Source organism: Amborella trichopoda, chromosome 2 (genome assembly GCF_054954075.1).
Source record: "Amborella trichopoda isolate Santa Cruz 75 chromosome 2, AtrichopodaSantaCruz75HAP2 v2.0, whole genome shotgun sequence".
Classification (NCBI taxonomy): Eukaryota; Viridiplantae; Streptophyta; class Magnoliopsida; order Amborellales; family Amborellaceae; genus Amborella; species Amborella trichopoda.
In genome coordinates, this window is record NC_142337.1 from 54,127,194 (window position 1) to 54,188,141 (window position 60,948).

Consider the following 60,948-nt stretch of genomic DNA (forward strand, 5'->3'; position numbering starts at 1 on the left):
TTCTTTCAAGCGGCATAAAAAAATCCCTTAGGATTTCACCGTGCCCCTCATCTCTTATCTCCCTCATTTATTCACTTTTGACCATAAAAATTAACCCCAACAGACATTTTTATACCATATCAACCCAATATGAGAGATAGATTGGGAGCCCTCAACATGGCTTTGAGGGCTGAAAAGGTAAAAAATATAATAAAAAAATATTTTTGAAACATTTTTGGGTTAAAAGATATGGGATGGGAGATATAATGGGGTGGGTTAAAAAAAAATTGAAACATTTTTGAAACATTTTTTGAACGTTTTTTGGTTGAAATGGTATAAAATGGTTATTGGGACTAATTTTATGGTCAAAAGTGAATAAATGAGGGAGATAAGAGATGATGGGGTACGGTGAAATCCTAAGGGATTTTTTTATGCCCCTTGAAATAAGATGGAGAATTAGGGTTCTGTACGAAGCTTTCCCTAAAAATTATACAAGTATGGTATTGCATACTACTAGCATATTCACGTGAGTTGCGCGTACAATCGTAATGTGTATAGGAAAATAACAAAAATATTAAAAGATCAAAAGAAATCCATAATACAATTTTAATATTATTGTAAGCAGAAATAGATGAGCAACAAAATAATATACAAAAACAAATGAAATCAATAATATCATTTTAGGGAAATTCATCAAAATGCACCTCACAGTTGAGGGCCAGTTTGAATGTCCAATAAAAAGAAATTGTTATTCATAAAAATTGCAAGTTTTTCAAATGGCGATTGAAAAAAATACAAAGCCTTTTTTTATTCTTATAAGGAAAAATTTTATATAGAGCCAAGGCTCGAAACAATTAAATTAGAGCCTACCTCCAAAAAATCACTAGATGAGGCTTTTTTTACACTCAAATATATTCAAATTAATCATCTCGACATCAAGATGTATGGACATGAGAGAAAAATAGATTTTTGGTTTTAGAAATAGTGTATTTTGTAATGCTTATTGGACTGTCAATTTTTAAGATTTTCAAGTTTTCATAGATCTGTCGATCTATACTGTTTTTGAAGCTTTTGAACTTTATATATTAAAATTAAAATATATTTTAATACTATCACAAAGATTTTCAGTATTGAAACCACATTTCTGGATACTATTTGAATGTAGGCTCTAATTTTATTGTTTAGAGCCTAGGCTTTAAACAAACTGCACCCTTCTTATAAAGCCGTTTGGGTGTTACACGAGCATTTTATTTTAGCCCCCACTACGAATTTGTATTACTCTGTCACAAATCCCTCACCTCACCAAATGGTCTCTCCCTCCTCCCCTCTTACCTCTCTTGCTCTCTTTTCTCTCTCTGCACATTTTGGTTCAGTGTATTAAGCTTACCCTCGCTCCAAATGTTGGGTTTCGTTGATTCTGATGAACCCTAGGGTTTTCTGCGAGAACTTGTCCATCTCTGTAAATTTGGGGGTTTGTGTTATTTTTTATAGACATTGGGGTTCTCTCTCTCTCTCTCCAAAAATTCATCATATGTGATTCTAGTAAAATTGCAGGGCGAATTCATGAAAGGTACCCAATTAGAGAGTGGAAGAAGAGGGTCACTGGTTATGAAGCTTTTAAAGGACAGGAGGGCAGATATTTCTATTTTGACGGAAATGCAGAAGCTTTGACAAAGAAGAAAGTCCCTAAGAAGAGTTGCAGAGTCGCCATTGCCATTGCCACAGGGAAACGTTATAAGGTCGAGGTGCTTGCCAGAAAATTGTGGTGCTCTCTGTATATCCTTTCTTCTTTGATCCTCTCTTTCTCTCTTTAGCTACGGTAAAGCTCCTTATGCCATCTTTCTCTCTCCCTTCTTCTGTAACCTTCTTTCCAGCTTCTCTGCACTCCTCTCTCTCTCTGAGTTAGAGAGAGAGTTGGGTTTTGGGTTTGCAATGAGAGAGAGAAAGAGAGTTGGGAAAAGAGAGTTCGGTAATGGGTAAATAGTGAGAAAGATGGGTATGGGGTTTGCACGGGTGAGATAAGGCCACACTTCCATCCAAAAAGATTTAAAGTCTAACTTGAATTTTTTTGAACGATAACTTTTGTCTTGACACGGCAATATTTTTTCTTTCGATCTAAAAATCTAGCAAAATTGTGTGGTTATCTAAACGTTCGGCTTCACAAGATTTTAGGATTGCAATAAAAAAAATATTCCATTTCTGGGTACATCTAAACTGGCACTCAACTATATAACATTTTATTTTAGGTGTATTTTGATAATTTTAAAACGTATTTTGATTTATCATTTGATGGGCTGTTTGAAATTTGATCAAAAAAATAATGGGCAATTTACGATCAGATCAAAAAGTACGAGTAAGATGTTAAATAGTTCAAATCACATGTAGTTTCATAAATTTCCCATAATTTTATGATACTAATCTAATATTAGGTGAGACTTAAAATTTTCAATTTTATGACAAATATGTTAATATATCGGAGTTGTTGAAAGTTGTACTTTTTTCTAATGCAACATTCTTAAAAAGAGCAATGAAATGAGTCATCAATAACATTTTGAAGTATTCAAATTTATCAACTAATATTTGACAATTTGAAGGCATAAATTTGTTAAAATTATAAAATATTGACAATTTTATAAAGAGAAACAAAGTCGATTTCTTAACCTTGATAAATTGTAATAACAAATTAAAATTCATCCATAAGTATATTTTTGATATATTAAAAATTATAGTTGAAAAAAAAAAAGAAGCCAAAGTTAGCGAAAGACTAATTTGAGGCATAAAATTTTGTCTTTAAAATATAAAATCTTGACAAGTTTATGAAAGGAAAAAAAGTAGATTTCTAATTTCAAATAGCACAATTATTTTCTCAATCTTGGTAAATTGTAATAACAAATTAAAAGTCCATAAATATTATTTTAAGCAAAAAAATCCTAATGAAAATAAAAAAATAAAAAATCTAGTATGCTATTTTGGAATAGTTATAAATAGAGTAAAATTTATCGTAAATGATTTCTAAATTCAAATAACATAATTATTTTATCAATCTTGGTAAATTGTAATAGCAAATTAAAAGCTCATAAATATTATTTTGAGCAAAAAATTCATAATGAAAATAAAAAATAAAAAATCTAGTATGTTATCTTGAAATAGTTATAAATACAATAAAATTTATCATAAATAGTTTTAAACAACAGAATGCATCCAGATAAACTTTGTTTCAGCAAACATGTCCCTGATTTAAATGGACTTTTAAGATAAAAAATATTATGAAGAAACATACATTTACAATGAATATGAATTTCAAACTTTATAGAAAGGAGATAATGCCTGCATAGGAATGATGCATCATTAAAATTTCGATTCTAAATTGACAAATAAATTAATAATAAAACTTTAAAGAAGAGTATTAATTATGAAATGGAAAAAGAATGCGAGAAAATTATTGATGAATGACTTTAAAAGTTTTAAAAAATGTAAGGGAGAACTAATGAGGTAGAAAACTGTAGCTTATCAAATCAATCTTCCCGTCCATTCCTCATGTGATAAACTATATTTCTATATATTTGGGCCTTAAGCTCCAATGGAAGATGTGTTATTGAGCTTATCGAAAATGTGAACAAGAGTTTTAATTTATAGGGTTACAATGTTGTGTACTACTAAATAAACTAACATAAGCAATGAACGATCTTCTTAATATGAGTACGCATAAAAGGAAGAAAAATATTGTACGAAAAAATAAGTGCAGGTTTCTATAATTTCCACAATCCCCCTTAGCGGAAAAAATAAATTAAATGAACGAGCAACGAGCATATAATATGCCTACATCCACGGAAGAAGAAAGTCACTATTCTTTTACTTTTTTCTTCTACATTACACGATTACATGGGTTACACCATATATATACACAATGATACACCATATCATAATCCCATAAAATTAGCTCAACGAGGTGAACTAACCGGGAGAGACTCCACAAAGATAGATGATTCTGTTTTTTAGTTGTAACCATCCATAAAGATAGGGTCAATGTTCAACACTCCCCCTCAAGTTGGTGCGAATATATCCATTGAGTCCAACTTGCTCAAAATTTGACGAAACTATTTATTTACAAGAGTTTTGATAAATATGGCTGCGTCCTGATCATGTCTTCTAATGAATGATGTACAAATGATATTTGCCTAAACATTTTCTCGGATAAAATGACAATCAACCTCTATGTGTTTGGTTCGTTCGTGGTAGACATGATTTGAGGCAATTTGAATGGCTGCCTAATTGTCACAAAACATTTTTATTGGAAGTTGAGTTTTCAACCCTATATCTTGAAGAAGATGTTTAAGCCAAATTAATTTGCTTGATGTTGATTCCATGGCCTTGTATTCTGCCTCAACACTTGATCGTTCCACAACATTCTGTTTTTTGCTTTTTTATGTGACAAGATTACCTCCAACAGTAGTACAATATCCTATGGTAGACCTTCTATTTGAAGGACTACCTGCCTAATCTACATCAGAGTATCTCTCAATATCAACATTTCCATTTGGCTTCATCCATATTCCTCTTCCAGGTGAAGCTTTGAGATACTTCAAAATCCTTTCAACTGCTTCCATATGACAAGTCCATGGGACCTGCATATATTGGCTGACAAGACTAACTGCATATATAATATCGGGCCTTGTTATAGTTAGGTAAATAAGTTTCCCAACAAGCCTTTGATAGTGGCCAACATCTTGAAGGGGTTCCCCATCAAAAAAATTAATTTTTGACTGCTATCTACCAACGAACAAATATGTTTGACCCTTAATTTTCCACTTTCTTTAAGTAAATCAAAAACATATTTTCTTTGAGAAATGAAAAACCCATTTTTCGAGTAAGCCACTTCTATTCCAAGAAAATACTTTAATTGCGCAAGATTTTTAATGTCAAATTTATTATGAAGATGTGCCTTTAATTTTAAAATTCCCTCTTGGTCATTTCCTATGATGACAATGTCATCAACACAAATGAGAACAACGATAGTTCTCTTACTTGTTTTCTTTACAAACATAGATAAATCAACACTACTTTCTTTAAAACCCACATGAGTGAGAGCATAGCTCAATTTTGCATATCATACCCTGGGGGATTGTTTCAATCCATATAAAGCTTTTTTCAATTTACACACTATTCCATTTTCTAATTCCCTTGGATTCCCCGTAGGCAAACTCATATAAACTTATTCTTCGAGATCTCCATGAAGAAACACATTTTTCATATCCATTTGAGACAATTGCCATCCAAGATTAGTAGCCACAGATAATAAGACACGAACCGTATTCATTTTTGCAATTGGTGCAAATGTCTCTTTATAATCAACACCATAAGTTTGTGTAAATCACTTGGCCACAAATCTGGCTTTATATTGTTCAACAATTCAATCACTTTTAAATTTAATTTGGAAAACTCATTTGTAGCCAACAGTTCTTTTACCTATAGGTAGTTTGACAATCTCCCATGTATGGTTTTTGTTAAGAGCTCTAAGTTCCTCCTCCATGGCTCTCCTCCACACAGGTAGGGATTGAGCTTCAGAAAAATAACTAGGTTCTGGACTATTAGTGATGGCACTTATAAAAGCAACATAATTTGGAGACACATGATTGTAACATATGTGTTCCTGAATAGGATGAGAAACAATATGATAAGTGAAAAAATCCTTAAGATTAGATGGAAGATGAGTAACACAAGCGGATCGTTGTAGAAGACTCGTGAGTTCAGGAGACTGGGCCATGGGTTCTTCATTAATCACTTCAGGTCTGTCTTCAACTTGATGATTTTGACATTTTTCTTTAGCACTACCATTTTGAGGAGTTTGACTAATAACTTTTTGCTTGAAATATCAGTATTAACAACAGGTAGTGGTGAGATATTAGAACACTCCCCCCGAGTCATATTTTCAAAAGATTCAGCACAATTACAGTGAAAATAAGGCTCAGTTTCACTAAACATAACATCCCTTGACACATAAATTTTTTTTTTTTTTCAGATCATAGCATTTGTACCCCTTTTTAGCAGAGGAGTACCCAAGAAAGATACATTTAATAGCCCGTTTTTCAAGTTTGTCTCTATTTTTATTCATGAACATAACAGGTGCACCCAAAAACTTTCAAGTGGGAAATATCAATACATCTTCCTTTTAGAATTTGTAACGGTAACTTTTCTTTTAGAATTCTACTTGGGGTTCGGTTAATCAGATAACAGGCTGTAAGAACATCTTCAGAACAATCAACTTTTGGTATATCCACTTGGAACATGATGGATTTGGTCACCTCCAGTAAGTGCCTATTTTTTTGTTCTGCAATTCCATTTTGTTAAGGAGTCCCTATACAAGAGGTTTGGTGTATAATTCCATAAGAAGTGAGAAAATTTGAAAAATTCTTATTAACGAATTCGGTTCCATTATCGGTACGAAGGATCTTAATTTTGGCATTAAATTGATTTGAAACCATATGGTAGAATTCTTTTAAAGTAAGGAAAACTTCACTCTTCGATTTCAATAAATATAACCAAGTGGACCTAGTATTATCCTTGATAATATGACAAAATATTTAAACCAATTATAAGAAGTCATCGGGGCATATCCCCAAACATCATAATGTATCAAATGGAAGGGCTTATCATAAAAACTCGTAAAGCTTTGAAAAGGTAATTGAACTTGTTTTGAAAATTTGCAGACATCACATGAACTTAAATATGAATAAAGTATTGGAAACAAAATCTTAAAAATATTGTCTGAAGGGCCAATCCTAGAGTGCCATAAATTACCATAATTCAAATTCTGCCTAGCTGTTAAGGCCTTATTTTGCAAATCAACTAAGTATAAGCCATGCGAAGTATGCCCCTCGCTAATCGTCTTCCCCATGGCCCTGTCCTGAAATATCACAAATTGAGGAGAAAATATGACATTACAATCCAAATCATTGGTAATTTTGCTAACCGAAAGAAAATTTGAAGAAAATGATGGTAAATAAAAAACATCATGGCAGTTATTGGAAAGAACATTGGCTTTTCCACTCTCCCGTATAGGAATCTTCACCCTATTGGCAATTGACACAGGTTGGCTATTCGTAATTTCTTTGAAGTTGGAAAGACGTTACAAACTCCTTGTCATATGGTCACTATCCCCCAAGTCAATAATCCATGTGGATGTTTTCAATGCAACAAGGCATAAGAATTAGCAAAAAAATTACTTACTTCTTGAGAAAATTTATTACCCGGTGGTGTTTCATGAGTGGAAGTAGAGTCATTATTTCGCAACTGTTGAAGAAGTTGTGCTAATTGTTCCAAGCTAAACTAAGAGTCAGAAGACACAGCTTGAGCAGCTGGACTTGCTTGAGCAGAGGAACCTTTGTCCCGTGCCAACGTAAGATGATAATGTAAACCCCAACACCCATCCTTTGTATGACCAGTATTTCTGCAATAATCACACCTCATAGAGAATTTACCCCTACTGCCACATCCTCTCCCCCTTCCACAAGAAGCAAACCCTCTACTCGAATTACTTGTACGTTTGGAGGATTCAACCTTATTGGCAGTAAGGGCAGTTCTTTCAGAATTTTCAAGAGTCTCTTTATTTTTTGAAGTCAAGACTTTCCTTCTAGTTTCTTCTTGACAGATTGATGCACAAACATTCATAAATGAAGGAAGTTCTTTAAACATCAATATTTGACTTCTGATATTCTCATAATCCTGTTAAAACCCAGTTAAAAATAAAAAAAAATTATCTTATATAATCCTTTGTTGAATATTTTTTAGGTCGGTGGTAGCAGGTGAATAAGTAGATAATTCATCCCAAAGTTTTTTGAATGAAGCAAGATACTCTGTAATAGTTTTCTTTTATTGTTTAAGACAAAATATTTATTGTTTTAATTAAAAAATACGGGATAAATTATCTTGTTTCGCATCTATTTCTTTTATGGATCTCCATAAATCTTCAACATTACCAGCATCAGTGAAGATTTCAGCCATATTAGGCTCAATGGAATTGAGTATCCAAGACATAACCTTTTTATCTTCAGATATCCAATCCTCATAGGCCAAATCATCTTTAGATGGAACCTTCTTTTTTCCTTCAACATGACCTTGCTGAGATCTTCCATGTAAGGAGCTAAAAGCAGCCTTAGGCCAAGTTAAGTAGTCGTTTCAATTCAATAGAGTACTAGTGAGCTTGTCATTAGTATTATACTCATTTTCATGAAAAACTGTTTTTTTTTATCTCCCATCTTATAACACAATATTAAAAAAAGAAGCTTAACTATCACTGATTACCACAACACCAAGAATCAACAACCAATGAGCCGCACACCCAAATAAAAACCTCGAGTAAAAAAATCAGAGCACATGTATTCGAGGAGTGCACTGTTTTTTTTTTTTTTTCTCAAAGAAATTTTTATTAAGAAAAATTGCACCATTTTCAAAAAAAATAATTGGGTGTGATCAAATGACCCACCAATTTTTGCACAAGTTTGCACTATCATGCAGAATCTTCTTTGTGGAGAGAGAGAAACAACCATGGTAAAAAAAACTTATTGGTTCAATAATGGCATAGGCTAGAACAAGTCTCTCTCAAATTTTATAGAGACTAGATCAACACGGACCCAAACAACAGCCGTTAGTAGCTCTGAAATAAAACTTGCTCTAATACCATAAAGGAAAAAATAAATCAAATGAATGAGTAGTGAGCATATACGTGGTTCGACAAGATGCCTACATATACGGAAGAAGAAAGTCACTATTCTTTTCTTTTTTTCTTCTATATTACACGATTACATGATGTGCACCATATATATACACAATGATACACCATATCATAATCCCATAAAATTAGTTCAACATGGTGAACTAATCAGGAGAGACTCCACAAAGATAGATGATTCTGTTTTTTAGCTATAATCACCCATAAAGATAGGGTCAACTTTCAACACCCCTCAAACTCAAGGTGAGTTAAGAGAGAGCAACTTGAGTTTGAGCAACTGACAACTGAAGGCAGGCCTTAAAACAAAGTAGGAGCAAAAGAAGCTTGAGCAGTTGTAAATTAGCAATCATAAAAAACCGACACCTTGAATAATGCAGTCTCACATAACAACATATCAACAAGCCTCCGAAATAGACATGAGCAAAAAAATAAAAAGATCATCACACAAGATGGAGTAACGAAAAACTCTATCAACCAATAGGATTGAGTAATAGAAAAATTAGTCATTAAACATAATCGGGTAATGAAAACTTGATCATCAACCAAGATCGAGAAATTCGATCGTCAAACAAGAGGCACTTGGAAGAGCCAACAAATATTAGTGGCGGTTCAACAAACACAATTGGACCTTAGATTGGGAGTTGAGAACAATAAGATCCAAAATAGATCAGTGAGTCGAAACACTATTTGACAAATAGACAAATCAGAGAGTTGATACATGACTCGACAGAGTCTCAGACCGAGAGTTCAGTGGTCATTGTTTTGTAGATGGGAAAGATCAATCGTTTTGAAAGGCTTTTTTTAGAGGCAGGTTTCAGATAGTTTAAATAGAATCGGAGGAAGCCATTGGAAAACAAAATATTGGTTACCTAAAGCAATGGACAATGACATATCAAAGAGAGGAGTAACCAACTCTATTTCTCTCTAAATGGAGATCTTGATAGGACATCAACAAGGGCTAGAAGATCACTTTAATGGTAAAAGCAATGCTTCCTATCTGTTCCCAAATCCACCTCATATGCACTCAAGTATGAGAAGATAACCTTTTTGCCTGCTTCCACACTACCAACTTCTTTACCAACAGAAATAGCCTCTCTCATAAGATATCACTCAAATTTATTTTGAGGTAACTCCTCTAAGGTGAAACTGATCAACAAATAAATGAAGCCATAGTTAAGAGAGGGAAACTCATAACACTCGAATCTAATCCCATTACACATTGCTCCCTAGATAAAAGAACGCCGATCTAGAGAGAGAAACCCTTGACACCGATGAAAATTCTTAGTTTTAGAGAGAGAGCAAGTGGGAGACAAAAAGCCATAAAGTTTATTGCGTGTTAGAGAGAGAAAGTGAGAGAGAGCCCTTCTTGAATATGCAACTCAACCTTCGGCGCATGATTAAATAAACCCAACCCAAAACAAATAAATCCCACAAAATCCTTGCTAGATAAATAGAAATCATGAGAGAGAAAGAGGGGGGACAAAGAGAAATATAGAGAAATAAAGAAACATTCAAAGGCCGTGGTGGACACTTCGCCTTCCTACCCAAGGAAGTCCCCTGTAGTCTAGGCCATAAAAACTGCCTAGAAAAACTGCTCAAAGCTCCGATCAAATGCCGAAAAAGGATTTTTAGGCCCCATAGTCTCGATGATTATGGCAAAAGCTCGTCGTAAAATCAACACCAACAATAGCAATAACCGTTTGGAGCCAACCTCACCAAAAGTCTCATGGGCCAAATCAAGTACAAGAAAAAGCAATCCGAGAAGAAGCAAACAGAGAATAATCAACTAGAGATGAAGGAGCTGAAGAAGAAGGGGATAGAGTTGGCCAAGATTTTCCACGAAAGTCGAAAGATCGAGGCGGTGCTGTCTGTTTCAGAGCCATCTCTGCCTCATCTTGTTAGATGATGAGATTTTCAAGCAGGAAAGAACCAAACAAGTTTGGTGAAAGAAGAATTTTTGGTGAAGGAGTTATGAAATGCTTGTTCAACGAAGAATAAACCAACAATTGCAGAAGAAGAGGGCTGAACTAGCAATTGAACTGAGCTTGGCTCAAGGTTCCACCTCTCCATAATAATAATAATAATAAAAGACGAGGACGCAGACGCAATAGTTGTTGCTGAGAAGCAATTGTTAGTCATTGGAAAACGTGAAAATGTAGAGTGAGAGAGAGTAGCTACGGCTTCAATAGCTACAACAAGACAAAAGCAAAACAAGATAAAAAAAACAAAAACAATAAGACATAGAGAGAGATGGCCGATGTAAGAAGATGGGGAAAAAAAAAGACGCAAAAAAAAAAACAGATTTGTGTAAGATTGCAGGTTCCAGATCAATCAAGATAGAACTTTGCTCTGATACCATGTGAGAAACTATATTTTTTGTATATTTGGGCTTTAAGCCCCATAGAAGATATTTGGGCTTTAAGCCCTACGAAAGATGTATTATTGAGCTTATCGAAGATATAAATAAGAGCCCCAAGTTACACGGTTACAAAGTTGTGTACTATTAAAGAAACTAAAATATGCAATAAACCACTTTCCTAATATGAATACACATAAAGGAAAAAAAATATTGTACCAAAAAATAAATGCCGGTTTCTATAATTTCCACACCTCACACACTGTCTCCCTCCTTTTATATCTTCCTGTTTCTCACGGCCCCTCTCGTTCTCACCCACTTCCTTTATTATCTTTCTCCCCTTCTCTCCCTATACCCCTCTATCTATCTCTTCCCCCTATCCATCCCCATCTTACACCCTCATTATCTCCCTCTTTCTCTCTACTCCATTCATCCCATGCCCTCTCTCGGTCTCTCATCCTATCCTCTTCCCTCTCTCTCTCTTACCCCGTCTCTATATATATCTACTTCCCTCTCTCACGCCCTTGTTCTCTCACTCTCTCTCATTTATTCCACATAGTCCTCCTATTTCTTTTAGATATGTTAATTTATTAATTTAACTAGATTAATAAAATGAAACTTATTTAGGATAGGCATAATAGTTTATAATATACAAAATCTATCCAAATCCAACCAAATATTCTTATAAGATGTAGACATTATCTAAAATAGAACCCGAAGTGCTTTTCAAAATTTTTGGATGCTCTTTTTTTTTTTTAATCTACATATTACACTCCATTTCTTTTAAGATAAATTTTAATTAGCAAAATTGATTTATCTAATTAGAAAAATACATAACTTTAAGCTTTATCTATTCCTAGGACAATTTCCCTATTTTATTTATATGTATAGGGACCTCTCTCATTACAATATGTGTCAACCCTTTAACTCTAGCTTAATAATGTAGTATATATGAGAAAATATAAAGAAGTTGCAATCACCCTTAGCTACTATATCAGAAATTTTACTCGGGAATTAATTTTTGGAATTGCATACCATGAGAGCATTTATCTATGTGTCAAGGAGGTTACACTTGCTACTCGCCATTAGATGTCAAATTGGATGGCTTGGGTGTGACACAAAATTCGATTTTTTTGTTCTTTGAACTTCAAGTATTGTCAATGACCCATTTATCTTTGTTATAATGATGTCAAAATTGCTACTAGCTATTAGATATCAAATTGGATGGCTCAGAGTGTGACACAAAAATTGTTTTGTTTTTTCCCCTTCTTTTTGAACTTTGAGTGTAGTCAATAGCTCCCTCATAGCTATTATTTTTAACTTTGAGTATAGTTAATGGCTCACTCACAGCCAATAAATTTAAATTTTGATAGACACTGGTGATTGTGATCTCTTTGTATTAAATTTTCGATCCTTTAAGCCCAGGCAATAATATGCATTTGACAATTGGATTTCGCATTAAACTACCAAATGCTCTTTGTAGTGGACAATACACTTTTCCATCGTACAAAGGGTTGATTATAATTTTTTTGGGCCTTAAACGACACCACCTTGACTCTAAAGCAAAAATGGACATGCACATCCACAATACCATTTTCCATTAAAAAAAAAATATTTACTTATGATCATTCACACATGGGAAGGGTCGGATACTTGCTTTTCCCTTCTTTGTTGCCCAATCTCAAACTTATGTGTATTTTTGTCTATTATATTTTATGAAATAATAGGTGCGGTTTGCATAAGGTTGCAACTTTAAACAATCAAATTAAGATGTACCTATAAATTTTATCATAAGATGTAATTTTGGTGTTGAAAATTCTTAGGATGGTTTGAGAAGCCACTTTTATAACTAATTATAAAATAAGATTGTCAACAGAGAGACCATTTTTCTTTTATACATGGATTTCATTCTTCTCCCTTACTCCACAAAAGCTAGTATATACATATCATAGATATTTATCTACAAGGTCCCAAACCACCCATAAATTTCAAAATAAGTGGTTGTAATAATATTATTAAATAAATACAAAGTTAAAAAAAAAATATTTTTTTAAGATTTCATGACTCATCCCAAGCCATCTAATTTGACATCTAATTAGTGTGAATAATTGTGACCTTCATGTACAAAAGATAAAGGAAAAATTACGTAAATATCTATTTTAGTTTTCGTTATTACAAAAATACTTAATACTTTCCGTTATTATTCATATGTTTGTACTTCACAACATTTTTCTTTTTTAAAAAAGACGGTTTTACACATGTTCGATTTTCAAACACCAATTTTTTTTTAAAATTTTGATTTTTTAAAAACCAAAAACTTTAAAATTTCGGTTTTTCCAAATCCGAAAAGTTTAAAATTTCAAAATTTCAAAAACTAAAAAGTTGAAAATTTGTATTTTTCAAGAACCAATGAAAATTTTTATTTTGCAAAAACCAAATTTCTTTATCTTTCGATTTTTTAAAAATCGAAAATAGCTCCAACAGTTTAAAACATTATGCTCTCTACTTCTGTGTCTCTCAAAAAACCTCTCTCACATAAAAGTCTCCAAGTTGTATGCACATGTAAATCTAGAGAAGCGTTCATTGGACCAGGAATGGTCTTGAAGCATATGGCACACATATATGCACCAACTTAAAGGCTTGCAAAAATATTGAAATGCTTAGTTACTGACTTATGTATGAGTTGAGTTTCAATTTTGATATTCCTTTGATAGAGAGGATTCCGAGAAAGTATACAAAAATAAAAAATCTCACTCATATGAAGGAATATGGAGTATCTCTGGAAGGATCCAGTTGTATCATTTTCATATCTAAAGTTTGCCAGGTTTTGTCGCATCTTATTTCTAATGCTTTATAATGTTTTGTGTGGGTCATATATGCATTCTAGAACTTATGTTTTAACCTTTTCCAATGTGTTGAGAGGTTTTATGAGTTCGAGACTTAGATACACAAAGAGTGTGAGATTCATAGAGCGGAGTGTTCTAAATTGTCGGGAAAAAACGGATATATGAGTAATAACGAAAAATATTTAATATTTTGGTAATAACGGAAACTAAAAGAAATATTTACGTAATTTTTTTTAAAATAAATGGTTTAAGACAAATTCTTTATAAAATTATAAACTTTAAAAATTGGTTAAAACCAAGTAGATATATAAACATATAATTTTTAAAAAAATAGACTATCTCAGGTGATTTATTACGAGATATACTATTTTTAAAACTAAAAAAATAAATTTTATTTTCATATTCATATGATGCCATCAATTAAATATTGTCAGCATCAAAACAACTATTTTGGATGATTTTTAGGTACGCATTGATTCTACTCGACATATGCACGTGGGAATACACTACACACGTGTCTTCGGCTGGAGCAAGTGACAGCTACCGATGACCTGCCCTGTTACGTTAGCTTCAATTTATAATCGGAAAAGTTTCGGTGGAACAATGCATTAAATGTAATGTATAATACATGTAATGTTTTATTTAGATTACTAAATGCATAGTCAACCATCTGTTCTAATTAACGGACGGTCGATATAAACCCTTCATCCAGTGGACGAGAAGAGCAAGTTAAGAATACGTATCATCCTATAAATTTGTTAAAACACTGTTAATGATAATTGGACTTGTCCGAAACTTGGACGTTTCCAATCTGTTACCGTGACGGACAAGGCACAAACCCTAAAACTTCGACGACCTCCGATTTCTTTTCTGCAACTTTTAATCCGCGTCACAGGAGTTTTCAGATTTGGAAGAAACCCTAGGACTTTGGGGCTGAAGGGTCCTGGCAAAATAAACCCTAGAAACAGGAGCCCTGGAAAGCTCTGAGCTTAGGGGACTGTTGAGAGAAACCCTAGAAGCAGTGAAGAAAGAGGAGAACCGCTAGACTACAAAACCTGGAAAATGAGCGAGGATAGCAGGAGCAAGGATCATCCACCCCATTATGGCACTTTTCAAGGGGTTCCCACCTATGGACAGCCGGCCATAGGGTTTCCTCAGCCTGTTCCTCCTCCTGGTGCTACCTCTGGAGCTTACTACCCTCATGGTTATCAGACTGTTCCAGGTAATATTGATATGTATTCAAGTTGAGTTATTTACAATCGATTATTGTGACTAGTTTGTGATTGTTTTATAATTTTATATGTCGTTTTTTTGTTTGTTTGGAGAATTGATAGTCAAAGACGTCATGATTTTACATAAGGGTTTCATGGTTTCTGGTTGTTTTCATGGAAACCATTTTATTTATTTTTGAATCTGGTTAACTTTGTTGACTATTGAACGATAGATTACATCAGATCAGCTCGAGGTAAGAAGGGCATCCCACAAACTGGGTGCTCAGACTACAGGTGGGAGAAGAATTAAGTAAAACTTCTTCTAGAAAGGACATAATATGAAAGTGGAATTCCATTTTATTCTTGCGAATTTTTTTTGATTGACAGTAGTTATGAATTGAAGTCATTCAATTGCACTTTCTTCAGCATTGCTTATAAACAAAGGGTGCTCCTTCTGCATCTTAAAAAATCACTTATTGAAAAGAGACATTAAAATACAACAATTTTGGACTTTTTTAATTGAAATGTTTTTTGTTTTGGTAATTTTGGTATGCAAGTGTAAAATGTAAGATATCTGTTTAGGTATTTATGACAAGAATTGTTCTTAATGTTGACTAACAAACTGCAATGCTGAAATGTTGATTACCATTTGCTTACATTGTAATAAAAACTGGTTGGAAATGTTCTCTTGTGGAAATAAAATATATGACCATTTTGAGCCGCTTTGACGATCATGATAATGGCAGCAAACGATGGGGGGAGAAACGTATTAGATGGCCTATTCTAGCCTTGAAAGGAATTGTAGCAGCAGCGTCAGGGAATTATACTTTTTCTTTATTATTATTATTATCATTATATTGCAAAAAATGGGATCCATCTTATACATCTTATAACCCTCGTATGACTATCTTCCATACTTTTGTTTGGTCCTGTGAAAAGGTTATTTATTACTATCAAGAAATGATGGTAAGAAGAGGGGGAGGGGGAGATGGGGGAAGTACATTTAGTGACAAGAAGCTTTACGTTAGGCGGAGAAAAGAGGCCACTTTCAAACTTTTAGAAGGCAAAATACCTAATCTCTTTTTTAGGAATTGCTTGTGTTTTGAAATTAGGATTACCGATGTTTTTGTTATGAAACTAGGATCACCATATGTGGAATGTGTCTATGTTTGCATGTGTGCATGGGTCTCTATATGTGTGACTCCGAAAGGATAAATTTCCCCTGAATAACTTATTCGTTGCTGCAAAAGAATATGTAGAATTTTATATATTTATGATATTGTGTTTCATATTGTAAGAGGTTTTTGGTGTTCTTGAGTTCTGCAAAAGATTTTTTCTTATGCGATAACAAGGGAGTTTAGTTTTCAGTCATGCATGTGCGCATGCAGTGCTTTTGTGTGTGTGTGCGCATGCATGCTATTTTGTTTATTTAGTAGATTAAAAAAGTACGAATTTCCCTTCTATGATTCATTGGTTATGGGGCAAAGAACACATATAGCTAATTATTTTTGTAAATACAAGCTGTATTTCTTATTTTTCTGAGTTCAACTACAAATTCTCACTTATGATAACAAGGCTTCACTGTTTAATTTTTCTTAGTGATTGTTTATCTCTTTGGTTTCCAATTTTCTCCATTAAGAGACTTCGCTTTGTACAACACTGAGATGCATTTAATTTTTTAAATTCAAAATTTTCAATGTAATGGTAGTGGTCATGAAAATGCATATTTATGGTGATCCCAATTGTACACAAGTTTGGCTTTATTCTTTACCAAATCTACATAAACCACATTTCACAAGTTCCTAAGTTAGATGTTCCTCGCTAATGGCACCTGCATTGCACGATGCTCCAGCTGAGATTCAGAATAAAAATAATCTCAGGAATATTTAATCTGAAGAGAACATTAATATATGTTTTTCATTTTTATTTAACCTCTCAAGTCATTTGTATTTATGGAATTATTTGATTTCTCGTATTTAACTTTTATTTACTTTTGAGCTTAATTTTAGTTCCTAAATTCCAATCATTTTCTAATTTCGCTCAAACATAGATTCCTATTTTGTTTTTAAATGTTATCTAGTTATTCTGATTGGAATTCCCATATTGGAATTTTTTTTTTTTTTTTATCTTTTAGCTCGTAGTAAATTCTTTTCTCAAAATAATTTTGAGTGTTTTTTTTTTTTTAATTTTTATTTTCTGTTTCTTTCATTCTTATATCTCTCTGATTTGTTTTTATTTAAAAATAAGTTGATATAACTGAATATGACAAAATTTTTATGGGGAGATACACGACTTATTTCCCCTTCGCTAATTGTAATCAGATTTAGATGACAAAGGAGAGAGATTTTTAAATAGAGGAACCCATCTTAAAGAACTTATTTGAAGGATTTTGGGAGAGAGAGAGAGAGATTATTGGCAAATAGGTGGATGGAACTTGTAATTTGAAATTCAAGACTCCTATTTATTCTCCCTTATATACATACATAGGTTGCTTTTCATCGAACGTATCAAAGTAGCCATGACCATTTCATATCAAATTGAAAATCTATAGCAATTGCACATTAGCTTATCTTTTATTGTATGAGATTGTCTCTTTTCTCTTACTTAGCTTGGCATTCTCATTTGACTTTTTCCGACAAATTGCTTATTTCCCAAATTCAAACTTGAGCGAGTGTAGTTTATTTTTGATTATTTCCTTTTCAAGGGTATGCCACAGTTGCAGAGGGACAGCCAATTAGAGAGCCTCGTCTACCTTGCTGCGGTATTGGTCTCGGTTGGTTCTTGTAAGTAACTTCTCACTCTCTTTTTCTATCTCATTCTCGTATCTTTTGTATAGATTTATTGCATGACTTTTGATTATAAATGGCCTGGAAGATTCTCGATGAATTATGTAAATAACCATGTCAAAACTGTACTAGGACATATATCCCCAAACTGCATAAGGTGTGTGAGTTACTGAATTGAAGTTGAACAGGGGTCTATTTTCTATACTCCATTTTTTAAACTTGTGCTTTGTCTTTTCTCGTTTTTGATTAGTACCGTCTCATCTTGTCCCTTTACTTTTTGTGCTTTTCTCTCTGTTTCTTTTTTTTTTCTTGTCAAATTTTAAACTCAAAATGGCAATTGTCATCTTGTTTGAATTTTCTAATGACTGATGAAAGTGTGTTGTTGTGCTGAAGGTTCATAGCTGGCTTCTTTCTTGCAACAATTCCCTGGTACATTGGAGCTTTTCTTCTACTTTGTGTTAGATTAGATTACAGAGAAAAGGCGGGCCTAATTACGTGCACAATTGCTGTAAGTGCTGAATATCATTTCATTATTTATCAACTTGATTTGATCCAACAAAGTCCAATAAAACTTTTGGAAATCTTGCTTTGTCTCAGGATTCATAGTAAGATACTATTCATGAACTAGATGCTATTTAACCTGGTGAAACCTCCCATATTCAGCATTTAAACTAAATTACACATTGATCTTTTGCCCACAAAAGCTGCTTGAGCATGTGCACCAGTAGTATCACTCTATGATCTAGTCCCAGGGACACAAACCAAATATGATTGTGTAGTTTTTTGGTAAAAAGGACTAAAATTTATGAAGATACTGCTCTATGAAATGGGTTTCCATATGGTGGTGGTACTTACGTTTCCTCCTATTCATTAGCACCTCTGCAGCCATTTCTCAAAGTTGGCCAAAACTTTTGGACGCACTTAGGGGAAGAGTGACATACTCTAGTTGCTGTTATTGACATCAGACAACTGGGAGGTGCCAGCCAAGTTTAGAAGTCCGCCAGGCTGCTAGCATAGATTTTGGCAATGAACGCGAACCAATGGGATATGTGGATATACAGAGCAGCATGATGCCTAAGTTGCCAAGGAGATGTAGGAGAAAAGCTTCCATGTTGTCGGTATTTAGGTTAAATTACTATATATATGATAAAGTTTTTCATGTGATTAGGGTTTGACCAAGTAGGAAAGTCCTTCTTTCTCTTTATAAAATGAGGGGCTTTTGCCTCTTTTAACTCCAACCTCCAAACATTATCCCCCCTCCACGATGGGGCGGGGGGGGGTGACGCGGCTCGATGTGGGTGCATCACCTTGATGTGGTCAATAAATATAAAAAAATTTCAAAAAATTTCAAAAAATAGGTTAATGCATGGAAAAAATATGGAGGTGATTTATGTGATTGTAGGTATTTAATTTATTCATTAACCAGAGATTTTGTATTTGCTATCCCCTAATGATCATAGAAGACATTAGAAAGTAGAAAATTCGCAATTGCAAACTTTAAAGTTACAAATTAAAGGTCTATGAAGATTGAAGAGTTCAAAAGTCAAGACAAATCATTGTCTTCTATGAAGATTGGAGAGTTCAAAAGTCAAGACAAATCATCATCATTTCTCAAGTCTCAAGTCTAAATCTCAAATCTTTATAAGACAAGTTATCTAGATTGTCTCCATGTGCATCACCATCATCATATCATCCTCAGCACCTCCACATATTATTCTTCTTCCTCGGTTTTCTCAAAGTCCTTCTCGACCTTTGGACTAACACGCAATTGAACCGAGCTTTTACTCTTTTGTGTCTAGTGTCTGTACCTTTCCCCCGCCCTTTTTTTTGTTTGGGGTTGGGGGGGGGTGGGGATTTACGTAGATATCATTTTTTGAGGGTTTTTTTCCCCTGTCATGCTGACGCGGCACACATGGGGTGCGATGTGCTATGAGGCCGCATATGCAGAGGGATGAGGCACATATGTGGGGGTGCATCCCACCAAAGCGCATATGGTCTATTTTGTGATGCGCATACCGCATTATGCGGTGGTGCAGCCGCATTTTAAAACAATGGTGTTACCTCGCCACCTCATTTTTCTTTTTGTATTCTTTGTTGACACTTAAGACCCATGTCGACATCATGCCTAGATATGGCATCGACATGTGGACTACACATGTCTAAAAAATATTTGTTTAAGCACGCAGTGTCACCGTTTAGACAAGATATGTCCAGTTTTAGCCATTGAATTTCTTAATTTCGTATAATATAGAAGGGCAATTATTATTGGTGGGCTTTGAACTCACTACCTCTAAACATCATGTTAAAAGACCTAAGCACCTGGCCATCAACTTATGTCATGTATTCCTTTTCAAAATCATTAAACTCGTTTACTCAACTTGAGTACATTCAATGCATAAATGCTTATGTCATCACACGAGACTAAAAAACAAGTACCTTGCATATAAAAGTAGAGCATGTTGTGCATTTATTACCAAAAATTTAAATGGTATACATGGGAGCAGTGGTACAAAGACACCAATACAAGTGTTGCATCTAATACATATCTTGAGTGTCTAGTACTTTGGCCCAAAACCTAGTGCGGCCTTGACACATTTGTACAACCATCTATATATATAAGGTTATTTAACACATAAATCATAAGTTTTAAAACATTATAATTAATAAATGAAGTTTTAAAATATAATAATTAATAAATGAAGTTTTAAAATAAAAATACTAAACTTAAAACTATAAATTTATTTTTGCAAAAGAATAAAATATATATTTTTCTATTATTCTATTTTTGAAGTGATACTGTTAGACCTTATTAATAATAATATTTTTCTTAATGCATGTCAAACAAATTCATATAAAATTTATGCATAAACATATGCATATTTTAAACGTGCCAATGTAATTTTTTTTTTGAGTCCCTTGCATACCATGTAAATTTTTATTAATAAATGTACCAATATAGTTTTACTTTTATATAGCCCAATATTATACTATCTTTGTCATGACCTTAGAGATACTAAGAGATAGCTTGACTTAGATGTACAATCATCATCATCCTCAAAGCTTTTTCCCAACTAATTGGGGTTGGCTATATGAATCCTGGTTTGCCATTCTGCTCTATGAAGGGCCATACCCTTAGTCAAGCTATTAGTCATTACAATTTTTTGCCACTACTTTCATTCATGTCGTTTTGGGCCAACCCATACTTCTTTTGAGCTTTCCACTTGAACTAACTCGTACCTCTTAACACATGTTGTATTTGGTATGTGCCACACATGGCTAGCCACCTAAGTCTACTCTCTCTCATTTTCTCGCCCATTAGTGCCACAGCTAAATTTTCACAAATATATTTATTTCGAATTCTATCCCTTCTTGTCTTGCCACTTGTCCATCTTGACATCCTAATCAATGCTACACTCATTCTATGGGTATATTGTTTTTTGACCGCCCAACATTCCGCCCCATAGAGCAAAGCTGGTCTCACAGTTGTCCTATAGAACTTGCCCTTCAGCTTCATTGCTATGCGGTGATCATATAAAATTCCGGCTGCACATCCCCACTTCACCACTTTAATTCTATCTGCGATATCCATTTTCTTGGATTATCGACCCAAGATATCGAAAGTGCGCTCTTTTTGATATTCCTGACTGTCAATCTTAACTACTTTCTCGTCTCTACTCCTATTATTAGTAAACTTGCATTCCGTATACTTTGTTTTAGCCCAGCTAATTTTAGAACCCGTTAGATTCTAAAGCATCCTTCTAAAGTTTTAAGTTTGTGTGGACGCCATTTCAGGTCTCATCAATCAAAACTATGTCATCTGTGAACAACATATACGATGGTACTTCGTCTTGTAGGTGCCTAGTTATGTTGTTTATAACTAAGACAGAGTTATGAGCTCAATGCTGACCCCTGATGTAGATCTATTGTCACTGAAAACTCACGCTTCTCTCCAGAAGTTGTTCGTACACTAGTTAACACTGCATTGTACATATATCAAGAATCTAGATTGTTAAAAGATTAGTTGGTGTGGCCAACTCCAATTTTCTCCTAGAATATTCATAGTTGTTATGCTCCCTTTATTTTGGGGGTAATTTATGGTACTTATACTTCAATATGATGTTTGACTGCGGAATATATTTAGACAACTCATTTTATTCAGATATGCTGCATGTACATTTATCGTTTTGGCCTTCCAACATTTCTCCATAAGGTCATTTCAAAAGCATAATTTTTGTCCAAGACAAAAGCTCAATGGCATGAATATGCAACAAGAGTTCCCTTCCAAGTGACTATTTTATTGTAAATTTTTCGATTGTCAATTGCTTCAGTCCTTGTCTCACATAACTGCTTCTTATCTCTTATTGCTCGTATCAGAGAAGGAAAGCCTTTACATGTACTACCACCCACATGTAGAACATGTGTATCGTATTCCGTGCCATCTGATTTGAGTGGATGGCTGGGATAGCTCCAGTCACGATATCGTGCCTGTTTTATTCTTAAGTTTTTTCACAAATCAGTTTACATGAATTTGGAGTGTGCTCTCACCTTGTTGGAGCGCATTTAGCGAAAAAAGGAAAAAATATTTATGATTAAAAAAGACCAAATACCCATACAAGTACTAGGCATATTTTGATCATTTTGTTTCATTAAAAATATTTTTTTCTTTTTTTTTATTGAGTGCATCACAATCTTAAATGATATGTAAAAAATAAAATAAAATACTCGGAGTCGTATCATCAAGATCAAAACCCAGAAACTTTGTGGCCAGTTAGCTCAACTATCTAATTTAAATCGAACGGCTGAGTGTAAGGGTCACATATGTTTTATATGTGTGACGCCACGTGCAGAAGCTTCCCTTCAGAGAAAAAAAACATGATAAGTGAATTGGATCATAATCTTCATGTATTTCTTCCTACAATTCTAGAGTTATTGTTGGAGAAACACTGCTACAACCCTCCAGTAGAAAAAAGTGAAAAAAATAAAAACTCGATGTCTCTGCCTTGAACAATGTTAAGCAATGTTTAAGAATTAAATATGATCTGGGAATCCGAGCTCATGCTGAACCCCAGTCTCCACTACATATGAAATATGAAAATGAAATTCAAACTAACAATTACTTTGGCTTCATTTTTCTACTGTAGGTATTATAGTCAGCGTTAATTCATTATTTTTAATGTCTCTAATTCAAAACTGATCATGAAACTTTGGTTTCATTCAGCTCTTTTATGCAGAAACTAGATTAAAAAAAAAAAAAAAACATCTTTTGATGGATGGGAAAGAAGGAAGTTATAACAAATCTGAATTCTTTTTTTTTATTCAATCCATAACATCTATGTTAGTCTACATGTGTCCAAAGATACTCAGCTTTCTAGATGATCCCTTTAGAAGATAGAGGGATTTGACAAGCATGCAAACCCTGTATTTGCTTTTCATCTTCAAGGATTGGGTATGAATTAGGAACTTTATTGTTAGTGTATGAATTAGGAGCTCTTTATTGTTAGTAACATAACTAATGGCTTTATGACATGTCCAAAACAAGATTAACCCATGTGAACGTTGCGGCAAACCGTGCCCCTATTTATAGTATGGAAATAAAATAGTGGAAAACTGAAATCCTCTCCTTAGGTTATTTGCCTTTGCCCAAGTTATACCTTTATGTTGAGTTTTTGAGATATTTTCTTAATGGTGCTCTGTTCTTTTTTGGCTTTTTGCAAATTTGCGTTAATGTGATGCTTACCCCACTATCTTGTACGACTATTGCTGTGGTTCCCTATGCATTTCCACTCAAATGTTTTTCTTCCCTCATTTCCACCAAAATGTTCCAGATTGTTAATGTTAATTTTACATATTGGGTCACAACACATGGTTCCCCATGGGATTGACCTTGGACTTTCTTGATTTATAGATCTTTTTCTTGTAGTTGAAAACCCAAATTTCTTTTGGGAAAATGCTCGTAACCTCTGATATTCCTTTCTTTTATCTATATCTCATTGACTTCTGTGTGATTCGAAAGAGCAGATCTGATGATTCTATCATTAATTATTTATAGTGAAGTAGAAGCTGTTCTCTATTATACTATCATCCTTCTTTGTAGTGGAGTAGGCATTATTTTGAATCAAACTTTAGTTTGTAGAACATGATTTTTGGTTTTTTTACTACTATCAGAATGTTCATTAAAACAGTCTCTGTTATTGGCCATGCACAGGCTGCTCTGTCTGCCATTGCTGTGATTCTTGGCTTCACAAAGGGAACTCATGAATGGTGATGTAGATCAACTGTGACATAAACTAAGGGTTGATTTGCCATATCTTTTCCTTTCCCATGAAATATTAGAAAGCCCAACTACTTCATGTAATTATCATCATGCCATATAATTATACTCCCGTCATATCTTAATACTCTTCTATCATATGTGTTGTTATGATGGTTACCGGCTCAGAAGATCTTGCTCTAAGATCTATGGGGGAGCATCCTTCTTTGTGCTTGAGACAATATTATGTGTTTTCTGTGTGCCTTTGTTTTGTATAGCTTGATTTTCAGTACATAAACCTATAATAAGGATATGGCCCTGCTGAATGTCTGGCCATACTCGAAACACTTCATACGCGTTCTTCAATGTTATGGGAAATATAAGTTTATTTGCATTTGTTTCCTTAGAGCTCCAATGTTGCCTGCCTTCGGATTGCCATAGAGTTGGTCCTCATTTGATGCTGTTTGGCAAAAATTGAAATATGACTTTGAAACCCACAACGTTAGGTAATGCAGGAGAAACATGCCTTGCCAAGGACCATAGAAACTGCTCGATAGATAATTCACTGATTTTTATTACTAAGAACTTTCTTCACAAGTTCTGGTCCTTGCATAACCCAGTTCTTTTTAGAGGGCCATCTATGATGTATTAGATATTCTTACCTTAACCAGGATTTGTGGGGCAGATTTTGCATGTGTCGGATCACCAATCTAGATTGTTCTACATGAGTCCTAATTGGTGATATAAGAAAAAAAAAATGAAATAGGGATTCATGGTGGGGACCTATATATATATATATATATATATATATATGGCAATGATTTCATGCAACGGTTGTATAGTAATATGATGCAATAACCTTAAAAACCCATTTAATGGCAATTTGTTGGATCTAAATTTTGAATTATACACTCTTTTTATTCTAATGGTCAGTCATAAAAAAGAAAAATTTGAAAACACAACTTAGAAAGTATTGATTAGTTCAACTAACATAGGCTGTTCATTTTAGTGAGATGCTTAGATCTAGGTTTTGAAAGGATTTTTTTCATTTTCAATTTTTTTTGGATGCTTTATTATCATTAGATAAACAATGTTAAAAAAGAAAAAAATGATTTTGAGTTTATAAAGGCAAAGATTTTGAAATTCACAAAATGAATGGTCTAGATTCGTTATTGGAGGGGATTCATTTTGACCATATTTAGAGTTCAAATTGATTTTTTTTTTTTTTTTTGCAGATTAATTATTGAGATACATAGAGTGTGTATGCAAAATTTGGAGTCATACAAATACCATAAACATGATTTTTTGGAAGTGATAGTTGTATTATATTATGATATAACTGTTGCATTAGATTATTGTTTATATATATATATATATATATATATATATATATATATCTATCGAGAGAGAGAGAGGGGTTAGCCCACTAGCTCATATGAACATCTGAGCACAACAACCCAGATTGAATCTGAGCAGATTGAATAGGAAAATACCGGCATAGGCCCATTAGCAAGCGTTTATTTTTTTTATCAATGTGTATTTAATAAAAATATTTAAAAAATAATTCGTAAAATATAAATTGATCAAAATACTCCTGACCGGTTTTATGAATGAATTATATACAACCAACCATCCAATTATTTAGAACTATCCTGTTTTTAATGGTTAAAACTATAGAACTGCTTCGCCCTTTGCATGTGTCATATTATATTATATGGACGGGCGGGCACCTTCCAATGTGTCAAGCAATTGAAGCAGAATTTTTGGGCCTCGAGCATTGTGTGCTTAATGTTGATGGTAGTGTTCTCTATTTGAGTATTGATGGTGATACTTCCAATGTCATCAAATGATGCTTGGGCCCTAATTCTATCCCTTGGAAATGGGGAGGTGACTTGATGGAAATCAGATGACTCACCAAACAAATGCTCTTTTCTCATATCAACAGAGGGATGAAATCTTTAACGGATAGTGTAAGCCAAAAATACCACTTCTTTGTAACCCATTTAATTGACACTTCTTTGTAACCCTTTTACTCTCTCTTTGATCTTTAATGACACTTCTTTGTAACCCTTTACTCTCTCTTTGATCTTTTTACCTTTTCTTGTTTCTTTCTTCTTCTTTTCTTCTCTTTTTCTCGGGCTTGAGCCAGTGGTGTACCTTTTCATTTCTTCAATGAAAATCTTATTTAATTGTGTCAAAAAAATAAAAAATCACTAGCATATTGTACTTTTCTAAACATAGTTTTGTAGTTTCTAGAAAAGATGATGGGTTTATATGTAATTGATAGATAAATACGGACATATAGATATGGGTATGCTCTTAGGAGTATGTATGGTTTACTAGTACTAAATGATCAAATGATATACATAATCTCATTGACTTTAAAATCATGACGTAAATGTTGATTTATAGATTTCTAAAACTAATGCATACTCTTTAGATTTCTATAAGATCTTAATATTATTTATATGAGATTTTTGCTATAAGATCTTTAGTTCTAGTTTGGTTAACAATTTGCATAAGAGAGTTTATTTAAGGTTGCAACTTTATACTTTAGAAGTATGCGTACCTCAGTACTCGGTAAAAAAGAATGTTATGAAGTTGAAAAAGCAGTCTATCGATCATCTTGACCTCAAGATTAAACTTGGAGGTAATGAATATAAAGAAAACAAAAGAATTTCAAGTTCTAAAAATAGTGCGTCTTATAACAAGTTATCTAGACTGTATTTTCAAGATTTTCAAATACTTATAGATTTGCTTGATCAACACTATTGTTGGAATTTTAAATTTCATAATTAGCGTTGAACATGGATTTTTCAAGTTTTCCTAGGGTTTTTGACACCAAAACCACTTCTTTCAACAAAATTTAGAGGTACACTTTACTTGTATATTATAAGATGGGCATCTTATATATATCTCACCCTTAAACGAATGAAAAGAATGCCATTGGAGTAGCAATGGTGATTTACTATATAATTTTTGGATAATAAATTTGAACAAATTTGGTTCTTGAACGAGGAAGATAAAACATGACACAATAATGCCTCGTACCAAGAAGTGATCCAATGCAACGGTTTTCTTAGAAATGGTTTGTTAGCACAGAGTTATCCATTAGATTAAATTAAATCCAATGGTTGAAATTAATACGTAAATATTCCCTTTTCAAAATTTGAATTCAAATTGAAAACCTGGAAACCTCCAAATCTTCTCGATTATCATGATTTCCCTCTTTCCCGCTTTACTGGATATCAAGCCTCTCATCTTCTCTCTACAACGACAAAGCGCGCGCTCTCTCTCTCTCTCTGACCACCAGAAGCACTCTCTCTGACCACTTAAGGATCTTCTAGGTTAGACCCTCTCTCTCTCATTTCTATTTTTTTTTTCCCTCTTGTTACATGTGGGGAGCAGCAAGGTGCAAAACTAGTTCTACAAATCGTTCTTATTGTTTGAGCATGCAAATAACCTGCAAATAGATCAATGGACCTATGAAGATTGAAGAACTTTGGGCATCTGCAAATAAACAACGACTCAAAGCCTCCCTCCATCTCAATCCCAATTAAAGCCAAAATCTTCTCTCCATCTCAATCCCCATCAAGATTGCAGGAAATGAATCCCCAATTCAAATCAGGTTTGCGATTTTTTGAGTTGCAGGTTTTTTTAGCTTTTAAATTTAAAAAATACGTATTTTTTCAAAGGAAATCAATGTAATTCTCTAAAATTAGAATTAGGTCTGTCTGTTTTAGGAATTTTTTCTTTTTTTAGCTTATTGATACCAAATTGTTATGGGCTCGACTTGCTGAAGCGAGTTTGATGTTGTTGTTCGTTTGAAGTTGTTCGTTGAAAGTGTTTACGTTAAAATCCTGGGTTAGATATCTCAACTCGTGAGACACCAATTTGTTCTTACTTTTACCTATTTTGAGAGGAATTTTTTACTCAAGATAGAGTATAAGAAGAGATTTACGAGAAAGACGATTAGTAGTTTCTTCGAGGGAAACTAAACCTCTTGAAGTGCTGGGCATAGGATATTGATAATTGCCTCCTTTCTAGATATTGATAATTATCTCCTTTCTCCCTATTACAATGAGATATTTATAGCCCCTTATTAACCCTCTACCACCTCCCGGATTATTCTACCCACAATCTCTATATAATAAGAATGTAACCCATTTCAACAACTACCCACGCGTATCATGGAAACCCTATTAGAAACCGTCTACCACAACTCCTAACATTAAGCAACGGACTCCTAAATACAAGTGAACAATACCTAAACAATAGCTGCTCGTGCAAAGCACAAGACATTATTGAAAAATAAACTAAGCCAAGCAAGACTTTATTGAAAAATAAACCAAGCCTGGAAACATAACATTGTTGGGTTTTTTCTTTTATTAGATAAATTTTCCAATTCCTATCTCACTCTCTCTCTCTTTCCTTACAATTTCTTTCTTGTTTTTTAGTTATTAAGTTTTTTATTTCTTGGATAAAATGCTTCTAACCAGAGCTTCAATTTAGCGCACCTAACCTCAATTTTATTTCAGAACAAGGTCCAAAGATTTGGACTTTTTTCTACTGCTTAGCAAAGAAGACAATAAAAATCGCAAATATATATACTCTCTCGCATTTCTTCAACTTGGAAAATCTCTTGGAAATCGGCCTATAATCGGCACATTATTACTTGACTTTTTGTTCGATCATTGAATAATAATTTATGGGTATTTAATTATTGTTATTGAAAGTGATTTTGTGATATAAATGTTGCTCTTGTCTTTGTTATATTTCTCCACACGGAAATGTGGGTCTAATTTAACAAATTTTTTCTAATTTATGTTTTTCTTCTAGGTTAACGAACTTAATTAATTTTCTAGCTATGATTTTTCTCTCAATATATAGGACTGCAATTCTTGTCAAAACGATTGATCGATGATTTCAGTGGCTTCTACCCAAATAATGAAACTGTAAGTGATTAATTGAACTGAGGATTGGTGTGGCTATGCTTTTGATATGAGTTTGCAAGAACTGCACTTAAACCCGATGTTGTATTACTCTCTTTAATAATTTGTATATAATGGTGTTTCTGTAGCTATTTTCTTGTTTCACTCTTTGTGCTATTTTTAGGTTATTATTTTTTTCTTCTTTTTGTCTTTTAACTATATTATTCAGTATGTGCATGTTTCTATCAACTGTATGTTTTGGCAGCGTCGTGCTAGCATCTTTATTTGTACTAGATCATAACTCAATATTTCTTCCATCTGAGAAATTTTGGCTTGAGTGTGAGATTGATTGGAAGTGACATGGGCAAGTTATTTTGAGTCATATCCTTGTGATATAGCTTTCCTCTTAGTTCTTCTACACTTGATGCTTTTGATTCTTTTGAACACTGTAGATGAAGTTTATATCCTGATATGTATCTTTCATCAACTGCTGACAAATGGTCTATTGTTCCACTTGTTATGTAGTAGACCAATATGTGTTATTTTATTCCTTTTCAGAAAATATGTTATGATGAATTTCACGCTAAATTAGTCTCCTCTGGAATATACAGGGGCTGATTGCTGCAAGCTTGTAGAACATTGTCAACTATGTTCAAGCAGTTAACAACAACCGAATTGATTTTGAGAATTAGTTACCAAGAATCAATTGGTAACTGAAGAAGTTTTACTTTTTAAGTATTTGAAAGCAAAAACACAAATTATGGGAGGCCAGTGATCCACAAGCCCGCGAAGGCACAAATCTTCACAGTTTGGTTGTGCATCTTCCTCGTCATGGGGTTGTATGGAGTATAATAAAGGAATACGATTAGAAACTCAGAGGGATAGTTATAATCGACACAAAGGAGTGGAACCCCAAATTAGACGTCCACATCCAATCTGATGGCTACACCAATCTGGACACTCTAATTTGTAACATGCAAATAATCATACCAGTTGCAATTGGTTTGAGAGTTCATTGGAGTTGAAGTTCATCGTAATTGGATTATCCAGTACTTTACAATTTCAATACCATTTTTGTACTCTGTTTCCTAGACTTTGAGAAACTGATCAAGCTCCCATAGTTTTAATTTTACATTGGATGCTACAATTGAATCACTAACTCTCCATTAGTAAACATGTGATTCTAACAACTTCGTTATTTCAACAAGTATAGATTCATTTTATTACACATAGTTGCTGCTCACTAAGTGTCGGCTGGATGGGGGGAGAAAAAAGAAAAAAAAAACAGTAGGTTGGATGGATGGTCTTTAAACAATTTTGCAGAAACATGTTGAGAGAGAGAGAGAGAGAGCAGAAACATGTTGAGAGAGAGAGAAAGAGAGAGAGAGAGAGAGAGAGAGAGAGAGATTGAAGTGCTCCATTTTCATTGAATTCATTAGAATAGAATTGGCATTTCTCACCCTTTTTATGTTGCATGCCAATCATCAAGGCCCCAATTGTTCAGATCCATAAGTGCTCATTATCAAAGCCACACTTGAAAAGCATATCAAGAAACTGTTGAAACATAGAGAAACCATCCAATGAAACCAACCAATGACAAAGTATACCAAAAAAGAATCTGAATTTTCAATTGTTGGGGTGCTAAAGAGGATTGTATTACTATTTAGTCCAAAATTACAATAGTTGGAGGCCCTTGTTGGGTACTAAAGAGGATTGTATTACTATTTAGTCCAAAATTACAATAGTTGGAGGCCCCTTGGATAAAGGCCAAATATACAGAAAATGGTGTTTTAGACAAAATCGCATCCCAGCATCACTATTCTAACACTACTACCATTCATATAAAGCTCTTTTCCAACATCAAATTTTGATCAAAACTTCTAACACTACTACCATTCATAGAAAGCTTTTTTCCAACATCAAATTTTGATTGGTTTTGATCAGAACCCAAAAACCCAATAATTAATTGCAACAAAAATATCCAAATCTCAAGAGAGAAGTCCCATTTTTATCAAGCCCAAAACCTTTGTACTTGCTTCTGCTAAAAAAGTTGAATAAGCAAACCAACTTCTTGCTAAAGTCATTCTCCAAGTCAGGCCATAGGTTCAACTTCCTGCAACATCCATTTGGATTTTACACTTGAGAACATAAAATCATTGAAGCCACACTGCAGCTTAAATTATTTCCTCTACCAATATTTCAAAAGCATCATTGAAGGCATTGTTGCAATGACCTTGACTTCATGAAAATTAAATTTCACGAGAGTCTTCACTGAACAACTCAAGTAACGCAAAACCAGTTGATGAATTGGTTGTTGGGGAGACAAGTTAATTGGCCACAGAAGACCTTCTCTGAGATTGGCATAACTGAAAAGCACATTGATTTCATATGGGGGCTGAACTTTATCATTGAGTACACAATCAAGAAAAACATAGTACAACCAAAACCATATCTCATCAAGAACTTAGGACCCTTTCCTGTTTCAATAAACCATTAGTTTCAAATTCCATGTTGAGTAAACTTTTTAGTGTAAGAAAAACTCAATATAAAGCAAAAAAGAAGTGAGCAGAAACTATGACAATCCCCTACTGAAATGAAAAACAAACAAATACACACGAGATTGTGATATCGTGGGTTCTCTAGCTGATTTTTTGCCAAGTAATCAAGGTTTGCGATTTTACAGATCAAGATCACGACTGCAGTTTAACTCACCTCCCAAAAGGAAAACAAACTCTGATTCCAGTGATACAACGTCACTATTTGAACCCAAATTTCCTATTGGGGCGACAATCTCACACATCATACCTCCCTGTATGAACCTCCTTTGGATGTATTTCTAATGAACTTTAATGGGTACCTCTCAATTTCAGAACGCACAATTATTTTCCCAAACATATCACAAACTTTCAAGCAAACATTTCTTAATAATGCAATTAACACTCTTATAAGTTAACTCACGGAAACATCTCATTGATTAAAAACAATAAAAAGCTTTAAAACACCATAACTCCCACAAAACCCTTAGATACATATGAAAGAGTAAGAAGAGAGAGAGGGAAAGAAAACGTTTTGTGCAAGTGGAATAAAAGAAAGGTATTATACAAGTAGAATAAAATGTGTGTGTGTGTGAGAGAGAGAGAGAGCAATTGAAAAAAGTATCTAATAAAAGAAACTAAAAACCCAAGAAGCAAAAAAAAAAAAAAAATCTTAAAAGAGACAGACCTAATTCTAAACTTTTCGATAATTAAATTTATTTCCTTTGGAAAAATCCATATTTTTAAAATTTAAAAGCGAAAAAAAATCTACAATTCAAAAATCCCAAATCTGATTTGAATTGGGAATTCATTTCCTGCAATCTTGATGGGGATTGAGATGGAGAGAAGATTTCCGCTTTAATTGAGATTAAGATGGAATGAGGGTTCGAGTCGTTTTGATTTGCAGGTGCTGAAAGTTCTTCAATCTTTGCAGGAAGAGCGATTTGCAGAAATGGGTTTGCATCTTGCTGCTCCCCACATGTAATAAGAGAAAACAAAAATAGAAATGAGAGAGAGACGCAGTCTCAGCTAAAAGGTCCTTTGGTGGTCAGAGAGAACACCTCTGGTAGTCGCAGAGAGAGCCCTTTGTCGTTGTAGAAAGAAGGTGAGAGGCTTGATATAAAGGAAAGCGGGAAAGAGGGAGAACGTGAGAATCGAGATGATTTGGAGTTTTCATGGGTTTACAATTTGAATTCAAAATTTGAAAGGAGAGCATTTAGATATTAATTCCAGCCATTGGATTTAATTTAAACCAATGGATAATATTGTGCCAAAACACCATTTCATTGTACTGTGATAAAACAGTTGCATTAGATCACTTCTCACACCTCATTGCTTAATTGTTGACGCCTTTTATTTTTCTTAAGAGATGCCCATAAAAACAAAATTCATGTTATTAATATCAAGTTTTTTTAGTCTATTAATATATGAATATACAAACTTGTCTTATATAAATAAATAACATATGATAAGAATAGAAATAAATCAAAGACATCTATAATATAGTCACACTTACTAGAAAATATAAATTCCTTTTCATAGTTATAGATTATAATATACAACTTCCATACTAACACTTTTCCTAATACTCCCCTTCAAACACAATATCCTCCGAGAGAGTCGGAGTTTGTACAGTAAGTTGTGAAAACATGCAGTCGATTCTTCAAGTGTACAACAAATATGGACCAATATATGCACATGTTCAGATTGTTTGATCAAAAAGCACAAAATGATAGAGCAAGCTGAACTTGGAAATGAAAATCAACATATCTATATTGCTTTGTCATTGAGATGCTCAGTAGAATCAAAGTTGCTCAGCCAACTTCAGGAGTAGAAGGCAAGGACATGCAGGCTCAAGCAACGGCAGATCAACAAGTCTCATAAACAGAAGGCAAGAACAGGGCAAGCTCGAGCAATAATAGATCAACAAACTTCATCAATGTATAAAAAACATTTAGATTTTTGCCCGAGATAGAAAAGTAGTCAAGATAGCTAAAAGAACAGAAGGAGCAGCTCTCAAATAAGAACAAAATTGAATAATAGCATAATAGTAGACTCGATTATACATAAACATAACAAAACTGAGTGAAGATTATCTCTAGCTTTGATACATGTTAGAATTTCACGTTTCTTTGAAGAGAACTCCTGGTGTCCATTAATGTATGAATATACAAACTTGTCATCTGTTGACAATAACAAATGATAAGTAAAGACAAATAACAAATGATGAGAATAAAAAGGAGTCATAGACAACAATATTACACCAACTCTATAAAATGCGTGATGTTGTACCTACCCTTGCCATATATCTTGTATATAGTATACACCTTCTATATTAAACCTATAGATAGTATACATTTTCCTTAATAGTATACATTTTCCTTAATAGTTATGACATAATGTGAAGGATTTCACATGTATGAATGCCAAACGTTTTCGAAATATATGGGGACATATTGTTTTATTACCGTGAGTCATATGAAATTAGAAAAATCTCTAAATACATGGAGACATGTAGTTTTTTTATTGTGATTTACATGAAATCATCCATTATCTTTACATTTTCATATTTTACCATTTGTCTCTATGGTATTGAATATTTTCTAAATATCTTCTCACATATATCTAGCTTAACATCGTTTATTTTGTTGAAAGTAAGTAATTGTTTCGACCTTTTCTTTATTTTTGGATTAATTTAGAGAGTATTATCTTGGGTTAACAAGATATTATGTAGATATTTCTAAATATTTATTTATTTGCTTATTATTTTAAAATTTTATGTATTTAACTAATTTTTTTCAGAATTTTTATCTGTGCATTATATGAATATGTACAAACAAATTAAAAAGTAATTATTCAAAGAAAATTATTTCATTAATTTTGCAATTTTCACCGTTTATTGTAATGCATATTGAAGTAGACTAAGAAGGATGCTTTGTATGTTATATGACTTGTTTCCATATACTTCTACCGGTGATTTTTAAGATTCTATTATTAATTTGTCAAGACAATTCAATATTTTCCCACCGTTTCACAACTCTCATATTTGAATAGATTTATCTTTTTGTGGATAACAAGATTATAAATTGGGCAAGCTTTCTATCCTTCCACAAGTCTCATATCTGAATAGGTTTATCTTTTTGTGGATAAAAAGATGTTGGTAAATTGAGCAAGCTTTCTATGCTTCCTCGCATAAAACTTATACGCTTCCCCCTATCCAAACATCCATTTTAAATGGATGACTGAGATGGCCACAGTCACAACATCACATCACATCACTACATTATTTTATTTTTAATTTTTTTACAAACTATTTTGGCTCCAAAATTTGGGTGTCCATTCCTCTCTTAAAGTTGCACCTGTAAAACATATAAAAAGTATATTTTCTATAAAATAAAATGACCCAAATACCTTTGAAAGTTTCAAAGGGTATTTTGATCATTATATTTTATCAAAACTTGTGTTTTTATAAAAAAATTATTTTTAATATTCTTTTTAGGTACACTCTATTGACATGATGGCAAATACCAAATTGCATATTCTTATAATTTGAAGAAAAAACAAAAAATAAAATACTATGAGGTGTCAGATCTAGATCAAACGGTCAGTCCCTATTGATCTAAAATGGAAGGCTGAATGGGAAGGAAAACATGTCTTCTATGCAGTAAGACAACCTATAAACCTTTTTCTTGTAAATTTTATTTATATTTATAACGCAAATGAATAATGGCTAAGTTGTGCACTTTATAGAACAATTAGGTCGGATGGTGGGATGTCTTTTTTTTTAGATTTTTTTCTTTAAAAAACAACGATGAATGATTTGAAAAACTTTTGTTTGGTTGATCTCCATTTTTATTCGATCTTTTCTTATTTTTCATTTTTTATTCAATTTTTTTTTAAATGTTCACTTGTTTTTTCAACATATTTTGTGCAACACACATGAATCCAACTAATTTTATACTGTATTAGAAATTAAAAGGGCAATAAGATTTTGAGAGATGAAGCACACGTACAAATTTACTACCTGAAAGAATTTCTCGATTCGGGGAAGTTTGAAGTCAATTACCAAGCATGTCTAAAACGCACCAAGATTTTCATAATCCATAAAACATTTTTTTCGAAAGATTTTTTAGGTGCATTTGTAATTCTTCAACCTTATATAAACTTTTTTCAAATAACAATTTGAAATAACAAATCCCTAAAAAGTACCTTTTAGAGGCGTACGTGCTTTCTCATTGGCTTTAATATCCTTTCATTATATGCTCAGCACGTGCATTGAACAACAAATTACTTTTGATAGAAATTATCATCCGAGGCCTAAGGGCCGGGCTTGGGCCGCTGAAGCAAAAGGGCAAGAAAAAATCGAAGGCCAATCAGGGCTAAACCAGGCCAGGACGTAGGCCCCAGTACCAGCCCAAGGCAAAAAATTGATGGTGCCTGGAATTTTGCACCACTGTCCTCATGTGAGGCTTTAGATTCTCTCACGCGCCTTGTGGATAAGAAAAAAAGAAAAGAAAAAGAAATCTGAGTAGGTCTAAACCAGGCCGGGCCGTGAGGCCCATTTTCAGCCCGATGCCAAAAATTGACCGGTGCCTAATATTTTGCACCGTTACCTTTGGCCCTTTCTTTCTTTTAGATTCTCTCTCTCACCTTGTGGATAAGAAAATGGCGTATGGTATATTTTATTAGAGAGAATAAAAAATAGTGGTTCGTGTGCTATGCATCAAAAGAATCTAGAGGGTCCCACCTTGTGCGGCTTCATATTGATAGGTGGCCCCACATCCACCTAAATTATTCTTTCAAAACATTATTCATTCGGTTTGCTGAAAAATCAAATTGTGTGCTAAGATTCAATTGGAACTAGTGAAACATGCTTCTGCAGACTATTTATCGTTGATACATGGAGGTTACAATTATTTATAATTATCAGATGTAAAATTTGATAGCTTGGGTATGCCACAAAGTTTAAAAAATTTTCTTTAGAACTTTGAGTTTGGTCAATGAAATAAATGCAGCCACCCAATTTCACATCTAATAATCAAAGTTAATTGTGAACACCTTTTCTATTTCATTTTTACCTCACGAGTGGGAGTTTGCTCTTCGGTGCATTTTATGCTGAGTCAAAATTTTGTCTAATCAGGTCTTCTCTTTGAGTCCCAATGATTTTAATTTTTAAATTAATAATTATTAAATTCTAATGATGCTTTATAATTTTAAGTTCAGTTAATTAAATGGAATGGAAAATTTTTATATTAAGGCATGAGCTTTAAATAAAAAGAAAACTTATACTTTGAAATTCCACTACAAATTGAAGTTTTATTGATGTAGACTATCAAATCAGATGTCTTGCCTTCAACAATCATGGATCTAAAGAATAATTTATAATATTGTATCGTCAGACATTTTATTTCATTCAATTTCAAATGTTTATCCATCAGTACCATTTTGGAGCATCATATTTCCTAATGAGTAGGAGAATGAAATTTTAGGCCAATCATCGATTTTTTAGAGCTGGAACCACGTTATCCGATTAGATTGGATTTTGAGGTGCGGCTTTATAACCCACCTTGTATTCAAAAGTGTGAGAGACATAAAGTAATGTTCCTTAATAACTATTTGAATAGTGGCAAATGACTTTGAAAAGGGTAGGGATTTGTATTCAAAGCACTGTTTTTAAGTAGTTACTTGATATATAGTGCTGCTAAATGACGCCTACTAACTTTCTTGTTGGGATAATTATGCAAAACCTCATGTCATTTGGCATGTAGTGTTTCCCTCAAAGTGAGGGAAATTTTTGGCCAAATGAAAAAGTATAAAGCATATAAAAGCATAGAGCGAAAACATAAGAAAGTGAAAAGTTTATGAGGGAGAGCTCTTGTTAGATAGAAATTGGGATTTTAAGGTAAAACCCTAGCTATTAATGTGTCATATTTTGGACAGTTGCATCGGTACTTTCTATTGACGGCATATCCGTGGAGATGGATTAGAAAATGGAGGTGGGATAAATGGCTTTTTTATGGTACTGAAAAGGGAAATCGGTGGTACTTCATAACCCATATATTTATTTATTGATAGTGCATTATTTTATGGCCGATTGCCCATGGATGCAGCCTGATTTGGAGTGAATCACGTTTTTTGTGTGTTGATGGCGTTTGGATTATTATTTGTAGTATGTTGTTGTGATTTTAGTTTTTCTATTTTTACTTCTCTTGAATTCCTTTTGTTTTTTCCAAATTTACTATACCATATACGGTTTTTGGGTGTTGGATTTCTTAGAATGAATTTCCCGGTGATTGGCAAGTTGGTTTTGAGGTATTAAATTTGTTGTAAGGAGGGGTTGACTGTACCTAAGGGATAATCAAGAAAGCCTTGGTTCCCAACACACTTGAGCCCAAGCTCCATTCCTTATACTCAAAGCATTAAATGAGCTAAAAATGAAATGTGCAAATATAATAATATTGTGAGTTTGGAAAATTATTATTTCTATAATTTTTTTTAATGAAAGAAATTGATAAATCTAGTCTTCTTGAGAAAAAAAAGAGCATTGGTATCATCAAGGTTTAAAAAATGGATTGGACCGGGATCAACCACTCCAAAAATCGTGTCGGATCGGTGTGATCCGGATAAAAATTGGTCGGATCTGCTGATCTTGGCCTAAAAGAATTAAAAAAAAAGAAAGTATAAGTGATAAAAAATATAGTTTTCTAGGTTTCTAAAAGAAATAGTGGCAATGCATTATGTTTTTTTCATTATTGTGTCAAAAAATGTAAATATTGAGATCATGTCTAATGTTGAGTATTTGTTGTCTATTAAAATTTATTTTATAGTTAAAATACAGTTTAAAATGCAACATGATAAAAAAGATAAATATCTCTAGTTCAATTTATTTATTGATTTTATATTAACTTAAGAGTTTTGATTTTTTAAAGAAGTTATGTGAAACAAATTTAGTAGAAGAAATTGTTAGTTGAGAGAGATATATAATTTTAGTGGAATTGCTTGTTTGCATTGAGAGAGATAGAGAGATGCCAAGGGGACCCCATTGAAGGTGACGCCATTTGGTTGGGGTATGATTGGTTGAGCGTGTGCACCTTGTTTTTTCAAATTTTCAAAAGTACAGTTACAAAGAAAAAAAAAACAAAAAAATGCACTTATTAAACTTTCATCCTTCAAACCGGTTGAGACCATAATCGGTTATGGCCTAAGACATTTGGCCAATTCTGGCGAAATTGGTCAGTTTTGTCTGAGATCTGACCGGTTTCAAGAGGGAGACCCAGCCGATTCCCAATATATTGAGAAATCTGAAATAATGTCAAAATTTTTCGATCTGAATTGGGTGATTCCGAACCATAATGTCAAATATCATAGTAGTTTCACCGCACTAGTATTAATTAGTAGTAGGACAATGAAATTCGAAATGCAGCAGAACATTGAAATTTAAAATGCCGAAATTGGACCCGCATTTTCATTTAGTCGGAATGCCGTATTCTACTTTCCAGGGTTGCTTTGATATTGGTGGAGTTTAGCTTGGCTTCGGCAATATTTGAGCATGTAATCACCTTAGTTATAATAGCAAGGATTTTCTAAAGTCATAAGGGTATTTAAGAGAGGATATAAAGCACCCCACAACGTAGAGGAGTTAACTTCTTGCTGCTCAATATTACATATAGTGATTAAGGGCGACAATGACATTTTGTTATAAAAGATAAATCGTCTTATTATATTGTTTTGGGTAAGAAATGGCTTCTTTCTATAATTTTAAATATCTTAATTAATGGTCTGTAATAAATAAATTCCTAACATCTTGAACAAAAAAATAATAAAGTAACAAATATAAAGTATGAGACATAACAGACAAAAGTGCTTGTGACGATTTATACTAAAAATAAATAATCTCTTTGTATATTTTTTCTAAAAAAAATATGGAATGATGTTTAGGTCATGTTCCTCGAATAGCAATTGGAATACTATAATTGTACTTACATAACTTGTGAATTTACAAGTGATGTAAGTACAATAATCGTGTTAAACATTTTTTTTTTCCATAGAATAGATTAATGGAGCAAGGAAGAAAAGGTCTAAGGGAGACGCGAGTAGGATGATTTAAATAGTCTGTATTTTTATGTGTAATTTTATTGTTAAGAGACCATTTAAGGATTAAATACAACTCAAGTAGGAAAAGAAAGGGAGAGGAGACCCTTTTGTGTAAAAGATTCGCAAAAGCCATAAAGAAGATTTGAGCTAACAGAGCTACACTGAAGAGAGAGAGAGAGAGGGAGGATCATGTAAGGTCTAATAGGACCAAATACATGCGACACTTTGAAATTCCAAAAAGCAATTAAGGACAATTGATTGTAAACTTCTTTTGCCATTTGGATTATGATACTCTTTCACAGTATCTATAAAAGTATGGAAACAAAGGATCCTTTTTAAAGTGCACCTAAAAAGGAAGCTTTTTTTTAAGTTGAAAATCCCTCAAATGGGTTATCTCGACCTCAAGATTCATAGGCATGAAAAAAAAAAGATTTCTTATCCTAAAAATAGTTCATCTTCTGACATATTATCCGGACACTCCATTTTTAATATTTTCAAGTGTTTATAAATTAGTTTGCACAATTTTGGTAATTCAAATTTCATAATTGAGAAAAACAATAGATTTTCATATCATTACCGGGCTTTACGGTACATTTTCAACATAATTTTGAAGTACACCTTACTTCAATAGTATAAGACGCCCTTAGTGGATTATATTGCACTTTCTTAGTAGCAATGAAGTAAGGGAGAGAAGGTTCCCAAACTTCCTCATTTGTAAATAGGAAGGATAGAGAGAGAGAGCGAAGCATTTGTAGATTGCATCATTGTAAAATAGGCCAAAATACGTCAACGCCCAAAAGCTCCCAAACTTTCTCCATTTTAACGGCTCGAAATTTCACATTAAAAAAATAGTGCAGTTTGTATAGAGTTTGTTAGAATTTGTGAGAGCATACATGCATAGACATATGAAGGCATCACCAATACGACAAATTGGAAATGAGGGCTTCACCGTTACGAGAAACTGATAATAAAGACTTGATGCTTGAGAGATGAAATATCAAATCGTGAACCTTGCTCTCATACTATATTATAATTTGTGGGAGCATACATATATAAACATTGAATGGATAATGGGAAGAGAATGCAGATAGAAGAAAAGATAACACAAGATTAATAGAGAGAGAAGAAGATAAAACACAGCATTAATGGAGAGCGAATAAGAGAGAACATAACATTTACAATATTTACGTGGTTCAAGTCGAAACCTTACTGATCTAAAGCCCAACAGGCTACATCTTTACTATTTTGGATGAATGTTTATATGAATAAATATATCTATATATAGAAGATAATCACATCATTACATGAGATAAATATGGTATTATTCTTGAATATAGAGGTAAATAGTACGAGACCTTGAACTCGAGATATCCATATCCTAACAGAGCCACAATCAAATTAGAGCGTACCTTCAAATAGTGTCGAGAAATTTGGTTTCAATATTGAAAATCATTGTGACAGCCTTAAAATATATTTTCATTATTTATAAATTTTAAAGCTCTATAAATAGTGTAGATCGATAGATCTATGAAAACTTGAAAATTTTGAAAATTTTGAAAATTGACGGTCTAAAAGTGCGTTACAATATACACTATTTTTAAAACTTAAAATCTATTTTTTTCTCGTACTTATGAATTGTGATGGAGAGATAATCAATTTGAGGATATTTGAGCATGAAAAAAAAAACTCTTCTAATAAAATTTTTGAGGTAGGCTCTAATTTGATGGTTTAGAGCCTCGGCTTTGTATAAGCTTTTCCTTTAGTTTAGGAAACTCTGCAGATTACGCCAGCCGTATTAGCGCGGTACACGAGCCAGTCACCGTTACGAGATTTCCAGATCGTCCATCACACCTGGACCAACGGTCCAGATCCCTCCTTTCTCCCACGAGCTCCATGCCACCTGTAACTATTACTTGAAGGACCGCTAAATTTAGCTCATGTCTCTGTAATGGCAGCGCTTCTAAAACGACCGTCTAATGCCAAATAATTCACCTGCTATTCTCGCTGTACTATAAATCCTCTCTCTCTCTCTCTCTACTGTGACAATTCTCGTTCGCTCACCTGAAGGTCTGACTCGGCTTATGCAATGGCGCATGAAGACCTCCCGGTCCCCATTTATTCTTCTCTGGAACCTGTCTATGGCGAAGGATCTGTTCTTGACGAGGCTAAGGTCAGATTTGATAGGTTAAAGGCGAAGTTTGTTCAGATTTATGGGCATGAACCTGACGTCTATGCAAGAGCTCCAGGTATTTTGCTTGTATGATTTTATTCAAATGTACCCGCTGGTTTTGCCGATCAAGGAAAAAAAAGAATAGTGGCCTCTGGCCTTTGTTCTTTCGTTAGATTATGATCTGGTTCGGTGAGAGATTTTCAATATGATTTTAGTGGATCATTTAGGATTTGGAATCAAAAGTTGTTGAATATTTGCTGTTAATTTGTCATTGGATCAGGTTATAGAAGATTAATGTATTGAGTTTGGTGATCTGTGAGGAAAGTTCTGATCTTTTAGTGATTGGACCGACTATAGTTATCTTTTTTAAATTTATCTATTGAAATCTCAGAGTAGTTTCTCATTAATGCTCCATGGCTTTGGCTATTTTCTTTTATAATTTCTGTATAATTGTGTTTTGGTAATTAGCTCGTTGAAGTGTAATACTTTCATTTTCAGGAAGTGTACCTGAGTATTATTTTTGTGTCAAACGAATCGGTCACTGATTTATTTTAGATCGTTTTATTTGTTGATTGCACCAGAGCCAGTGTTTGATAGTTCAATTGTTATGCACAACTATGTTTTTATTGGTTGGCTAGGCAATGATTGCTAATCCATTTCTTTGGACTGGTTTATTTGTGAAGAATCTAATTCTAGTATCTGGTTCTTGAAGTATTATGCTGTTACCTTGCTTTTTAAGTGATGACTGTTCATTTTTCCACTTTATTTTTTAAATGACGACTGTTCAGTTTTCCATTGATTTCGTCATTATGTGGGTTGGTTTCTCTGATCTGCAAGGTTGTGGATGAAGACTATTGTACAAGGCATTCAAATGGGTGTTTCCCTTGCTCAAACGGGAGTTGGATGAGAAAAATCCAACCTGCCATAGTATCTCCTAATTGTTTATTTGCTTGCTGTTTTATATCCATTTGTATTTGACGATTAAGGAGTTAAGTCAGCTTCAGGATCTTTCACATAATAGGCAGTCTTTTACAGTTTGATTGATTTGTCTAAAAGAATTCTGTTGCATCGTTTGGCATTTATTAGTCTGTTTCTGTTTTAATCAATTACTGGAACTGAATTATCCTGGCAGTTTAGTATCTTTATTCAAACTTGGTTTGGGATTTAAAGCAGAGAAATTTCTATCTTAAGTCATTCATGGGAGCATTGGATTAAAATGACATTATTTCGTTGGAGTGTTTGAATCAATCAAATTTGGATTGTATGTGGCTACTGTATTAATATGGTGAATCTTATACCAATGCTATTCCACTTCTAAAGCTGGATATTCATGGATTGGTAACTTCATTGACAGATACCACATTTGATACAATTTTGAAACTTTTAGTTATTCCAATTTATTTTCAATAAAATGTAGACCGGTCATGCTTGTAGGTCGAGTCAACTTGATTGGAGAGCATATTGATTATGAGGGCTATTCGGTGCTCCCGATGGCCATACGACAAGACACAATTATCGCAATCCGCAAGCATGAATCTGAAGAAGCAGCAAAGGTTCTCACCATTTCAAATGTCAATGACAAATATACCACATGTACTTATCCTGCTGATCCCGATCAGGTAGATCTTCGACAGAAGATTCAGTAACTGGATAGTGCAATATAAAGTAACCTCTAGGATATATGATAATTAGGACTTTGCACATATATTGTTTAAAATAAAAAAATTCAAGTTTGCAGTTTTTGTTCTAGCCCAGCTTAACATTTTTTTTCTGCTTCATTCTTTCTGCTTCATTCATCGAGAGGTTTTCAAATACCAAAATTATTTGGTTAGGCCTTTTGGCCCAATGGTCATCCTTCTCGTAATGTATGCGGTTTAACCTTGTAAAATCTCCTTACAAGCTCTTATTTGAGAAATCACTGATGTGCATCAATATGAGACCTTCTGCAAGGTGTATTGTTTTGGATATTATTGTTTCATTTTGCCTCCCTCACATGTGATATCTCCGGTTTCGGTAGATAGCTAATGATGGAAGTTTTAACTTGTGTAAAGATGCATATGTTGATATGGATACTTGGTTTGTGCAGAATATTGATTTGAAGGACCATAAATGGGGGCACTATTTTATCTGTGGGTGAGAACACTATTTTCCTTGTGATCTAGGTTGCTTTTGTTTATTCTTGCTTCTGAACTTCCTATTAGCATTACTTCTTGAATGGAAGTATTAATCAAAACCAAATTTTGCTCACATGCTTGGGCGGATAAAAGATATCTTTGTACATAAACACCCATTAAAGTGTGTTGCTGGAGTTTCACATTATGGGACCAAGACCTTAATTGGTGCCATTGTCAGGTCCATAACAACCCTTTTGATGTTTTCCTTGTGGAGACAAAAAAGCAATTTGCATCCCTTCAATATAGGATAGCTCCCGTGTTGTCACTCCCTTAAAACAAGCAATTTACTTGCATTGTCATGGAAAGGTTGCACAAAAGCCTTTTGACTGTGTCCTCTTATTTTAACATATCTTTTGCTTCAACCAAGCCCTTCAATATTGCCATGAATTGATTAACCTGGCCATTAGTCTTATGATTGATTCTTATTGCGATTACCCTTTAAATGAAGGGAAATTTGTCCAAATACCCATGAGAGCTGAATTATTTAATATTCTACCCATATCTTTTCATTAAATATCAAAACACCCATCAAAAGACAAATGTTCATGAGTTGGAATAGTGACAATTGGGTAAAATGTTAAATAGTTCATCTCTCATAGGTATTTTGATAAATTTCCCCTAAATGAATGATACCAAGATGCTAAAGTGATTGTGAAATCCAACCCAAGTGGTTCCTCTTTCTGTTTGGCACGTTCAAGATAAAATTTTACATTGTATTCACTTAAATGGTATGGATTCCACTTATCAAGAAAAAAAAAGTGGAAGGTGTATGTTTTAATCCACCCAAAGAAAAGAAAATATTTTTGGCATGGGCTGATGATGCAAGTTTATTTTCCAGGTACAAAGGGTACTATGAATTTGCCAAATCAAAAGGAATTGACGTAGGTGTGCCAGTTGGCCTTGATGTCCTTGTTGATGGTATTGTTCCAACAGGTTGTATTCTTTGTTATATAACTTTTTCAGTTGAGTTCGGTTTTGCGTTCTACTCTAACTAAATTGGGAGTAATATTTTTGATGTAGGGTCTGGATTATCAAGCTCAGCAGCATTTGTCTGCTCAGCAACAATCGCTATAATGACCGTCTTTGATGTGAATTTCCTAAAGGTGGGACCCTCGTTATATTCATGTTTTCCACAAAGCTTACGCCTTTTTCTTTTTTTAACAGGTATTATAGTATTTCAACCTGGATGTGGATTCATTAACAAAAAATAAAGTGCTACAACCACTTCAGTAATGATAAATTCTATTTTTACAAATAAATAGCCAAAGAATTCTGTTTTTCAGTCGTCTTGACTGGACTTTCATTTTCTTTGATTTTTTCCATGAAACTGTCTTTCAGAAAAGGAAAGTCAGCAATATCTTCCTAGAAAATCTTTTGAAACCCGTAAAATCTTCCTGAAGGGCTCAGGAATCATGTCAAATGTTGATCTTGAAATGCATTTGACATGATTCAAAGTTTCGTTCGTTGATTACTCGAAAGTGACTAAATTTCTCTATATCTCTGTCTGTCATATTTTTCCATATGCATATTACATTTTTTGGAAATCATTGTTATTAGGAGGTCTGTCTATGATTGTTGAAGATGCTGAAGCCATTTCTTATTGGGAATATATCAAAATATGCCTGAAGTATCGACTATTTGACATTTTAGCCGTTTAACAAAACGCTATTAAAATTTCAACTATTGTAACTTATCATTAAGGTCTTTTGAAGTCTTTTTGAATTAAATCAAAAGAAAGGGGTGATATGATAAATAGTTAATTACTAGGTGCTTTATGATAAATTTCCCTCTCTTATTATTTGTGCCTTGGATTTTCATTGATCCAATAGTCAACTTAATTTTTTTGCTTTTTTAAGCTATACAATGTCCCTGTTTGGTATGGAGAGACTGCTATTATATACCATTCTTTGTTTATATTGGATATGATGGTCGATTAGGGCATGATATTTGGAAAATCTAATTTTTATTGCTCCCTGGTCATCCTTCAAATGCTTTGTCCTGTATTTTATAATTTGGAAATCTCCCCCCTTTTTGACTCCAGAAAGAAGTGGCTCAACTTACATGTGACTGCGAGCGTCATATTGGAACTCAGTCTGGAGGAATGGACCAGGTAAAGCTTCCATTGCTCTTAATATCTTTTTCGTCTTGAATTTATTAATATGCCTAATTGTGTGGCTTACCATCTTACAAATGTTATCCATTTCAATGACAATTGAGAAACATGAAAGACAGTGTTTCTGCAAATGTCCCAAGGTTAACATGGTTTATTTGAGTTGCAACTAACTGATTTGCATAATTCTTTGTGTTGTTAATAACTTGTATATGGATACGTTCTGCAGTCTTGAAATACTACCACATGTATCCAGTATTGTAAAACCACACAGCTAGTGGGATATGTCAAAGTTACATGTACATGCAAATACATATAAGCAGACACATATATAGATACACTCACACGTACATGCAATTATGCATATAGATATGCATGCCATACACAATAAGTACATATGCATATAAATACATAAAAAACAAAAATATTATACATGTTTCAATTGATGAACCTCCATCCTTTGCTGTTAACTAAAAAAGTAAATATAAATTATCTTTCATGTTTATCTTAAAATATCAAAAGAAAGGTATTTTTTTGGTTGCGTCTGACCTGCTTTCTATTGCGAATTTTTTCTTGATATTGACTAGCTAATTTCTTAATTTGTGAAGTCAAAAGTTCAAATTGTTTTTTCTAGGCTCCATTTCAGTTCCTGGAATATTAATGAAGATATGCTGTCAGGACCAATGGATAAGCTGATGTATTTGTTCATTATAAATTCTCTCTTTGATTGGCTAGTTTCTTTCTTGTGGATTTAAAATGGGGTTAACTTATGCCTGCTTCAATACATAAAACAAATGTTTTAAAATTAAAAAAGAAAAAAACACTTTATATTCCTGTTGGTTCCGTTGTACCTCATGGTATTTTCGGAACTGTAATTTCAGGATTGCTTATATCTCAAATGATATATTTTATTTTCAAGTAGCTTACATCAGAAAATGTGTATAGACTTTTTATGGGGTCTGATTAGTGGTTAGTTATGATGATTTTTTTCTCTTTATTTAAATGCCTTTATATGTTGTTCAGGAAGTAAATGAAGCTTATCAGACATAATGTTTCTGGCAGGCAATCTCTGTCATGGCTAAGCCTGGATTTGCTGAGCTTATTGATTTTAATCCAATTCGTGCAACTGATGTCCAATTGCCTTCTGGTGGGACATTTGTGATTGCACACTCCTTGGCAGAATCTCAGAAAGCAGTGACTGCAGCAACCAATTACAACAATCGAGTTGTAGAATGTCGCCTTGCAGCTGTAAGTTGTTGTTTTCTTCTTCCTCACAGGCAAGAAACGACAGATATCTCGAAGTTTCTGCGTTGTGTCCTGTGATTTTTATGGGCAACGGGGCATGCTTTATTCATCCTCTAATCAAGATAAAGTCCTCTACGTAGCTCTTATCCCTTCCTTGAGTTTGACCATATATTGTCCTCCATTCTGAGAATCTGAGCTCCTCTGTAGGTCAAACATTTTATTTCAGCAGAAGTGAAAATAATTTATTCAGATTGAGGCATCTAATCTCCATGAATATCAAAAATATGTTTCAGGCTTCCTTCTGTTTCTTGTTTTATCTTTCATCTGGAGAATGTAAACTCTTATTTTTCTTATTCTACTATCAAATCAGTATCCAACAATTTGTTGATGTTAAGTGGACCTAATTTGTTCGGTTAGTGTGCAAATCACTTCAAATATTGACTTCTTTGCTTCACTAAAGAAGATGAACCACCTTAAAACCACTCTATTGGATGCCATGGGAGAATTTGTTTTGGGTTGCTAGATTGTTGCATAGCTTTAAAATTAGTTAAAACAAGATCTGTCATCCTTTTGTAATGGTATGGGAGTTGAGATATGGCCATGTGCCTGTGGGTTGTTATTGATTTCACAGAAATGAGAAAAGAATTATGTATCTTCTTAAGAATGTTCAATGTCTTAGGAGTCACTGAGAAGAGTGAAAATTGTTATTTACAGAGTTGATTAATTAAGGGATTGGCGGGCCAGGCTTATTTAGCTAGGGTCTTGACTTAACCTACCAAAATAAATGAGTTTGATTCATTTAGGAGTATCAATGTGTAAATGGTAAAGGGATGACTAATTTAAGATTATCTATCAATATGCAAATGGTAAACCAAAGGTTAATAATCAAGGACTTCCATTTTATGCAAGTTATGCGATTGCATTATGAAGCAATCAGAGGCTTACCAAAAATCAAACGGCTTTAAAGTTGTAAATGACGCCAATGTGACCAGTCTATTTTACAGTCCAACCAGTGAGATCAGCTGGTCTAATCTAGCCTTTATAACTATTAAAAAAGAAGCTTGTTCTAAAGTCTAACTTCTTAATGCATCCTTTTGTGTTGAAGGTGATCTGACAACCAATACTGAGCACTTTTTGGTCTAGACAATTTTGCTTGGAAGTGTTTCATCAAAGCTTTTGGATAATTTAATGTTGTTAATTTTGGAAATGTTAATTTTCTTTGCAAGAAAGAATTCTTGGTGGCAAGTTTTAATATATGGCATCTTTACTTTCTTTCTGTTGAATTCATAGATAAATATTTTCTCATGACTTTTTTTTCTTATTGATTTCACATGATAAAGAGTCAAATGTCAACCTTTCTGGTTTCTGAAGAAGAATATGTGTCTTGTAGGTTTTAGGCGCATATCTCCTTAAATCCTTTGGAAATTGTTTCTATCATTGACTTAGATCATAATGTTCTTGTTCTTGTTTTTGGTTGCCGGCTATATGAAATGGAACTTCATTGAAGCAGATTGTTCTGGGGATCAAACTTGGAATGGAGCCGAATAAGGCCATCTCGAACGTCAAAACTCTCTCTGATGTTGAAGGGTTGTGTGTATCTTTTGCTGGTAGTCATGGCTCTTCCAATCCTATCCTTGCTGTTAAGGTATGCATTGGTGTTCTTGTTTGTACTTCTAGTTATTGGTTTTTATCCCCATCCTAGCATTGTCTTTGGTGCTAATGTATGGTAACATGTTAGGAAAAGGATTTTGCTTGTTCACCTTCAATCAAAATTATCTGAAATGAGGATGGTGGCATTTAGCGTGCTGGTCTAATTTATACATTTTATCAATTTGTCTTTGGATGATTGTTTGTACATTATAGAGATGTACGATATACTTTGTTGAATGTGGTAGGTCTATGGAATATCTGTCCCTTGGTTCGAGAGAATGTAAAATAATCTCTTTGTTGTTGTTCACTACAAAAGGTTAAATTGAGCTTCCATTAAAAGAGGTCATCTGCATAAAGATCAGCATCAGTCCGGAATATCTTCATTGAGGGAATATTCTGTATTTACCTCAAAGTAAAGGGGTAGGTCAGCTTGGTTTACTTTTGGCACAAACTTCAAGGGTTAAAAAATGAGCCACCTTCACACAAACCATGACGTCTTACTATTTGGACCACATCCCAATTGATTCGTGATTTGTCTCAAAACAATCAATTTTGGGAGGATTTGAAGCCTTGCACAGTAGCTCAGTTCTGGTGAATTCAGCTGTGTCATACAAGAAAATTCAATTCAAAGGCTTCAAGTGTAACCTAACCAAATGAAATACTTCATGCCTTGAAAATTTATTTGGGGTCATGAGATCCTTCCACATAGCCCCTTAAAGGATGCAGAATTTTTTCTACAAAAATATGGTTCATTTAACAGCATTCATGTTGTAAGCAGACACCTCAATATGCACAAATTAAATTTCTCTTTGCTCCCATGATCGTCTGCAATAATAATTTGTTCCTCATGCAATCTGTGAAGAGGAAAGGAATTTTGTTGAACTGTTTTGGATTTTTCACTCGATCAATTAACAGGCATAACTTACTGACTGCCCCATGGTTGATCTTTGTTTTTGTTCTATTGTGCAGGAATTTTTAAGTGAGGATCCTTACACTCCTGAAGATATTGAAAAAATTACCGAGGAAGCGTTGCCTGATATCTTTGGGAACTCAGCTACTTCCTTGGATGTACTTAAAGCTGCAAAACATTTTAAGTTATTTCAGGTCATTCCTTGCTTTTTATACAGTCAATTGGTATCACAAACATTCACTGTACCCATTCTTGCTCTGTATTATTACTCTTATAACTTTTTTGCATCTTCCACTTACAATTAATTTTTTCTAATTAAAAAATGGAAGAATTAATAACAGAACACCCCATCTTCCTGATTAGATATTTCCCTTCTTGGTTATCAAATGATTAAGGGTGAGGACTTTAAAGTTTCCCTTAACCTGTCCCAGGCCCTGGTTTGTGTTAGGTAGGCAACCAAAATAAAACTTTGTCAAAATTTTGCATGATGGTTGTCAAATAATGAAGCTCACTTATGGTGGTGCAGCATTATGTGGCTGAAATAATTACTGGATTTAGCATGTTGCTATGATTCATTTCTGGTGAGAAATGAATTTCTTCAGCATAAACAACGCCTTCTAGAGAGACTCTTCCATCAGACCCATGATGTGAACATTATCAGCTTGTTCACAGTAATTGGTCCAGATAATATTCAATATACGTTTTCCTATGTGTTACTTGATAACATGTATAGATTCTACTAGCGAAGGAGTAGCCTTTTGCTGATTACATTCTTTGAATCAAGTGAAATATTAGTATGTTGCTTGCACCCTGATTGCAGCCAGATCATCATTTCTGAGTTCTTAAATGGTCAGAATATATATTTCATAGGTCTAGGAATCTTGTCCATAATTATGAGGAGCCTCATTCCTATCATGAATAATGAGAGGGTTTTACTCAAATTTTCATTTCATGCATTTATCCTGGATCTTTTTCTATACTTGCAATCCTGATTGCAGAATCTCTCATACCATTCCAGACTGTTAGATATGGCATGGAAATGTAGAATTGGAACGACATTGACATTGTGTCTGAGTTTGTTTAGATGATTTGTACATGAGATCTACATAGGTTTCGGAGTCAAGCAGCATTTCCCGATCAATATGAGAGGCACCACTTTAAGTAACATGAGTTCCATGTATTTTTTGGCAATTCCTTTTTAATGCGTGGATATAAATGCCATTGCTATGGAACTGAGAATTATATTAAATATTAGTAATTCATCAAAATTAAAGTACAACTGAAATACGAACATCTCGGAAGGTTGCCATTAAATTAAGGTAATCGCTAATTCTGTAAATACATTTGATTCCCTACGCATTGGATGCAGACTAATTATACAAATATCGGACTCCAAGTCTCTGATCTTGGTGAGCACTCTTCCTGAATCTACATGGTGCAGGCCTTTCCGCTTTATCTGTTAAGTAACATTTAATATGTCTACCAATGAGCTCAGGCTCAGTAAAACTGCTTCTGAATTGACACTGTCCTTGTCCCATCAGTGCTGCATTTGCCTTATGCATTGTCTAATGTACTCCCACTAGAGGGCCCCCAAGCTTTTGACATTATGCCATCCTTATCATTGATTGCACCCCACACCTAATCCGCTCTCTGTATAGTTATCAAAATTGTCACCAGTCCTTTACAATTTGGACCCCTCCCTTAGATCCCATCCTTGGCTAATTTTGGAGGGGCCATGCTGGATCACCCATCCCAGCTCTCTCCAGAAAAATTCGAAGAGGCAAGTATCTTTCTCTAAATATCATTTAGTTATGGCCTTTCCATATACTGCAAATGACAATGTAGAGGAGGCCACCATGTTATTCTCTTTCAGTTCCTTCTTGCTTTTGTCCACGCCTGCAATAGACCTAGAACAGAGTAAGACATAAGTAAATAGTATATACCTCCCTTTAATGATTACTTAAAATTGTATTGAGCTACGATGTGATGAATATTTTGTTCCTACTTAAAAAGATCACACAGATTGGCACTCATAAAACCCTTTTTGAATATTACCCGACGTTTTGTATCATAGTCAATAAGATCTGCTTTTTGCTGTTTTCTAAAACATCTCAAGAGTGTTTAATATCGATCCCTCATCCTCTGGACAGGTCCCTAAAACACCATTGACAAAAAGTGTAAGGTCCATAAGGTCTCATGCCAGGAATCAAGGAAACAAGCACAATAAATATGTTGAAAGTGTCACCTTCTTGATACATCAAAATATGACTTTTCTAAGGCAGCATCATGTTTAGAAACACCTGCGAGGAAGTTTTTTTTTTTTTTCCTTTTCTGCAGCTATTTTACCTTACAAGTTTTGGGAAACCTAATAGGTAAAATACAGTGCGAAATATGGTCTTTAAGTCCTAACACGCTATCAGGAACTCTTCGGCACACTTCTATCTGATATCCAAATTTTCTGGGTATATTCTTAGCTAAAGATAAGATGTTGGTGGCCCAAGAAGCTCCACCTTCCGGCTTTGAGGCTGGATCCCAACTCATTTATTTGATGAGCCTACAAATGCAGTCACTGTCACAGCCAATGGGTCCCTTGGTGAGGCTGAATTTTACTTTCAAGAGAGCCTATGAATATCTAACGAGCTTTCAATATTTCAATATCTTCTTTTTTTTCCACTAAGTTTGCAATATACATATCTACTTTGGCCCTCAAAAGTTAATCATCTTCAATACAACATCATTCTAGTTTTCTTTAGGTAAATGGTGTAGTTATTGCTTATTTGGTCTTTTCTTATTTCAAAGAATTGAACAAAACTCTTTCACAATGCATCAAATAGTTGAGTTAGCTTTGGTGGTCAAATGAGATACTTGTTCGATCCCCGAACTCATAGGAAAGGAACTTGTTATTGCAACCTTGTGGTTATGCAGCTTCCCTGCCGAAAGATAAGGAAAAAGAAATTAACTAGTGTTTTGAAAAGAAGCAGGGTGAATCAGAGGAATGGAAGCTTAAAATGGTATTTATTTACTTCAGCAAATTATGTTATTTGATTCCTGTGTTTCTTTTGTATTTATGTCCAGAGGGCCTTGCATGTCTACTCTGAAGCAAAACGTGTGCACCTGTTCAAGGAAGCTGTATCATCAGAGCTCAGGTGACTTTCATATGAAAAATCTCTATTTAGTCCTTCACTTCAAGATCCATAAAACTTTAGCAAGCTAAGTGCCTGATGCTATAGTGATAGCCTGAAAGCATAGCTAACAGGACCTCAAATCTGAAAGTTGATAACTGGATACATATCCCCAAATCTGAAAATTGCCAGTAATAAGTGATGGCTTTTATTTTTCTTTCTATTAATGCTTTCCCTTATTTTGACAGCGATGAGAAGAAGCTACAAAGACTTGGAGACCTCATGAACGAAAGTCATCACAGCTGCAGTGTTCTCTACGAGTGCAGGTACATGTGCTATTCTTATATCTATCCTATAAACAATCCTACATGTGTAAGGAGCTATACACATGAATTTATACATGTGGTGTCTGATCTGTTGTGTACGTAATGTGTGTGTGTCGAGAGAGAGAGAGAGAGCTTTCCAGACGTGTGTGTATGCTTGCGTGCACGCGAATTTGTATAGACTGATTAGATATCGATAATTAGATATATTTGGTAACCGGAGAACTGTTATTTTTCTTATTATATCAGCTGTCCTGAATTGGAGGAGCTGGTTAAAGTATGCCGTGAGCACGGTGCACTTGGAGCAAGACTTACAGGAGCAGGGTGGGGTGGTTGTGCGGTTGCATTGGTGAAGGAAAGCATAGTCCCTTCGTTCATCCTTAATCTAAAGGCAAGTTTTGATTACTCTCCTCATTTATTGCATTACCAAGTTGAAAATGTTTTGTTGTTTAACATGAGGTCCCATTTTGTTTTACCAGTGTGGGACTTAAAACTTGGTAAGCTGCTCACTGTTTTAAATGGACATTTCTTAGTTCTCTCCCCGTAAGGGTAATATCTGTAGTTTATTGAAATTCAGGCCCTATTTGAGTATAATTGAGATCAATATGATGATTATTGTGTTTGAAAATGGAATTTTTTTTGCTGCTTCTTATGTTTTCCTACTACCGACATCAACATGTTCTTAGGAAAAGAGCCTGGGCTTAATTGGCTAGCGCTTGACAATTTGCAACGCTATGTTCTAGGTTCAATTCCTATCAAGGGTAGGGACCCTCTTCCCATTGACTCACCAAAAAAACGAACATGATTTTGCCATACATTTCCAATGAGCCTAACTTCAAATGTGAACTGTGGATCTGGGAAGATATACATACGTGAGATGTGATCAAACTTGGATGTGAATAAGGTCGTGCTTTGTATGTGTTTGTGCTCTCTGTATGTGTGCATTTGTGTTTTACGTATTTAGATTATTTGGATATTCATGAATTTGCGTATTTACACAAGCACATACACGTACACATGCGTGCACACAGATTTTTGGAGATTTCACTATTTTGTTTTTCTTCTTTAATCAGGAAGCTTTCTATCAGTCAAGGATCCAGAAGGGTGTGATCAGCAACAACGACCTAGGGCTTTATGTCTTTGCTTCGAAGCCTTCAAGTGGTGCTGCCATTATAAAGTTTTAATTTGCAACACCTCCACAAACATCACCCCTATTCCTCTGTCAAGTTTTAATCCACCCCTCCCTCTCTGTGTCTGGCGTATCAATGAAGGATGTTGCATTTTTCTTGGCAATAAAGTCTCGAAAGAATTTCGGAGTCGATGAGCATCACCTCTTCTTGCGTTCCAATTCATAAAGCAACACCAACCCACCGTTCTGCTATGAAGTCGAGCTAATGTGGCCTCATGTTATGGAGAAATGCTATGCTGATAATTAAAAGCAGCTAGCACCTCTCTAACATAAAATGAATAGACGTTAGAGTATCCTACTTGCATCGTCTCCCTCTATGCTTAAAGATGGCATTGTTTGCCGGTGGCTTTTACTTAAAATGCTGCTCCCAACTTCGGGCAAGTTTGCAAGTATTGCGAAGTTGGGTGCATGGGTTATTTTACCTTTTACTTTTGGTGCGGTTTGTACGCTCTAAATAATCATAGTAAAGCCCACCTTTAAAAAGTGACAAGAAATCTGGTTTTAATATTGAAACTCTTTGTGGTAGTCTTAAAATATATTTTCACTTTTAAATATGAAATTTAAAGCTTAAAAAATGATGTAGATCGAGTAGATCTATAAAAACTTGAAAATGTTGAAAATTGATGGTCCAAAAATGCGTTACAAGATGTGATATTTCTAAAACTTGAAATCTATTTTTTTCTCATATCCATGCATCTTGATGTCAAGATGACCAATTTGAAGATATTTGAGCCTCAAAACAACCTTTTTCTAGTGAAATTTTTGAGGTGGTATTTAATTTGATTGTTTAGAGTCTTGGCTCTATATACACTTTTTCTTTTGTACTTTTGATTGGTCTAAAACATGGTTCGACATATTTGAACCTAGCGCTAGCAACAGCGGACGAAGGGAAATGGCCTTACTCCAAAATAGGAAGCAGCCCAGCTTTTTCCACCTTAAGATGAAATGACCGTCTTACTTTTGAGTGGTCCGTTCAAATCGCATGTGGTTTGGTTTACTGTAGCATGATTTCATTTCATTCCCATCATATTCTTTACATAGAAATCTCATAATAATTGTTTATGTAGAATCTCATAATAAGTCTTTATATAGAAATCCCAATATTATGTTAATATTTTGGAAAGCCCGGTATAGTTTCCTTCTTATGCCTAAGTTTCACTTTTTGTATTATTGTTTTCAAAGTTCCCTTGGTTTAAACATCCAATGCCCAAACCTTAAAAAAAAATAAAAATAAAAAAATAAAAAAAAAAAAGAATCGGCTTAGTTATTAAAAAAAAGAAGTCTAAAAAATGAATCGTTCGGACATCCAAAGGTGAACCTTTCGCTTAAAAACCAAAATAAAGCCTGGTTGGACATCAATGTCCAAAATGGGGTGAATCTATTTTTAAAAACCAAAAAAGAGTCTAAAATTATAAAGTGAGACTTGAACACAAAATAGAAGAAGAAAATGGTTTGATAGGGCTGCGGCCCTATCAAAATAAGTAAAGTCTCAACTCAACACTCATGAATATTGCAAATTTGGCATCGACAAGCCTTCAAATTATCTCAGTCTTGACTACTATGGTTGTGAAAAAAATTAGGAGTTCATGCCTCAAAACTAGTGTACATTATAACAAATTATCCAGACTATCCATCTCACCCTACCTAAAAATAAGTGTTCACAGATATGCAAAATCTACACCATTTTTTGAGTTTCATAATTCATAATTAGTGTTGGAATGTAATTTTAACCCATCATAGAGACTTCCAATGGCCAAAGTGCTTTTCAAATGAGGATTTGAGATGAGGCCTTATTTTATTTTCATAAAGCCTAGGCCTTATAAAAGTTACATCCAATAGAAAATATTTGGGACTTTTTTAAAATTCAAAATACTTGAGGGAATTTTCTATAAATTTTTCCTTTTTATATTTTTTTTCTTTTTTTTGTGAGATTTTAATATTTTCCACATTTATTCTACTTTAACATAAAATGATTAGGCTCATTTGTCTTTGGTACAAAGAGGTCAAAGCATGGCTAGCTGTCAAATCTCATAGCTTGGGGTCCACCATAAAGTTAAAAAAACTTTTTTTGATATTTTTAATCTAGTCAATTGTACACCCCTAGCGACCTCGATTTTATATCCAAAGCTAAGGGTGATTATGACATTATCAATAATAAATTTGACTTTTACAAAATTGGGCCTATTCACATGAGTCTAGTGTTTTAAAACCCGATGATTCCTAATCCAAATCGTTGATCCTTTAGGGAAAACATACGATATGGTATCTAGATATTTACTTTGGTGGATATTGGAAAATAAAAGAATCATCATAGGTTATATTGACACAGTGAGAGATATGTACGAAGCAGCGTAAATAATGTGCAGACAACTGTTGGAGAATAAGTGAATTTTTAGTGACAATGGGCCTACACCAAGGGTCAATATTGAGCATGTTTTAGTTATGGATGAGTTAATTAGGTACCTACAAGATGAAGTGCTGAGCGTATGTCATTTGCATATGACATGGTTTTGATTGATGAGACTAGAGGTAGTGTCAACACAAAAGTAGAACGTTTGAGAGATACTCTAGAATCTAAAAGTTTTAAAACTACTCAAACTAAAAATATATGGAATGCAAGTTTAATAATAATATGAGTAAAAATGAAGAAAATTAAGATTTATAGTCAAGAAATACCTAAAAGATATTGTTTTCGATATCTAGAGTCGATAATCCAAGAAAATTGAAAGATTGAGAAAGATGTCGTACATAAAATTAAAATTGGGTGGACAAAGTGTAAATGTACATATGGAGTTTTATGTGATTGTCGCATACTATTGGAACTAAAGGGGACGCTCTATAGGATGGCTATAAGACTAATCATGCTTTGTGGGATAAAATGTTCGGCGGTTAAAAAATAATAACAAAAACATAATGATAATAATAATAACAATAACAATAATAAACAATAGTAATAATATTTACTGAATGTGGACCCTAGTATTCTGCTATATTTTTGTTATTTCTGCATGCACAATTTGAATTCATACACCATGATGCTATTCGAAGTTGCGCCCAATTTCTTTGCAGATATTAAAATGCAAAGACGTGAGCCGTACAAATGAGCCATGCGTTGCTAATCATATTCCACATTGTTAACAATCATGTAGAAAGCAAGGCGCAACTCGAATCGCGCCTAAGGGGTGAATCGAGTGCACAATTTCGAATCACGCCGTATCTGTGGGAGGGAGCGTGCCTCGAAGTCGCACCCTGATGCACAATTTTGAATAGGCACCACTTCAAATAGCATCTTATCTCTACATGGCACAAATATATATTCGTTGAGGGTTGAAGTGGTATGGGGCTGGATGTCATTCATGTTATTGGAGTTAAGCATCGTTCATATTCTTACAACATATCTTCGAAAGTTGGGTATCTATATGTATTTCTCTTTATTATTGATTAGGTGAGTTAACCAAGTTGGGTATCTACATGTACTTCTCTTTATTACTGATTACGTGAGCCATCCTTGAAAGTATCCGGAGGACCTATGACGATACTTATACAAGCTAATAAATTTGTATATACATAAAGAGCGGTAAGAAGCAAATAAGAAATGTAGAATTTTTTCACAGGGAAATTGGAGCTCATAGTTGTGAGTATAGATTCATCGTCTAGGTGTTATAAGTATCAGCTCTATAATTTGATCAGTGGATGATTATGATGGTGTTATGGTATATGGATTTCTAGGCTTCGATACCAATTGATGAAGGGGAAGGAAAAAATAAATATATTATAAAAATAAATGATACAAATAAAGGTGAGAATTATACCCTCTCACAACATTTGCAAAGGAGTCAACCCAAAAAATGAACTTTTTACAATATCCCAAATAAATTTTTATTCTCTTGTTTCTATTTTTTTATTTAAGATTTATAATTTTATATAAAAAAAAAACAACCCTAAAACCAAACTTGTTCCCTACAAAGCCCTAACTAAATTCCAAACCTTCATCTTTATAAAAATAATGTTTCAATTATATATCTCAATTCTTTATAACTAAAAAAAATGATATAAACACCCATAAAGGAAACTACAAATAAAAAAAAACTCCCAACATAATTTTTAATCCTCTAAAAAAATAAAACCCTCTTTGAGAGAGGGAGGGCTCACAGAGAAGATATTGTGGATGTAGGGCCTAAAAACTCATAGAGAGGAGATTGAGGAGGTGGGGCCTGAGATGGAGGGCCTGAGATACTATGGGCTTGGCGCGTGTGTTCAAGAGAGAGAGAGAGCCCTAACTGGGGTGTAGGGTCAAGGAAGATAGACTAGAGGAAGACATCTAGCCATTTATAACTAGTTCGAACCAGTGTTCAAAAAATTGATTCGGCCAAGTTATTCGGGTCTTGGCAAAGCCGATTATTTAGGTGAATTTGATCAACTTGCCTAAGTTTAGTGCTTTTTTTTAAAAAAAAAAAACTTTAAAGGTGAATTTGATCAACTTGCCTAAATCAAGTGTTTTTTTTTAAAAAAAAAACCTTAAAGTGTGTACTTAGTGCGAAATGTTTCAATATTAAACAATCAATTGCGTGTTGGTTATGCCGCAGAACATTGACGGCTACACTAATCGTATAGTAGATTTCGCGGATTCGATTCCCTTGATGATGGCCTCAGGAATTTGAGGCTATAAACGAGAGAAAAGGTTTAGTTGCGAGAGAAAAAGCTTTTATTTTAAGGCCCTGCACTTTCCAAATTGAAGCTTTTGATTTAGCTTTGATACCAGATGTCCTCCCTGCACTTTCCAAATTGAAGCTTTTGATTTAGCTTTGATGCCAGATCTCCTCCCTGCACTTTCCAAATTGAAGCTTTTGATTTAGCTTTGATGCCAGATCTCCTCCCTGCACTTTCCAAATTGAAGCTTTTGATTTAGCTTTGATGGCGGACGCAGATCAAAATCCGTGGCTAATGCGGAGAAGAAGGGGTTGAGTCTCCCTTTCTATAAGGCTCAAGCTCTTTTCTTTTGCGATAGACATGACTGGTTTGTTATGACGATAGGGACCAAAGGCGCAGTTGTTCATGGATCTTCCATGCCTGCGTTCTTCTTGCTCTTTGGTTATTTGGTGCATGGTTTTGGAAAGAACTAGATGGATCTGACGAAGATGACAAAAGAAATTTTGTGATCCACAGAGAAAAAAAAGTTAGGACCCCAAGAAATCTGAAAGGTTTGTGTTCCAGACTGTTGAATGGTGATAAAAAAATCACGTTTTGGATGATTTTGTTTTTTACTATTTGCTTGGGAGCTTTTTTTGTCCCTAGGTGGCTTGTATAAAAGCCAATAGCGTGGCTTGTATAAAAGCCAATAATGGGATTTTTGGGTTACGCCATTTTTTTTGTTTTAAATTCCTCCCTCTCTAAAAGGGGATAGGGCTTCATTGGGTTATGTTGAGAAAGGGAAGGAGGTGAAGAATGATTTTCTTGTCCCATTTTGAGAAAAATGGTATGAGCTTGTATTGCTCATGTTCTTGGTTCATCCGAAGTGAAACGGGTAACATTATATCCTCTTGTAAATTTTTTTTTTGATAGTAGAATACTTGCCGGCTTGCCCGTGGACGTAGCCCAACGGGATGAACCACGTTAAATTCGTGTTGTGGTTTGTCTCTCTTTAATTTTCTCTCATGATTATGTTTTCTATCTCTAATATTGTTGCACACGATCCTTGAGCTTATTATTCGATTATCGATTTTACATATTTATACTGAATGTGTGACATTCTATGATCGACAAATGGGGGTTTCAGGTATTCGGATCTTCAACAAGTGGTATCAGAGCAAAAATTGCGAATAATCGGTTTGAGGTGGAGAAATTTGATGGACAAAATGATTTTGAGATATGGAAAATTCAAGTTCATGATCTTTTGGTCCAACAAAGATTATACATAACATTACTCGAAAAGGAAAATTGACCTTAAGGCTATGGCTACAATTCGATTGTGCTTAGTAAATAAGATTTTATTCAATATAATGGGAGAGAAGAAGGCAAAGGGCTTGTGGGAGAAATTGAAAAGCGTATATAATATCTTATGAATCGTATTCTATTAAAGAGAAAATTGTTTAGTTTAAGGATGAAAGAGGAGACAAAAGTTTCTGAATATTTGAATACTTGCAATAATATTATTTGTGAACTGGATAGTGTTGGTGAAAAAATGAAAGTTGAGGACAAGGCGGTAAGTTTGTTATGTACTTTACCGAAATCTTATGATAATTTAGTGACAACAATAAGTTGTACTAAAAAAGATTCACTTGACTTAAGTACGATGACTAATACTTTGTTCGTCCATGAACTCAAAAAAAAAAACATCTAT

General features: G+C 33.9%; 2 protein-coding genes and 1 long non-coding RNA gene across 5 annotated transcripts; 2 read left to right on the forward strand and 1 right to left on the reverse strand.

Annotated features, from left to right (window-relative positions):
• The first annotated feature begins 14,690 nt into the window (after window positions 1-14,690).
• Window positions 14,691-30,246, forward strand: LOC18431450 (Ribosomal protein L18ae family). 3 transcript variants are annotated; one of them, XM_088858580.1, is made up of 4 exons: window positions 14,691-15,131; window positions 17,825-17,903; window positions 18,300-18,414; window positions 29,699-30,246. In XM_088858580.1, the coding sequence occupies exons 1-4, from the start codon at window positions 14,972-14,974 to the stop codon at window positions 29,720-29,722; spliced, it is 378 nt and encodes a 125-aa protein (XP_088714706.1). In that variant the 5' UTR covers window positions 14,691-14,971; the 3' UTR covers window positions 29,723-30,246. The 3 variants fall into 3 exon arrangements, with proteins under 3 accessions (XP_088714706.1, XP_011622290.1, XP_011622291.1); XM_011623988.3 differs by lacking the exon at window positions 29,699-30,246 and adding an exon at window positions 24,112-24,550; XM_011623989.3 differs by lacking the exon at window positions 29,699-30,246 and adding an exon at window positions 24,112-24,550 and having other exon boundaries at window positions 17,837-17,903.
• Window positions 30,247-30,710: 464 nt separating this feature from the next.
• Window positions 30,711-33,059, reverse strand: LOC148783353 (uncharacterized). Its single transcript, XR_016049618.1, has 2 exons — window positions 31,800-33,059; window positions 30,711-31,453 (listed from the first exon to the last, which is right to left on the reverse strand). It is a non-coding gene; the product is annotated as an uncharacterized LOC148783353 (long non-coding RNA).
• An 8,697-nt stretch (window positions 33,060-41,756) lies between these two features.
• GALK (Mevalonate/galactokinase family protein) lies at window positions 41,757-54,738 on the forward strand. The gene is made up of 13 exons (XM_088858582.1): window positions 41,757-41,961; window positions 43,320-43,504; window positions 43,972-44,018; window positions 44,898-44,992; window positions 45,080-45,162; window positions 46,101-46,169; window positions 47,232-47,417; window positions 48,925-49,059; window positions 50,034-50,168; window positions 53,050-53,120; window positions 53,345-53,422; window positions 53,669-53,814; window positions 54,497-54,738. Exons 1-13 carry the CDS (start codon window positions 41,802-41,804, stop codon window positions 54,601-54,603), a joined length of 1,497 nt encoding a protein of 498 aa, XP_088714708.1. The 5' UTR covers window positions 41,757-41,801; the 3' UTR covers window positions 54,604-54,738.
• The last annotated feature ends 6,210 nt before the right edge of the window (window positions 54,739-60,948 follow it).

What these genes read in the sequence shown, in the direction of transcription:
- LOC18431450 (XM_011623988.3), top strand. Translation starts at nt 14,972, where the DNA reads ATGAGCGAGGATAGCAGGAGCAAGGATCATCCACCCCATTATGGCACT. An exon ending in ATTGGTCTCGGTTGGTTCTT is followed by an intron (nt 17,904 to 18,299) that starts GTAAGTAACTTC and finishes GTTGTGCTGAAG; the next exon opens with GTTCATAGCTGGCTTCTTTC. An exon ending in TAATTACGTGCACAATTGCT is followed by an intron (nt 18,415 to 24,111) that starts GTAAGTGCTGAA and finishes GGCCATGCACAG; the next exon opens with GCTGCTCTGTCTGCCATTGC.
- GALK (XM_088858582.1), top strand. Translation starts at nt 41,802, where the DNA reads ATGGCGCATGAAGACCTCCCGGTCCCCATTTATTCTTCTCTGGAACCT. An exon ending in TAGAATGTCGCCTTGCAGCT is followed by an intron (nt 47,418 to 48,924) that starts GTAAGTTGTTGT and finishes TCATTGAAGCAG; the next exon opens with ATTGTTCTGGGGATCAAACT. An exon ending in AACATTTTAAGTTATTTCAG is followed by an intron (nt 50,169 to 53,049) that starts GTCATTCCTTGC and finishes ATTTATGTCCAG; the next exon opens with AGGGCCTTGCATGTCTACTC.